A 72,089-nucleotide genomic window follows, 5' to 3' on the forward strand; every position below is an offset into this window, starting at 1 on the left:
TCTTTGATCTTGATCCACATCAAGTTTTAGCATTAATTCATCATTTGCTTCATTGTCATAAGTGGGTTCAATAATTAACTCTTATTGATTTATGTCATGCTCTTCATACTTGCCGTCCTACTCATTATGTACATTGGCAAGGTGGACTTCAGTGGTTGGGCATTCTCGTGGGTATTCAAAAGCTTGATAACATGTTTTACTAGATGTATAACATGCAAAAGTCATGGGAAAGCCACTTATGGGGATGCTTATGAGGTTCTCCTTTGGTCTTACTTGCTTCTTCTCACTCCTTGATCGATGATGATGTTGTCTTTGGAGTTATTCATAGATGCACCTCCTACAGGATGATGTAGCTAAGGCCACATTTTAATGATAATAGAGGAAGAAGATGCACAAAACAAAGAGAACAGCAAATATGAGAAGAAAACTCTCTTCTAGAGTTTTAATTCAATATCAAAAATAGGCTACCTATTACATTGGCCAAAAGGCCATATTTATAAAAGAAATTCTAACTTGACACTTAAGCTATCTAGAATATTTTAGGATATTCTAAATACAAAATAGGTAAAAAACTAAAACTTCCAACTCATCCAGGATCTTTCAGACTCCTGTTGAACTATTAAATAAATGAACTGATCCTAAAACTAGGCTATGACAACAAAATAGTCTGACACATAGAGTATGGGAAGAGCTTTCAGAATTAGACTCTTATAGATGATTCTGATTCTGGATAAGAGATTTATGCTTATTTTAGCATGATAGGGACAAAACCATAGCAATCAACTTGATTTCTTATCCTTTCGGATGCGATCCACCAAATCTGCGTATTTACCAACTAAGACATCTACATCATCCTCCTCAGGTTAGAAAGAACTTGCCATCAAGTTAGAAGTCTCCTCTTCCTCTATAAATCATCTACGTAGGTAACTAAGTGCTTTACATTGAACACATTAGTGATACAGAGATGACTAGGCAGCCTTAACTGATAAGCATTATCATTAATCCTTTTCATTATCTTAAGAGGATCAATTTTGTGCTGGCTCAGCTTGTTGTATTCACTAGTAGGATATTGGTCCTTGGTCAGAACAGTCCACATGAAGTCGCTGATTTCAAAGTTTAACTTTCTTCGATGCTTGTCAGTGGCCTCCTTATACTCGGCATTATTGATCTTAATTTTTTTCTTGATAGACGGACTGATGGATAGCTTAGATTTCTTCGGTCCAGCTTTTAGCCTTCATATTGGATCTCCTCTTGAAAGTTATTGGGGTCAAGTCTAGAACACTATTTGGTTTGACCCACAGACTACCTGGAATGGACTGTTGTGTATGGACCAATTCATTGAATGGTTGAAAGCAAACTCAGCTTGTGCCAAGGCTAAGTCCCATTGCTTCGAATGTTCACTAGCAAGGCTCCTCCATAATTTTCAAGGCTCTTGTTAACGGACTCAGTCTGACCATCAGTCTCAGGGTGATAGGCTGAGTTAAACTACAGAGGTGTGCCCAATCTTTTCTATAAGCTCCTCTAGAAGTGGCTCATGAACTTCATATCTCGATCGGATGTAATGATCTTGGGGACTCCTTAGAGATGCACAATATTTTTGAAAAAGAGTTTAGTAACATTGGTGACATCTAGAGTTTTGTGACAAGCTATGAAGTATGCTATTTTAGAGAATCGATCCATAAACACTAGGACTAAATCATATTGCTTTGGGTCATAGGTAGCCCCAATACAAAATCTATACTGACCTCCTCCCATGGATGGTTAGGAACAGACAAAGGAATATACAATCTAGCATTAGTCACCATGCCCTTTGATACTTGGCACATCCGGCAATGATCCATATGCTGGATCATGTCATGCTTCATCTTTGACTAGTAATACTTGCTGTGAATTAGTGTGAGGGTCTTATCTCTCCTGAAGTATCCTTCTGTATGGAGCTTTTGTGTGATCTTCTACTATAAAGAATAATTAAGAATATAGAGCTACACCCCTCAAAATAGAAAACCATCCCACACCTGGTAGTCAACTCAATCATCAGCCTAGATCTCTTGTAGAATGGTAGCAAAGTCTGTATTGCTGGCATAGAGGTCCCTCAAAGCATCAAAGCCAACCACCTCCACTCGAAGGACACCCAGTAGCTTAACTGTCCTACTTAGCACATTCGCCACTCAATTTTGAGCAACAAACTTATGTTTCAAAATAAAGTGAAACTCTTACAAGTAGTTCACCCACTTGATATGCCTGTGGCTCAGCTTCTTCTGATCATTGATATATTTTAGAACCTCATGGTTAGTGTAGAGAATGAACTCCTTCTAGACTAGATAGTGCCACCATTATCAAAGAGCACTAACCAGAGTATAAAACTCAGCATTATAAGAGGAGTAGTTTAGCTTTGACCTTGATAATCGTTCACTATGGAAAGAAACAGGCCACCTTTCTTGACTAAGAACTCCACCTATCCTAGTAGAATAGGCATTGCACTCCCTTGAAGGCCTTAAAGAAGTCTGGGAGAGCAAGAACATTAGCAGAAGCAATCTTTCACTTGATCTCATCAAAGGTAATTTGCACCTCTAGAGTTCACTGGAAGTGCCTCCCTCTTATGTAATCAGTCATCAGAGATATAATGAAGCTAAAACGTTAGATGAACCTACAGTAGAATGATGCCAAGCCATAGAAGCTCCACACTCCAGTGATGTTGCGAGGTACTGGTCAATTTTGGATGGCCTACACCTTGGATGGATTTGCTCGTAGCCCATCAGAAGAGACAATGTAGCCAAAAAAGGTTAGACTATTCACTATGAAGCTGCACTTCTTAGCATTAGCATGCAACTTCTCCCTCCTCATTGCATCAAGAAGCTCCTTAAGATGCCAAAGGTGAGCTTCCAAAGTAGAGCTATAGATGAGAATATTATCAAAATAAACAATGATAATTTTACTGATGTAAGGTTGCAACATATGGTTCATTAGCCTTATAAAAGTGCTCGATACATTAGAAAGTCCGAATGGCATCACCAGCCACTTATGCAGGCTCTCGCTCATCTTGAAGGCTATCTTCCACTCATCCCCAGATCGAATGCGCAATTGATGGTAGCCAATCTTCATATCGATCTTTAAAAAGACTTTAGCTCCAGCAAGCTGATCAAGCATATCGTCCAATCTCAGAATCAAAAATCGATACTTGATAGTGATCCGATTGATCATCCTGCTGTCTATGCACATGTGCCATCAACCATCCTTCTTTGGAACCAACAATGCAGGCACTGCACAAGAACTCATGCTCGATCTAATGTATCTTTTGTCTAGCAACTCCTAGACCTACTACTACAACTTTTGGTATTCAGCAGGACTCATGTAGTATGTCAGCTTATTTGATAGACTCGCTCTCAGAGCAAGAACAATATAGTACTGAATATCTCTTTCCGGTGATAGTCCTGTATGTAAATATTTAGAAAAAATATCAACAAACTCCTAAAGGATAGGATGTACCATGGATCGAACTTCTCGCTCAGCCTACTTGCCCTTTTCCACCACTGCTAAGAAATACCCAGTCTTCATTTTTTTTCCTATAAGAGTGCTTCGTCATAAGGTTGATGCTAGTCTTTGACTTTAGTTTAGGTAGGTCCTCTTCCTTTATCGATGTTAGAATAATCTTCAGATTGTCTTTCCAGAATGACTAGGTATTTTGATGATCATCATGAGTAATGCTGTGATCATACTACCAAGATCTCCTCAAAAGTAGATGGCAAGCATCCATGGCAATGATGTTGCACCAAGCTTTGTCGAAATACTTCTGTCTGATAGAAAATAAAACAAGACAGCAACTATCGACAACCATCTCTCTCTCTTTTCAGAACCATGATAGCTTATAAGGTCGAGGATACTTTTTCATGGTTAGATTCAGCTTAGTGATGACCTCCTGAGAGATGACATTCTTGCAGCTATCTCCATCGATAATGATCTTGCAGATCTTTTTTTCAATGATACAGCAAGTATGAAAGATATTGATCCACCTTCAGTCTTCTTTTTTCTCTTTTTTGAGAGCAAGCATGATCTTTCGAATAACTAGAGCCTCTCTTTTATCCTCAAATAGTAGAGAATCATCTTTCTCTTCATCTCATTCATCATAAGTAGTCTCTCGATCCTTATCGAATAGTTTGTCTCCTATCAGTAATTACTTCTCAGGCCGATCAACAAGCTTTTTACACTCACTCTGTATATGCCTGATCTCACCATAGTTATAGCATCACAGAGTAGAAGATCCAATTGAGGCTGGCTTAGAGGACCTCACATCAACAACACTATGAATAGGAGGGATAGAAACTATGTTGCACTGAATGTCCATCTGATCTTTGATGCTTGGTTACTCCACAGGAAAGGATCAGACCAGAGCATAGATCTTCATCATTGCTACTCTTCAGCAACTATGATATGGTGGTAAGCCTCTTTGACTATCCATAGAGAGTGGAGCCTCAAGACATCTTGGATCTACTACCTTAGTCCATCAAGATATCTCACAATTATTTATTTCTCGCTCTCCATCATACTATTTCTAGTGATCAGTTGGTCGAACTTTTCATATATTCATCCACAGATCTAGCTCCTTGCTGAAGATTTTGCAAGCACTGATATAGGGACACGTATAATAGTTGAAGAACAAAAATTGCTCCTTCAATGCCATCTTCATCCTTTTTCAGTCTGGATCTTCGGCTTGCCTCTATGTTTCCTAATTTTCTTTAGCTATTGCCTCCGGGTAGAAACCTGATCCATTAACTTTAGGGTGACAAGTTTCACCTTCCTTTTGTCGGGTACCTCCTTACACTTGAAGATGTACTCGATCTGATCCAGCCAATTGATAAACACCTCTGATTGTAGATTACATGAATACTTAGTAGATCTATCCTGATGGTATATATCAGTAGGTTGGTCATTCGAATGAATTACCTTGATCTTCATGCCAGTGGATGGAAGTACCCCTATGGAAGAAATTTTCAAAATCTAAAGCTTCTCCATCTGATGTATGATCTTCTGATTCTGCCTCAGATCTGGCATCTTAATTTTCAACTATATAAGATGTGCAGTCAGTTTCATTACTTATCTCCTCAAATCTTTGCACTCTATCATCAGATCTCACTCTCATTGCTAGATTTCTTTATGAGCCATCGCTGTCTGAGTTGCTATTTGGTTCCACTTGCAGCCACCAGCACCACCCACCATCTCAACCATACAGAAGAAACTCTATTTAAGGATTGGTTGGGCTCTAATACCAACTGACGCAGTCAAGGCCACACTTTAATGGTAATAGAGGAGGAAGATGCATAGAATAAGAGAACAACAAATATGAGAAGAAAACTCTCTTCTGTGGTTTTAATTCAATATTAAAAATAGGCTGCCTATAATATTGGCCAAAAGATCATATTTATAAAAGAAAAATCCTAACTTGATGCCTAAACTATCTGAAATATTTTAGATTTATTTTGAATATAAAATAGATAAAAAAATTAAAACTTTCAATTCATCCAGGATCTTTCGGACTTTCATTGACCTGTCAAATAAATGAATCTAATCCTAAAATTGGGTTGTGATGGTGAAATAATCAGGCATGTAGAGAATGAAAAGAGCTTTCCAAATTAGGATCTTATAGGTGATTTTGACTCTAGATGAGAGATTTATACCGTTGTAGTGCAACAGGATCAAAACTACATCAATCAAGTCTGATCTTTTAGCCTTTCGAGTCTAGTCCATCAAATCATGATATTTACCAGCTAAGGCATTTATGTCATGGGGCTAAAGCAAAATTCTCATTGCAAACTCCCTATAAGTTTGTTAAGGGATAGTAAAAGGTTTGAGCCCCACCTAAGTTGCTTTCAGCATGTAAGACCTTTTAATAGGCTTCATTCGCATGCCATATTATGTGATCTACAATCTCACCATAGATTGAAATATATAAGCCATTAAATAATGGGTCCCACGAGTTTATTCATGCACATGCGGGCATGCCAAAGTATAGAGTTTAAAAAATTCCTCCATATAGTTAGTGATTTTTCTTTTGCCTTATCTAAATCATATAAGATTGATAAAAAGAAAAAGAATGATCTACCAAAAGGATGTAGAAGAATAGATGCTTCTCCATCTTTGGTTAATCAATAATCTTCATGCTCACTTGAGAGTGCTAGATGTTCTTCTACCACATAGATTCAGAGTCTTATAACTTCAAGGCCATGATCTTCACCTTCATATTGTCCATGACATCCATAAGTTCACAGAATCTCTTGATAGTGGTGATCAAATTAAGAAAGCCCTATGGACTAAGCCTCCAATAAAACTCAAGAAACTCAACTTTGATGCTAAAGAGGCTATCATGAACTTGCAAGACTTTTCTCATCAAGCTAGGGAAGAAGAATCAGCTTTTGATTGAGAGCAAGGTAGTGGAACGGGTTGCGGGATGCTTAGAAGATGCATGTGATGGCACATCATCCTCTCAATGTGATCCTCTAAGGCAATAATCATGGCTAATCACAGCATCATATTTTATTTGTAGTTTTATTATCTATTCTCATGATTGTTAGATGTCCAAGCTTCTTGGATTGATCTCCAACACTGTGATATTATGGGTGCTTCAATAAATAATGTCTTTAGTGTCAACGTAGAATACCGCAAGAGAATCATAATTGCTCTAATACCAAAGATATTGTACATGATATTTCTCTTCGAGGAAGAAGATTTATTAAACTCTGAAGTAACAAGATAGGAGGAAGAAGCAACGATGAATGTTTTTTAAATTCATTGAACAATGGAGAAGAGAACTAGAAATTTAATTGAATTAAAGATGGCCCATATAATGGCTAGGCATCCCTATTTATAGTTGTAGGACCACCTGAATCTATCCACAAATGTATCCATATTTATTTCATGCTAAAAAGGTAAAAGAGTTTCACAATTAAGAAGAAATAATATTTCCATAAAATGCTAGAATTTGATTTAGTACAAATGTGGAAAGTTGTTATAGGAATAATATTTTCTTGATTGGATAGGATCTCTAGATGATCTTGATATTGGGTTCTTCAAAATTTGCTTAGATTTTATTCACACTAGTCTTATTTATTTAGACTTCTATGATTATTTTCCAATCTATAGTAGCCTTCTAAAACTAGCTTAGGTTCAAGCCTAATGTCAAACCCCTTTGCTTCTTTAGTCAGCGATTAGGTCTAAAATCCTATCGAATACAGATTGGATACCAGCATATCCATATCCATATCCATATTTATTTTATCTAATAAATATAAATATAGATATGAATACTATTTGGATGTAAAAATTCATATCCATATTTATTTTAAATGGATATGGATACAATTTGGATACTAGAAGTATGGATATAATTACGGATATAAGTTAGATAATTAAACTTTCTAACTACAAAATCAAAGATATTATAAAATATATGATAAATCAAGTTAATAATATATTTATATGATTGTATATTTTTTTAAAAATAATAAATATTATATAAAATTATATACGATTACAAGTATATTTATTTATTCGGATACAGATGAGATAGTTGTCTATCCATATTCATATATATTTTTCTTTGATGAATCGATATAGATATGAATATTAGTCAGATCCTCAAATTTTTATTTTATATTTGGATGGATTGGGATATGAAACTAATTGAGATAGATATTGTCCATACCACTTTCACCTCTATCAGCAATATATATGAACTAACTCAAATAAGTATTAGCTAAGTATATGATCGTGTTGGAATTTTCATGTCGGGGCATGCATGCATGTTTCAAAATTTTTTTCTAAATAATGCAGTAGAATAGAAGATTAAAATATCTTTTAATCTACATCATGTATGCATAAAATATAAAGTATTAGGATTTACTTTATATGTTGAAATTGAACATAAGCTGAAATTGGATATGTGATCGAATCACATACCTGTTTCGCAAATCTTCTCTTCAAATTTGGATCTAAAAGAGAATAGGTTCTTTCTTAGCCATGCAAGTATCTGACCTCTATGGATATCCACTCAGGATCAGCTTGGAACAATCCTTTTTGGTCTTGATTTTTTTTCTCTAAGAAAAATTAGCCTGCAAATCTGAACAAAGTCTGGATCACGATCAACTCTTTGATCCTTTCCTTGATTTTCTTCTTCTTCTCTTCTTCTCTTACTTTTTTTTCCTTGATTATGAAGCAATCAGAGACTAGAAACCAGCAAACAAAGGGGGACGCCCAAACTCCTTTGGGCATGGAAGATGGAGGACACCCAAGGCTTGGGGATTGGATCTTCAAGGGAGAAGAGAAGGGAGAAGAAAGAGAGGGGGCGTGGGCTGCTCTATGGAGGTGTGGGGCTGCTGGTTCAATTACATAGAGGTCTTAGGGAAGGTCCCTTTAAATAGGCATAAGATTTGAATCCTATTCAAAATCAAACAATCATTTAATATAACTCCTACTTGTATTAGGAATCCTTATTTCTTTAGTTATTTGACCCCTTTAGGAGATCCTTTAGGTGCCAACTATTGGAGCTTTTGCACCCACAAATACACATGCCACATGGCACCCATGGGATGCCCCATGCTGGTCTCACACACCCTCTAATATGTGGGCACGTCCAACTTGATCAAATCAAGTGGCACCCAATCAAAACTATCAAAGAAATTAATTAAGGGTTTGAACCCTTAATTCATTTGATCCAAAACCCTAAGCATCCAATAATTGAAGCCCAATAAATCTTATTCATTTAGATTATTAGTAGATAATTAAATTTAAATTAATCTTATCAAATAAGAAATTCAAACGTAAAGAAGAATTGGATCCAATCATGTACTTGCAAGGTTATCCTGAAACAATAGGATTTCTCTAAATCCAATTGAGACTTCATAAGCTCAATTGCTTATTCTACATCTAATTCTTTTGTTGTGTGACCCCATAGATTTAATTTTATCTAGTAGTGAGATATACAATGATCTTTATCATAGTATCATTGAAACTCTTTTCAATGGGTCAAAATAATTTCACTCTAACTCATCAAGGATTGTCGATCCTTAGCAATCTTAGTAAGCTCTCACAATCCACCAGTGACACCTAGCAGTATATAGTAACAACCTAGTAGAATCTAAAAAAAATCTCAAGGTATAGTTCACGTGTGATTCAGTCCCTCTATTGTGAGTCTCGACTAGATGGTAGGTCATAGATAAATCGTCAAACCTCATCATCAGTCATATAATAGATTTGATCTACCCAAGTTCAATTGTGATCCTTATGGCAACTCTTTTCTATCAATCACATTACTATAGCTATAGACTCTCAAACTTAGCTTCTCAAAATCCCAAAGGATTACTTCTTTCTATCAAAGTCGATAGATTCTATCTTGATGCATACCCTACATCTACAGTGGACCAACTGTCATCCACATCCACTACAAGGGCTCATTGAGATCATGTTTATGTGTCAGTCAAACTTCAGTAGCCTCACTGTGAGCAGTCATACCATCACAGATCAAAGGACCATTTACATAACTCAGCATCGAGACAATCACTGACAATCGAGTAGAAATCTAAGTGATCTCTTGTATGATCACGCTCAATACTAGTTATTCTCTAACAACTACCCGCACTCGTTACTCAGTATCTTTACACTGTAGACTAGAGACTCATCTGCTTCGAAAGAAGCAATCTGTGTACCAGTCTATCTAGATCAATCATCATCCTCATGATAATACTATGATCGAGAGTATTTACAAATTAAATACGTATTTTTAATTCTCAACACTTTGAGAATATGTATCAAAATATTAATTTCATGGACGATTCAAGGATACATCAAACTTGAATGAAAATTAAACTTGCCTTTTTATTTATCAAATCAATATATTAAGTGTAAAATTATATCCTAGCTTTATTATAATATATCAGCCATATTGCCTTCTAGAACATACATCTAATAATCTCCCACTTGGACTAAAGTCAATTGGCTACTAATCTATATCCCATCTTCTCAAGGTAGACTTCTATCTTCGGCTGGCTCAATTGCTTTGTCAGCAAGTCTGCCATATTATCCGTAAAGTCTACTCTTCGTACCTCTACATATTTTTTTTCAAAGTAGTTGCGTATGATATGGTACCGCCATTCGATATGCTTTGATTTTTTATGAGACCTTGGCTCCTTAGCAAGTGCTATGGCTCCATTGTTGTCGCAATAAAATAGTATGGCATCTGATGTCATAACCTCAAGTTTTGCAATGAACTTCTTGAACCAAAAGCTTTCCTTTACAGCATCCGAAGCAGTGACATATTCAGCCTCTATAGTCGAATCATTATGATGGGTTGCTTGAAACTCTTCCAGCTGACTGCGCCACCATTGCATACGAACATATATCTTGATGTAGACTTTCTATCATTAGGATTAGACATGAAGTCTGAATCAATATACCCCTCGACTCACAACTTAAAACCTCCTTCAAAGATCAAGAATAAATTCTTAGTTCTTCTTAAGTACTTAAGGATATTCTTTACAGCTATCCAATGCTCCTCATCTAGATTCGACTGATACCTGCTCGTGACACTCACAGCAAAGATAATATCAGATCGAATACATAGTATGGCATACATGAGGCTCTCTATGGCTGAGGCATAAGGAATCCTACTCATGCGCTGAACTTCCTTAAATTGGTTGGACACATTGTCTTGGAAAGATGAATACCATGCTTAAAAGATAAAAATCTCTTTTAGAATTTTTCATACTGAATCTCTTCAGCACTTCTCTATGTACAGCTTTTGTGATAAGCTTAGCATTCTTTTAGATCTATCTCTATATATCTTTATTCTAAAAATATAGGATGCTTCTCCTAGATCTTTCATGAAGAATTTCTTAGATAACCATCTTTTGACCATAGTCAGTATAGGAATATTATTCCTAATGAAGAAAATATCATCTACGTACTATACGAGAAATGTTATTGCATTCCCACTGATTCTTTTGTATACACAAGATTCTTCTTTATTTTTGATGAAATCAAATAATTTGATCGCATCATCAAAATGAAAATTCCAACTCCAAAAATTTTACTTTAATCCATATATAGACTTTTGCAGCTTACAGATTTTGTGATCACCATCACCAGATGTAAAACCCAAAGTCTGCTCGATATAGATATCTTCCTTAAGATATCCATTCAGAAAAATAATTTTTACATCCATCTATCAGATTTTATAATCATAATAAACTACAATAGCAAGCAGAGTGTGGATGGACTTCAGCATAACCACGGAAGAAAAGATTTTTTGATAGTCAATACTCTTACGCTGGCTATAATCTTTTGCCACAAGCCTAGCTTTATAGGTCTCTACCTTACCATCGGCATCTATTTTTTTTTATTAAATCTATTTACACCCAATGGATACTATATCCTTGGGTGGATCCATTAAGGTCCATACTTAGTTTGAATGCATCGAGTCAATTTCTGACTTCATTGTATCTAATCATTTCTTAAAATCGATGTCAGACATCATCTCGTCAAAGGTATTAGGATCATCACCATGATCCTTATCTCCTATAAAGAATATTTCTTTTACTTTCTTCGTAAGCATACCCATGTATCTTTCAGGAGGTTGGGAGGCCCTGCTAGATCTACGAGGTGGTAGCGGAACATCAACTACTGACTCATGAATAATAAATTTCTGAGAATCTATAGCTCTTTGCTCTTTAGAGACCTTCTTTTGGACACTTCGAAGTATGCTATACAGCTCTGCTCACCATACAACTCTTGTAGGTGAGTGATCATAACTCTGGTAGTGGGTATATGCTCATGTTGGCTCTGCAACTCATTTGACATAGATGCCAGCATATAGCACTTGACCCTACTATCTTCATCTATTCACTTTGCATAAGCTGTTTTTTGCTTAGCAGTAGGATGGTTTGGTAACACTAGAGATTTCTGATCGAGTACATGATCTAATTTTTCAAAAATCAGGACAATCCTAAGGTTTCTTAGTCAGTCTTTATAGGTTGTTCTGATCAAACGATTGGATTCAAGGATGTGGACTAGAGGGTTTAAGGTTGACATTATTTAACTACGAGAGTAGAGATTCAAGTTAGACTTTTATACTTTAAAATTATATTTACTTCTAGAAATTTAAGATGCAAACAATGACTTTCACTAATTTTTCGGATCCCTCCACTCCCCGGATGGAAAATGAAAAATCTAATGCGATAAATGGATTCCTAGTGGGTACTATGGTCCAATCGATGTCATGTACCTCACCTAACAGTTATTGATAACATGCATACCGATACGTAGACAACTCTTTATCTAGATGCTTCTCTAAGTATGTTACAGCGACTTGATTTCTAAGTCATATAGGCTCACCTAACGATTATTGACCACACTTCTTAGTCAAGCCCGACCCACCATTCACAAACAGGTGCAAGACCATCATTGGATCCCTCACCTAACAGTTATTGGACTCAACCCTATCCTTATCGTAGAGTAACTCTTTGTTAATAGAGTGGTTGTATGCTCTCGGTGCAACTAAACCACTATAACCAATCGAGAACAATCAACATTAGTAGCACACCCACATATCTATAACGGTGGAAGACCTATGGACTTAATATTTATGGAGAGGTTTAGGTTTAGGTCTCATCTAATCGATCATCATATGACTGATCTAATTGGCATAGGCTAAATCAAACCACCAAGCAGCCTCATTCAAGACTCAATCTTTCAAATTGGCCAAGTAAGTGGAGATTGGTAGGAGTCTCCCTGTTACTTTCTTTAAATACCAATAAATTGATCAGATTAGTAAATAAAATTAATTAAATAACTACCTTTAATTACTTACCTTAGACACTAATAGGTCAATTGATCCAAATAGGTTAGCTCAAGCGAATCAGGCTCAAACCATCGAGCCAAATTAGATCTTTAGGTTAATCGATTCTACATATGTATTCAATCGATTTGATCAATAATAATGGTATGATCATATAACTTAATTAATCTAACTCTAATTAACACTTGACTTAGTTTGATCAATTACTTAATCGATTAAATCTATTATGTTCAAATCAAAAATGCTAGATGCAGTCTAATTACATGATCTAATTTTTGATTTTTTTATAATCAACATTCTTATGTATAAACATAAATTCAGATTTTAAAACTAAATTTTAGATCTAAAATCTTTGCATAAAAGGTAAGCTTTAAATCATGAAACTCATCTTTAGATTTAACATACAAACATATATCTCATATATGTGTGTAAAATTCAGATCTAAATAAAATTCAGATCATAATATGATATCATTTATCTCATATATAAATCATGAATCATATTAAAAATAATTTTTTGATCTAAATATGTAATCATATATCTTATATATGAATAAAAATTAGATCAAATTAAATTTTAAATTTATACATACATCTACATATCACATGATTATGAACTAGAAACTGTTCTAGAATAAAATTCAGATCTATGTATACTTTCACATATCAACTATATATTCTAAAATTAAATTTAAAATAAATTTTAGATTCAAATCACTGATCTATATATCTGATGTATCAAAAAAAAATCAGATTTTGAAATACTTTTCAAAATATATATATCAATTTTATGCATATGAAACCCATGGCTCTGATACCACTGTTAGAATTTTCATATCGAGGTATGCATGTATGTTTCAAAATTTTTTTTTAAAATAATATGGTAGAATAGAAGATTAAAATATCTTTTAATCTACATCATGCATGTATAAAATATAAAGCATTAGGATCTACTTCATATGCTGAAATTGAACATATGCTGAAATTGAATATGTAATCGAATCACATACCTGTTTCGTAAATCATTTCTTCAAATCTGGATCTAGAAGAGAATAGATTTTTTCTTAGCTGTGCAAGTGCTGACCTCTACAGTATCCACTCAGGATCAGCTTGAAACAATCCTCCTTGGTATTGATTTTTCTTCTCTAAAAAAAATCAATCTATGAATCTGAACGAAGTCTAGATCGCGATCAACTCTTTGATTCTTTCTTTGATCTTCTTCTTCTCTTGCTTTTCTTTCCTTGATTATGAAGCAATCAGGAACTAGAAACCAACAAATAAAGGGGGATGCACAAACTCCTTTGGGCATGGAAGATGGAGGTGCCCAAGGCTTGGGCGTTGGATCTTCAAGGGAGAAGAAAGAGAGGGGCGTGGGCTGCTCTATGGAGGTGTGGGATTGCTGGTTCAATTGCATAGAGGCCTTAAGAAAGTTCCTTTAAATAGGCATAAGGTTTGAATTCTATTCAAAATTAAACAATCACTTAATATAACTCCTACTTGCATTAGGAATTCTTATTCCTTTAATTATTTGACTCCCTTTAGGAGATCCTTTAAGCACCAACTATTAGAGTATTTGTACCCAAAATACACATACCACATGGCACCCATGGGATGCCCCATACTGATCCCACATGCCCTCTAATGGGTAGACACATCCAACTTGATCAAATCAAGTGACGTCCAATCAAAACTATCAAAGAAATTAATTAAAGACTTGAATCCTTAATTCATTTGATCTAAAATATTAGGCACCCAATAATTAGAGCCCAATGAATCTAATTTATTTAGATTATTAGTAGATAATTAAATTTAAATTAATCTTATCAAATAAAAAATTCAAACGTAAAGAAAAAATTAGGTCCAACCATGTGCTAGCAAGGTTACTCTGAACCCAATAGAATTTTTTTAAGTTCAATTAAGACTTTATAAGCCTAATTATTTATTTCAGATCTAATCTTTTTATTATGTGACTTCATAAATTCAATTCTATCTAGTAGTGAGATATACAATGATCTCTATCATAGTATCATTGAAACTCTTTTCAATGGGTCGAAATAATTTCACTCTAACTCATCAAGGATTGTTGATCCTGAGCAATTCTAATGAGCTCTCACAATCCATCAGTGATACTTAGCAATATGTAGTGACAATCCAGTAAAATCAAAAAAGAACCTCAAGGTATAGTTCACGTGTGATTCAGTCCCTCTATCGTGAGTTCCGACTAGATGACAGGTCATGGATAAATTATCAAACCTCATCATCAGTCATATAATAGATTTGATCAGCTCAAATCCAATTATAATTTTTATGAAATTTTTTTTTCATCAATCACACTACTATGGCCACAGACTCTCGAATTTAGCTTCTCAAAACTCATAGGACTACTCTATTCTATCAAGATCGATAGATTTTATCTTGATGTGTATCTTATTCCTACAGTGACCAACTGTCACTAACATCCACTACAAGGACTCATTGAGATCATATTTATGTGTAGTCAAACTTCAGCAACCTTACTGTGAGCAGTCATACCATCGCAAGTTAAAAGACTATTCACATAACTACAGCATCGAGACAATCACTGACGATTAGGTAAAAATTTAAGTGATCTCTTATATGGTCACACTTAGTACTAGTTATTCTCTAACAACTATCTACACTCATTGCTCAGTGTCTCTACACTGTAGATCAAAGATTCATCTACCTCGAAAGAAGTGATTTGTGCATCGGTTTATCTAGATCGATCATCGTTCTCATGATGATATTATGATCGAAAATATTTAAGAATAAAATATATGTCTCTAATTCTCAATATTTAAAAATATGTATCGAAATGTTAATTTTATGAACGATTCAAGGACACATCAAACTTGAATGAAAATTAAACTTATCCTTTTATTGATCAAATTAATATATTAAGTATAAAATTGTATCCTAGCTTTATTATAATGTATCAGCCATATTGATTCTAGGACATACATTTAACAGATCGATGCATATCTATATTTAAGCTAAATTTCTTCATCAAGTTTTCTTAAGATTTATTTAATTTGAATCTAAGTTAAGTTCTTAGGGACCCTACAAGTTTTTTCAATGCCCTAGATCCTATAACTATCCTCTTAATATACACCTTAACAGTGAAAATTCTTGAAGCTCAAGGCGGTGGGATCTACTTTCACTCATACCTTTTTCTTATTTAGGCACCAGTGGCATGCCTACACAATCACATGACATAGCCATAAGCACCCTTGCCTCACCTACACATTTGACCCTATTCAGAGGAGAGAAAGAGAGAGAGAGAACCCCCTGCCAACATTAATCCTTAGATCTAGTTTTCCTACCCTCCTAGTTTTTGAAATTAATTCCTACATTTAGATCATATCTTGCTAAGGATAACTAATTTCTTACTTATATTATTATAATGTTCCTCTAGTTTGCTAAGGCAAAGGTAAGACCTTCACTTCTTGCATCATGAAAAACTCTAGATTATTGGAAGAAAGAAAGCATTAGATGCCAAACTATGAAGTGATTTGGAAGAAAAGTATTTCTCAAGATTAATATAGGAAGCAATTCGAATATAGCCTTGAACAAACAAGTGAAGAAGTTACATGTGAAGACTATATAACATCTCGAGCTCTCTAAGATCATGTATTTTAGTAACTCTATCATCCTTGTGTACCAAAGATGCCTCATAAAATTTAATTGGTATAGGGTAGAGGCAGATCCAAGGGAGTTGATGGGGGTGATAGCCCCTAATTAGAGAAAACTTTCCTTGCAATAGTAGATATCAGATCCCTCATCAATTTCTTGTTCATTATACGCATTCCTTTCTTCATGTTCCTATAAAATTTTTATTACATTTTATCTTCTTGTGTTTTATATCCAAAAAGGTCTTTAGTGGATAATTTCTATATCCTTTCTCGATCTTATGTTGTTGTTAGTAACAAAATTGTAAACTCTCCAAACAACACATTCTTTACTTGTTCAGTTTTATTTCTATGCCATTCATCTCATCAAAATCATAAAGTAGAAACCATATATCATTTATCATTCCAAAGTTGTAAAAACCTTCCAAAAATTAATGAAATTACAATCTTGTAATATTTCTCTCTAGCATAGTTGTACTATAAAAGCGTCTTTCTTAATTGGGTTTGTTTCAAACAATGGAGTCATGCACATGTATATATATATAAGTGGGTGAGAGATGGAGAGAGATTGGTTGCACCATTAGAAGGACAAGTAAGAAGAAAGCATTGCAGAGACCAATACATTTCTATATTTTTTCTTAAATATAAATGTTTCTTCTAAACCTCTTTTAAGAGTTTATTTTATCAATATTTAATCATGAACTTTGTTATATGATCTAATAATTTCTTAATGTTAAACCATAAATTATTAGATTATTTATTGCACATATATGGTTATAGGACTTCGATAATTCATGTTGATATATTTTTATGTAGTGCCCTATCTAATTTCTATGCCTTTATAACTTTTTAAATGCTATGCCTAAGTTAAATTGGTTTTCCTTTTCTATACATTGTCCATTGAAAATTGTGATTTCTTTCTCTTGAATCTCATCCAATCATGTTAAATGAAGTGGAATTGAAATTTTACTTTTTTTTGTGGTGATAAAATAAAGAGCAAAATCTAAAATTTCAAACAACATGACCCTTTATGACATTTTTTGACAAAATCCAATATGGCAACACTATAATATAAAATTCATAGCTCGGCATTCTGGTTCTTTTAAAACCTAGGCTGCACAAAATACCTTACAAGAATGTATCTTCTCTTTATCAAAGGTTTATCAATGAGAATAAAAAAGATGGGTATAAAATATTCTTTAAAATCTCGCAAACAACTACAAAGATACTCTTTTTCTGATTAAGAATAAAGATAGTGCGGACATTTGTTGGCCTATAACCAGTTGAACTAGAATTATAATACTTCAATTAAAAATAACAAAAGCAAAATTCATCTAACACCTAATTTTCTCCAACTGTAAGAAAGATGAATATGCTCAATTGCTTATAGCTTAGGATGACTAATTATCAAAAGAAAACCATAATTTGTATAATAACTATGGCTATGGGAAATATATACATCAACCCAGTCACATATTTTAGAAAATCGCAAATGATCTGAATGATGCAAAATTTCCAAGCGAAGTAATCCTTTGCTAGATGATGTGTCTCCTTCAAATATAAATATGACACCATTTATAGCGAAGGAATGAATTCCTAAGCGCACACACTAGGGAGAGGAAGGGAGGAAGGGGTGGGAGAGAAATTTGTCGAGTTGGCTTGTGCTTGATCTCAATCCATTTTAGACATGTGCACATATAGGCAAGCACCAAAAAAGCAGCCATGGTGGCTATAATTCCATGGTGTGTTGGCTTGGTAAGTTCTTGCTTCAGGTGAAATCATGGAAGAATGTTACATCCTATAATACATATGCCTAAAAGAACGGTCCATCTAAATTGGTAAATTTTATATCACCATAGAAGATTATATGACATTCAACAAAGAGAATTAAATTGGGGAAAGAAAAAGAAAAGCGAACGGAAAGATAAAGGACTAAATGATCCTCCAACTAAGGAGTAGAACATCAAAACAGTAAAAGTTATAGTAGTAGCATTGAATACATAATGGTATTAAAATAAAATTTAGTTGCTTGTGCTTGGGCATGATAGGCTAGTGCTTAATTACCGATTCTTCAATCTTGATCTAGTGCTTTTAAGCACACACCATAATTACCGAGGGATCTTTGGAAGTATGATGCTGTAGCTAGACAAGTTAAATGACTATGGAAGTAGGATGTTAGCATTGAATTGATGGTGGCATCATCTAATTGCAAATTGACTTCAAATATATAGTAATATATGCAGTTTGAATGAAATTGTTTCCTAAATTCTATCAAATGGACAAACAATATAAACAAATAACTGTCATAGTAGCAATTTCATTTGATGACTGTTTGCTCGAAGAATTAAACGAATCTGATTAATTTTAGTCCAGTTTTATCTATCATCTGAGTCATAGATTCAACAAATCTCTCTTAATCAATTACGAGCCACAACCTTACCAGATCGAACTGCTGAAATTAAGCGACTACACACAGGATTTTCCTGTATAGAACACACACTCTTGTTGTGTCTGTGTATTGAATTGAAGTGGTTGGCTGGACCTTTCATATCTCATAAATGCACCCAGCATGGTGGTGGGGGGACAGGGGTTAGTTTTAAGTGTTTTATATTCCAATGGTCTACGCATAACTTGGGAATGCAGGCTAGGTTTTTTCTTACAAGTTTTATCCTTTATCTATTTGCAAAATGTGTGTTTTTGTGTGTGCATTATTAGGGTGTTATGAGGCCTTGTTTGGTGTCTCCAAGGCTTTGGAAAAGGGGCCTTGGGGCGACGGTGGAACCCACGATTACCTCTCAAGGCTCATTACGGGGCACGTTTTATTAGCTCGAGTGAAAGGTATTAAAAAGCTAATGGCACTTTCAAATGAGAAGCCTTTTCTCTATACTTCTTGATGGAACCTAGGGGTTCGGAAACCTTGTCATCAAGAGAGAGTCAACTGGGTCTGAGGGAGGTGAACATGTGGAGATGACATAACAATGCTAGGCACGGTTGTTGCAAGATTGGACGGGAATATTTGGGAGTCTGAGAAGGGAATTAGAACTTAGAAGGTTTCTAGAATAAAGGCTTTTACTAATGATTTTGATTAAAATATGTATGTATTTTAAGCACACATGAGAGCCAAAATACACCCTTTTGGTCAATGGGGCTAACCCTAGGCACCTGACAACCCTAATTGAAAATCCAATCGAGGACAAATAAAGAAAATTGTTTATTTAAAACATGTATATGGATGTCTTGCATCGCAACCTCCAATGTCCTATCACAATTGGGCCGTAGTTTGTTAAATAAATAAATATTAAGGTGAGATCCAATAGGACAAAGAGTTTGCGTATGTATTATATCTCTTCCTTATTAATTAGGTATTATTATGTTGTTAGACTTTAAGTCATACATAATTGGTTACATAAAACTCAAACACAAGCTGCTTATGCTTACAAGGTGGTGTGTCTGACTTGGCACCATTGCTAGCTCAAATAATTTATCCATGCCAATTCTTTGGCAATTCCACAAGCAAAAGGCATACTTGCTAGCAGCTATCATAGATTGAAAATCTGGACTGCAAGATCTTGTGCGAGGACATTTACAAGTGGAGGATAACATGGTAATGCAGCATGAATTTTTGATGGATTTACCTTTATTTTTTGTAAGATAAAACACGGTAGTAAGGCAGCAACCTGCTAGATAATTTAGTTCCGTTATTCATCAAGTTATTGTTTTAATTATCATTGGAAAATGTAACGAAAATGATCAAGACTTTCAAAACCCTAGATTGTCCAAACACTATATCAGAGAAGGGGGTAAAATCCTCTTCACTTCTACTTAATTTCCCGTGGTTCAATCGCTTGCCATTGAATTTTAATTTCCCTCAATTTGTTAGTGGACTGTACCCTCATGAGTGAGCCCGCCACGGAGCTCCTTAACTACCCAATCGAGGCAAAGGAAGGCAGTTCATTCTCTTTGTACACCATCAAGAAAACTTACTAGCTAGCAAGCTAGGTTGTACATTCAGTAACCGAAGATCAAAGAGGATCTGAACTCCCAACTGTAAAAAATGATGAGATATTTGATAAGGTCACTTCTAAAAGTGTTGATCTACAGTATACATAAACAGATCAATTATACGTTTAATTATACGTAACTGAAACTCCCTATTTGCACAGTCAAAATTAAGACCACATATACGTTGTCGTCGGATGCGGTGGGAATAGTGAATAATTGAAAGCGGCCACACACTGTTCAGCAAACCCATGGGACATTGGAACCCACCCACATTTCCAATCCAATTTATGAGAGAGAAAGGGATGGCCAGTTCTCCCAACTCCTCTCTTTTCCCATTTTTAAAAAAGGCATGAGAGAGACCGACATTAGAGCGAGACTTCGCAGTCCAAAACCGCAGGGTGTGGGGGAAAAGGAATCCCCGCACGAGCCTCCAAATCCCCCCTCCATCTCTCTTTTTCTTTTTTTTTTTTTTTTTTTCTCTTTCTTTCTTTCCTCTTCTCTATCTTTATTCTTGAATTTGTGTAATGGTAGTTTTATAACCCGACGTCTCTGGGGTAGCAGATCCGAAGGCCCCCCGTTTTTTTAGTGTTTTTGACTATTTGGATCTCTCTCCGTCTATACTTTTCCCGAGTGTCATTTTCTCATATATACTCTCTCCCAAAGGGTAGACCTCAAATCCTTTCCAAATGCCCCTTCCTTTCTCTATTCCCCCACATCCACTAAGGTTATTCAATCACATTGATAAATCCTCCTCCCTTTCTCTCTCCCTCACGCTCCTTGCTCTCTCCTAGAGTTCTCCTTTCAGACCTGCCAGCAAAACAAAGCTCCAAATAGACAAACAAACTCTTATTCTGATTTCTCCTCCTCTAATCTTCTCCTTGTCTGCTCTTCTCGTCCTTCTTCTCTACAATCCCAGCAGCACCACCACACACCAACGTGAATCTGATCTCTCTCTCTCTCTCTAACCCCCCACTCTATCTCTATCTAAATTGTGTTCTCTGGATCATGGGATATAAGAGCAAAAGGAGGAGAGAACAAGTATAACTTGAGCTTCCAAAATCCCTTTACTATCTCCATTCTTCCTAACAAAGGAAGGCCTTACCGCACTTCGTCTCTGTGGGAAATTACTCTTCCTGTAAAAGAATAGAAGACTCTTCTTCCACATCTCTTGTTTTCTTTCTCCTTCTCTTTCCCTTCTTCAATAGCTCAAGTGGAGACGAAAAAGAAGAAGATCAAGTAAAACTCCTATGAGAATTGCTAGTGCTCATATTGTAGATGCTGAATTTCGAAATAGGAAAGTGAGTTCAGTTAGCCATCAATTCATTCATCAAGTGTAGAAGAGAGAAAAAAGAGAAAGTAAAGAAATAGAATGCCGATTGAAGAGGTCCTCATGGAAGCCACCTCCATGCCGTCACCTGACCTCTCCTTGCACATCAGCCCGCCAAACAACACTCCCTCCTCCACATCTGGCATCGCCTGTACCGTTGACCATGACCGCAGCCGCGACCTGCGGCAGCAGGCCGGCTCCCCGAAGCCCCACCATGATGACTCCGATGCCTACACCGAGCTCTCACTCTCACACCCCTCAGCCACCTTTGAGGCTGACAAATCACAGCAGTGGCAAGGGCCAACGGCACCACCACCGCCATCGAATGACCGCTGCCACCGGGCCCACTGGCCCAGTGTCGGAATTGGGTCATCGGTCGACTCATCGTCGGAAGGCTTAAGGCCAATTAAGGGGATCCCCATCTACAGCAACACCCCCTTCCACTTCCTTCCCTTGGACCACTCCAAGATAGGATTCCACCACCCAGCGTCCTCCTACCCTCCGCCTTGGCCCTCCTCGTCTTCCTCGATGCAGTCATCCTCCTCATCAGTCTCACCCTCCAATTTAGACCATGCGGCACCCCTTCTCCATCGGGCAGGCGGGGTTCCACCGATGGGCTCGTCGTACCACCACCGGATGGTCGCAGCACCGACGAGTTTCAATTGGTTGTCATCGGAGTCATTCAAGTCACACCACCAGCAGCACCATCAGTATGGCATGGGGCCGTTGGACGCCTCACACGGCATGATGAGGTCGCGGTTCATATCGAAGCACCCGACGACGAAGAGGAGCATGAGAGCGCCAAGAATGCGGTGGACGAGCACCCTCCATGCCCGCTTTGTCCATGCTGTTGAGCTCCTCGGCGGGCATGAGAGTATGACTCTCCGCTTCCTTCCACCCCTCTCCACCTGGTCTAGCTTTCTTTTTTTTTTTTCCCTCTTTTCCTTTTTTTTTTTTTCATTGATGATATTGTACTTGGTGCTTGGTTGCTTGTTTAGTATTTTGGAATGCATTGTCTTCTTCTTCTTCTTCCTTATATTTGTTTGTTATGGTGGTGCTATATGCCTGCTTGGTGTGGATTCTTTTTTTCAGGGGCGACTCCAAAGTCAGTTCTTGAGCTCATGGATGTGAAAGATCTCACTCTGGCCCATGTCAAGAGCCATTTGCAGGTATTTTTCCTCATAATCCTTCGCATTCTGTTACTCTTTATCCTCCTCTCCTCTCTCTCTCTCGCCTCTCTCCCTCTACCCCCCCCCCCCCCCAACACCCCTATCTCTCCCCGGGGGCGCTAGAGCTAATGGATGCAGTCAATGAGTGACTGACTGAATGAATGATGAATGAATGAATGAATAGATGGGTATGCTACAGTCAAAAGGAATAGATGGGTGTGCTTCTCCAGGACAAGAGACTGCCATACACAGAAAAGATGAGAGGGGTGGGGTGCGGTTGAGAGAGAGAGAGAGGAGTGGTAAGAAAAGTTGCCATCATTTCATAATAATACAACACCATACATACAAGCAAAGCCCCCAAAGCGTCAACCTCGTGGGTAGTGGCATGGGGAAAACAAGAAGACCCCTCAAAAAGAAAGGATATGTTTGGATTGAGAATTGGGTCTCCCTCCATGCTTCTTTTCTCTTTCTTTTTCTTTCTCATAATCTCCTTCTCTTTTCCTTTCTTCTTATCTACCCATTTCTCTCTCTCTCTTTCGTTCTTTCCTTTATGGTCTTTGGTTTTTTCTCCGTTGCAGATGTATAGGACTGTGAAAACCACTGACAAGCCTGCAGCTTCCTCAGGTAATTCGTATTGCTTAGCCTTCTGTGCTCTCTCATTTACTCTCTTACTTGATGCTTCAAACTTCGTTGGAGATCTTCGCTAAAGCAATATTGTATTGTATTTGTTGTCTCAAACCAAGTAGTTATATAATACATTTCTAGTGATACTCCTCCACTGTATTTCTCCTATGCTCCATATTTGAAGGTCAATCAGACGGCTCCGGTGAAGAAGATTTTGGACCCGGGACCACTGGTCTAAACTTCCGACGGTTCATCAAGCAGAGAGTGTCAGATAGGCCTGTCCAACCACATGATATGGACTACTCTTCAACTACTGCTACCAATACTCCTAGTACTACAAGGTGGAGCAACTCATCAAGGTAACCACACCTATTCTCCCTTGTGATCTTTTGGCAGAGATATGTACTTCCTCTTTGCATGGGATTAGGCTTTGTTTAGAGGATTGACAAGCAAACATACATGAGGAATAAAAGGAGCCCGATGGCAGCTTTTGCTTTTATCCCCCTCTTTGGGTTTGAGATTTCATGTGCGCATATAGTGCTTAGCTTGGACGGCCTAAAAGAAAAGCTAACGGAAGAAAAGAAGAGTGGCAACTGGCAAGCTACAAGCTCAGAGGAATATATCAAAGAACATTTAACTTTGTCTATCAAAAAAAAAAAAAAAAAAGACGAGAACATCTAACTTTATTATAACTATACTTGTTCATTTTTTAGGACGAGGGTTGGGATATCTAAGGTTATTTCTACTATTAAGAAGATAAGATTTTCTTGACATTGGGTCCCTATTCATAGTGTATCAAAGGAGCTAATGTTTTGTCAGATGAGACCAAAAAGACCCCCACGCCCCTTGAGGCCTTGACTTGAGTATACCCTTCCCTTTGGTTTTATTATATTAGAATATTGGGACGTCCCATGCGTTTCTTGGGCTTTGCTTTGTCCTTTTCCTCCTCTTGTGCATTACTTTATCTTTCCTTCCAATGCATGGCTCTGATTCCAGGAATATGTTTTGACCTGGCATGCCCTAATTCCTATAAATATGTTTTTGTCTCTGCTCTTTTTCTTTTCTATTTTTTTTTTTTTTAGAATGCATCGTCTCTGCCGTTTTTCCTCTCTCGTTCTTTGCTTTTTATGTTGCTCGAACCAGTTTTAGCATTAACTTGAGGCTTCTTTTCCTTTATGTTTTTCTGGTTTATTTCCTTTTCTTCTCTGTCTCACAAAAGTTCGACACCTTGGAGGGCTAGATGTAGTGATTTCCTTCGTAAAGCTGCCTCAGCTTACATGTAAGAGCATTGCGTCTTTTGTTCATCTTCGGGCACATAACACATGCAGCTTAATTACCAGTTATAACTCCTAAACTATGGAGAACGAATTTTTAATCTTATGTTATTTCCGTTAGTACGTACAGAGACGATTAAGTTGAAAGCCTGGACTTGTTATTAGCAACTTTTTTGTGGTAAAATATTAGTACCTTTTTTGCTTCGCAATAAGAGATTATTTTTATTGGGTATGCCCAAATAAGCTAAGCTGAAAGAAAAAAATTCCAAATATTTTCTTGAGAAATGAGTGTTGAATTGTACATATTTTTTATGTTAGATGATTGTTTTATGAGTATACTTTTGGTTTTGTATGTTTCAGAAACTTTTCCTTTTGTATCTTTCAAACTGATTTATAATAATCATCAAAACTTGCACTCTCAGTTGATACAATTAAGATTAATTCTGATGCATAGATTTAAAGTGAGGGGAAAAATTTTTGACATGTAAATCATTTTTGGGTTTCAAGGCCATTTCCATACGTGTGGAACATGTTCGCTATTCACTTTCAATAAAATTCGCTGCTTATTACGTTACTCATCACAAATAACACATTATTCCCTTTGGTAATCTATGACTGAAAAAAACATTACAACTAAATAGAATGAAAACTTGATAATGGGAATTGCTAAGTAGTCATTTTGATCCATAAGTATTTCAGGTAGCATTCAAACACTGCAAAGTATTCTTCTTTTTAAAGTGGTGGGTTGCGGATCCATTGGCTTTGTTCCATAGATATCCGTTGTTATAAAAGCGCATGCATCTTAGGGTTTCAAAATGAGAAGTAAAAGACATATTACAAGAGTAATATTTATTGGTTTCTTTATGGAAGAGGATGTCTAGATCTAGAAACAGAAAAATAAGATATCATGTAGTATGAAACAAACATTCAAAAATTTATAAAAGGTCTTGCTGAAAAACAATTCTGCAGAAAGCAACGGATAGTTTAACGTTTACTCTTTAAAACAAAATAACTGAACCGATGTATATATATTCACACACACACACACACACACACACACATACATACGTACATACATATGTATGTATAGATAGATCGATCGATCGATAAATAGAGCCGGGGGGCGGTGGGGGAAGAGAGCGGGGGCGGGGGTGTTGGGTTACATTGGTATCTCAATAGTTGCTGGCATGCAAAAATGTAAAAGATTCTTGAACTCTTAGTAGCATTTGTCCAGAATTGTCTCTAAGAACTTAATGAAATCAGAAAGCATAAACAGTCAGAGACAATGAAGATAAGATGAAAGAATTTATGAGCCCATTGATTCATATATCCTAACCACCAGTCAAAGAGTAAGCATGATAATTATTTATGTTGGTAAAGTCATTAAACAATGGATACCAGTGATTTTTGTGAGTACATCTCACCTTCACCCTAATCCTCCCATCCTAGGTTTCATATAAAAGAAGAAAAGTTTAATTTTTATCTCTATGAGTGTACATATCCGTATTATCAAAGATCCTTGTAGTCATAATTCTTCCTAATCTGAATGAAACTCCTAACTTATCAAAGTTGTACTTAATGTTTTCAGTTTAATATAAGTTGAAAGAATCTTTGATTACATAGAACTTCGATAAGATGACAGTAAGATATTGGACTAGGTTGCACAAGATACTGTTCACAGTATCGATCAAAGCATAAAGTTTTTGGATACCACACAGCTGGCAACATTTTAGTGTGGGATCTTGCTTCTTGTTTAATATGGATGCATGTAGTAGCCTCTGCACTGAAAAATGAGAATGTACCGAATTTGATATACTTCTCATGATGATGTCTTATTTATATGTTAATCTCAATACTTTGCCTTTTTTTTAAAATTCTTTTTCAGTTTTGTTTCTGGAGTTGTATGATTCTTCGTTTTGAATTTTGCTTCATAAACGCTACATTTCAAAATAAAATACATGTAAACAAGTAAATATATTTTAAATTCTGGCTAACGTATCATTAGCATGTCTTATACAGTCTAACAGCGCGAAAGTTGTTTCTTTAGATATAAAAAATAAAAATTACTCTCCATTAATATCTAAAGTTGTTTCTTTAGATATTAATGAATTCTTAATAGGCCAGATTATGCGGAAAAGAATGCATATTGCTTGTTTACGCTAGCATATGTAGCCAGAATGAGACAGACCAACAATATCCGAGATTATTGCCATTGTTTGCAAAAGCAACTTTAGGACAAATGCTTGCAAAAGCAACTTTAGGACAAACATTTATTATTAAATAAATTATTTTTTTGTAAAATTTGAAACCATTCTGGGAGGTTATAGGTTAGTTCAAGAATGATGAGCAACACTTGAAGATTCTCATATTAGGAAATCTGGTGAACATCACATTAATCTCACTGAAAGATCTTTGTTCATTTCTGCATTCTTGTCACAAAGATATTTATTTAACATCACAAATTATTTAATGAAATAGTTCCTAAGCAGTTCATTGTTGTCCATTTATGGTATAAAAAGGAGCAGTTGGAAATATTCTTGCTCTAAGCTAATAAACATTAGTTGTTATAAATAGAAAAGTTAAGCACAAGAAATTATATCTAACATTGCCATTCATGATGAGATGCATTACTTTCTCTATATGATGAAGAAATCAGAATAGATTGCCCAAACTATGCATGAAATGGATTTTATTCTTTCATTATGAAACTTATTTCAATGCTAACAACTTCAAGGTTGACAGCCACCCTTCAATTTATTGTAACAGATATACATAAGATAATTATTAGGAACTATATGAAACCAGCTACTTTAAAGCAACCAGATCTTGCATAATACCGCCAAGTCAGGATAGGCACAGATGTGAGCCAATTAACAGGTAGCACCTTTTTAGTGGAATTTCTACTTGTAAATTACCTAGAGAAGAAAGGAACCACATAGTCTGCCTTATACTTTAGTAAAGTGCATTTGAGAAGAAGTGCAAGAGTCGAACAGGTCAACAATGAAAAATATGTAATACTGACTAAACTGATTCTGTGAATGTTCAATAAACAAATCAGGAGGGTTTCAGGTTTTGAAATGATAGACCCTTGTGCAACAGATGGGATATGCTACATAATACTGAAGCATTAGAGGTGTTTTGGCTAAACTGCAAAAGAAACAATAAAAAAAGGGAAAGTTCCTTCTATATTGATTTAACGAGAAAGATATAAAATTAGGCCCAACCAAAAAAGTTGGTCTTCTGAATTTCTAATGCTCCATCTTTTTCCAGCATCTGGTTCTGTTGGTGTACATGATTTATATGATTGACATGATGTTTTGGTCTTTCTGGAAAAGAGTGCATGCTTTGGTTGAAAAAGGTTTCGTTGCTATAACTATAATCTCAAAAGAGTTTGCATGACAAAAGCTCCTTTAAAAAATTTCAGCAGGGGAACATGGCTGCAAACAAACATAAGTGAGATCGATGGGCATAGATCAACAACGTTCTCATCTCAGATTGAGGTATTAACTTATATGCAATGATCAATACAATTCTTATATGGCATGCATTGCAACTAATTGAGCATACTACATGCTTCAATACCACCCTCTCTCTCCTCCTCTCCTTAACATCCTCCTCCTCCCTCCCTCTCTCTCTCTCTCTCTCTCTCATATGTACTTAAGGATGTGGAAGCAAATGCATGAAGGAACATGAGTGTAATGACTTTTTAATTTGTACAGGATAGCAATCCTTGCCGATTTAATGGTTTGCAAGTTTCTCATCAAGAGTTCAAAAACCCTAGCTTGGAGTTCACCTTGGGAAGACCAGACTGGTGTGGCGCAGAGCATGATTCATGCTAATAAAACCTAATCCTGATGGTTTTGGGCCACTTGTTTCAGAAATGGACAAAGAGAGAACACCAACAAGCTTAATGCTTGCATCATCATGCCCTCATTGTCGCCAAAGATGCATAGAAAGAGGGAAGCCTATATTAATGAATTTGGGGTATAGTGAGGCAAACTTTATTGTACCAAGCATTCATCGCTTTTTCTTTTCTTCTTTTTTCTGTAGCTGAATTACAGTTATTGTGGAGTGCTAAAGATGAAGTTGGAAGCTGTTATACACATGGAAAGTGGGAAAGAAGGGAAAGGAATATGTTCAAATGAAGGAATCTCGACAATATCTTTTTTTCCCCTTGGTTTTCCTTGTTTTAACTTTTCTCCGTGTCTCTTATGTTAGCAGCTCTTTTCCTGTCCTAATCATTAAAGTGTAAAAGTTTTGACCTAGGCCCATACCAATGCCCTTAAAAACAACATAATAATGATCCAAGTGGAGGAAATATCGATCGTACTATCTGCACTCACGTAGCATGCAGGCAATGTGTCAACGTCAAGAAACACATGAACATGGATAATGGGAGGAATACTAAGTTAGATGTATGATTCATAGAAATTGTCAATATTACTTATAAATAATAATTCCAAAAAATTAATAATCAAATAAACTGAAAAATTAAATGGAAAAGAAAACGTTCTTAGACCGAGCCATGTGAAAATACTGTCCTATAAATGAATTTTGCCTCCTTGTGCATGTTCATGGTGAGATTATCGCCGTGACACAACAAACCTGACCCAGTCCAGCCTTTCTATCATGAGCGTAATCATGTGGGATGCTTGACCCAATTGACTCTCTTTCAATCGTCCATGAAAAAAATCAAGAAAGTCTTGGAAAATATCGAAAGAATGAAAAGATTGAAAATAAGGAGCTATCTCTCAGGCTGTAACAATCCAGCCTGTTAGGCTCTTGGACCCGGCCTAATCCAATTGAGCCCAAAAAAACCCATTGGAGCATACGTGTGGCACATGGAAGAAAAGAAGAAAGAAAACACCGATTAGGAGTCTCTTCTCTCTCGATTTCGTTGAGATTAGCACAAAGAGAAGTCCTAATTAGCTTAGGAAATCTCTCTATAAAAGCCCTCTCACTCTCTCTTTGGTCTTCATCATGGGTTATTTGAGAGACCAATGGGAATCGGCGGAGATTTCCCAAGGTTCTTCCGTGAGTTGCTACGGGAAAAAGGGTCGCTGAACCCTTCTTGGGTTGTCGGAGCAAAGTAAGCTCCTTCCCTCTTCTTTTCTTTTTTATTTGATTATTTTCTCATCACTGACATGCGATTGAAGCTGGTAAGTTGCCGATCTTAGTCAAACAGGGTAGACCCTATTTTTCCTTATTTTTTGTCAGTTCCCACTAGCCCCGGCCATCATTGAGATCACTATCGGGGCCATGACCTCACCATCATCGGGAGCCACCATGGGTGGCTGGCCCCAATCTTCCATGGCCGTGCATGAGAGAGGGACAATGGGAAACAAATCCCTTGGTTGAAGAGAAGAAGAGAAGAAGAGAGGACTCTTCTATCTCTTCTTTGTTTTATTTTAATGAAATAATTTTTTTTATTAATTGGTCAATTAGTTAATTAATTCCTCTTTAGATGGATCATGGAAAATTAAAAAAAATAAAATTTTACCATAAAAAAAATTTTGTGGTCAAGAGTGAGGACCCCGATGAACTCCAATAGAGGATTTTAGGTACTCAATCGGATCTATTTGATTTATTTTGTAGTATAATTTAAATAATATAGGAGAGTAATTCATCAGATAGAAGGACATCGAGTAGAGTTTTGACGTCCAGATCATAGTTTAGTGAGTCCAGTTTATCGCTGATTGAGGTAAGAATTCTATACATGATCATCATTATATATGCTATTTTATCATTGGATTTGTATTACTGATTTTGCATCATTGATTTCATGTTGATGGATTTGTTATGTTTGAGACACTATAATTTCTTCTATAATTTTTCAGCATGAGTACATTATATATCGATTATATATATATATATATATATAATATATATATATATATATTAGTGATTGATAGTATATCATGTGGATATAATATACTTATCTTGATCACACTGTAAGCTGAAATTGATTTAATAAAATTAACATGTAAGAATTGGATGGAAAAGATATAGTTTGGACTAGCCTCGTCATATGGAATAGCCTCCACTGACTTGCATATGAGAATTTGATTTGAGAAAGATCATGAGAACTTGATTCGAGAAAGATCATAAAAATTTGATTCAAAAAAAAATATAAAAAATTGAACTAATAAAGATCATCACATGATCTTAGTTCGTTCCAAGTCAAAAAGTTAAAGGTTATCAAATTAGAATTATAGAAAAGAGAAAACAGATGTTAAGACCAGATAGACTTATGTTGAATAAAAGACATGCCTGATGGCATGTGATAATCTACTTCTTGATTACATGTTCGATGCATGTTTATGTCAAAAATTATGTCCCAAAGTTAATCGTCGGTCTGTTGATGGTTGTGCTAAAAAGTGTAAATGTATATGAATTGATAAATAAATAAAATTATTATTTAATTTTTTTATTATAAAGTAATGAACATCTTTTGAAATAAACTCCAATTATTGTGATGAAGTCCTTAGGACTATCCTAATCGATATAGGATGATATATCGTTTAATCTTTAAAATAAGTTCACGACCAAATGATACGTTATTATAGGACGATAGATTTATCAAGTGTAGGTCGTTTGTGTTATATGCATTAGTTGTCCTCGTAACCAAATGGTGTAGAGACACTGGTATGACATACAAGTGAGATGTAAGTGTACATCTTATTGAACATGACCAACTGCTGGCATTTACTATCAAGAGTAGCTCGTGAAGGATATGAGTATAAGTATCCCTTCGATTAAGATTACCATGGTGACTTGCAAGCAACTCACTATACTTTAATGTCAGACTATTTGAATTTTTAATTCAGTGATGGAAGATTTTTGGGTACGGTCAAGTACTTGTAAAGTCGGTGTATGAGTCAAGATGAAATTGACTCCTTCGAATAAGTAGGAGTTAATGCATCCGTATGTTTCAATTTAGTAAAATTTGATCAGGATAATCCATGTGATGGATTTGAAAGGTTGAATCACAATGTGGTTGACTAATCTGGATTTGACAGTAAAACTCCAGGTCATCTTGAGTATTAGTGTCTAAGGGATAATTATATGATAATCATATGCCAATAGGTTCATGAATGATGCTTTACAATCTTTTGACCTACCCAAATATCGGGTCCCATTGCTAGATGGTTACATCGATTAATTCAAAAGTTATTCCTATACTATCGGCTTAGGTTCGAACATATAGGATCACACTTAAAAAAAAAATTGACTGATCATGTGGCTAATCAATGATTGAGAATCATTCTAGAATTTAATCATCAATTCGATTGATGATTAACCTTGTACAATTACAATAAATTAATTCATTAATTATTGATGAATTATAGAAGAATTAATTAGTGATTAGATTTTTAATTAAATCAATTTGATTGAGCATTGAAGTTTGGATTAAATCTAATTGAATAGGATTCAATTTGGTTTGACCTAATTAGGTTATGAGATGATCTAATCGCTAAGGGAGTTCGATTTCTGATTCGAACTCGATTAATTTTTAATTTAATTATGATTTAATTGAGATAATTTATTATTTAATTAGATTAAATAATTTAATTGATCTAACCTAATTTGGTTGGATCAAGAACCTAATTAGAAATGAATACAAACTCGAATTTGAATGGAACAAGAGCACCCCATGTGCCACCTTTCACTGCGCCTTGCTTTTCTCCACATGTGAAATTGATTTTCATATGAAATTTTTTGCACCCAGAAGGTGTGTGAGGCCTTCTTCTGATCCTCTTTAGATCAAAATTTAGTTGTTTCAAGTTTGACTTTGAATTGATTTGAAATCAAGCTTAACCAAGAGTCCAAGTTTTGTGGGACTCTTCATTGCCGCCAACCAGCCTTCTTTCTCACATGCAAATGAATTTTTACATGATATTTTCTATGCCAATCTAAGTTGTGTCACCATCTTTTCTATCTCTTATGTGTAGATTAAATCTAATTTAAAATAGAGTTCAAATTTGATTTGAATTTATGATAAGATCAAAGGCTATTTTGAAGCTGAACCAGATTATCTAAACACTACATGGGATGCCACCTTTAAGAAGTGCTAGTATTTTTGTAGAAAACCACTTCAAATTTGGCATAGAAAACCTCAAAGAGTGCGTGAGAGATATGAGAAAGAAGGGTGGGCATCCGTGCATGAGAAAAAGAGGAAGAAGATCCTCTTTGGGGCATGAGATCTATGGTGGGGGTTCGGAGGTTTCCTAGTTTCATTTTGTGAGAGAGAAAAATAAAAAGAATTTTATTTTTCTTCTTCCATACTATCTCTTTCTCGAAAAGCTCCTTCTTCTGATCTGAAGGTGTCTATTTGATTTAAAGAAAAGAGTCTCCATCAGCCATCCAGAGCCTTCATCATGAGCTAGCACTCTCGAGAAGGATGATCTGCTCGAGGCTTTGAGTGGATCACCTGTAGAGATCGGACAAGCTGTGTGGCTATTCAATATCAGAAAGAATCTCCTACCATATCCATCAGCAATGATGATTATCGATCCACGATCAGATAATGGGTTCTGAACTTATCGGATCATATCTAAGCGTTAGATCTGATTTAGGGCATCGATACGATCGATGCAGTATTTTTTTCAGATCAAATTTTTTTTATACAATATTTCATATCATAGATCTTTAGAAAGATAGTTTAGATCTGATCTAAAGTATATATAGAAGATTAAATAGTTTAATCTACTGCTTTTGTTATAAAAAAAATATATGCTTTGAACTGCCTGTTTCTCAACAATGGTATCAGAGCTACGGTTCTATATGACATGATGTTATATATATTTAGATCTATAATTTAATTTTGATTAAATCTGATATATGATATTTTAGATCTAAAATTAATTATAGATCAGATCGCATAAACTGAAATAAGGTTATCCTGCTGTAAGGTTTACCTCTTACAGTGCAAAGATTGTTCTAGTTTGTGCTGATCTTTATAAAATTTGATTTTAAATTGAAGCATGTGATATTTATTTATAATAATTATTATCTAATTTTATATGATCAAAATATAATAATTAGATATAAAATAATTTAGGTTAGATTAAATTATTTAGATTAGATGATTTGAGTAGCAAAGTAATCGGATCGAGTTTGTCCCCAGACCATCTGATCATAGGAGGTAATAGAGATTAGAACTCTCTTTTTCTAATTCAATTGGATCTTCTTATGATGTGTAGGGGTGTCATTGTAACTATATCCCATGAAGATGAATGCAAAAAAAAAATTTTACTTTTCTGTAAAATCCTAAGATTGTGTATGTGATATATTGTATGAAAAGTAGTTACATCTAATCATTACAAATAAAATCTAGAATCATAAATATATTTAGAATAATTTTAAAATAATTTATGATTAATTTTATTACTATTTATGTAGAATTATTTTGATCTAAAATTATTATAATTATTATAGTTTGCCTATTAAGTCGACTCAGTTTTGTTTAGATTAACTCAGGATCCTAGTTAGTCAGCTCAATTTCTGTTGAGTTAACTCAATGAAATAGACTAAAATGATTCATTAAGAATGAGTCAACCAAGTCTCAAAACATAGTCAATCCATTGTGATGAGTTGGCTTAATCTAGAGGTGAGTCGATTCAAATTTCAGATCTAAATAATCGTGTATAAAAAATAATTATAAAAATATTTTATAAAATTTGAAATTATTTTCAAATACCAAACCCCTACCACAGCCGCTAACTTAATTAAGAATTAAGTTAAATATATTAGATCTAGAATTATGAATTAAAGATCTAATGTCAAACACATAAAATATGGGTGATGGATTTATGGGTTAGCTTGATCAGGTCCTCCTAATTGGGTTAATCCTAAGATTAGAATCAAAGATTAAATGGACTAAATAAAAAATTGATTAAGTCTAACCAAAAGTTGAATTAGATTAAATCAGGATTTCTCTAAAGTCAATACAATAGTTATAGTTGGTCGAGTCCATATCTTTGATTAAATCCAAATGAACTTTGATCTTAAGCTCAGTGATCGAATCCAAATCCATAAGTTGATCCAGTTAAAATGATTAATCAGTTGGTGTCTAAGATAAGTTTGATAGTCTTGATCAGTGATTTTTAATTGGAAGCTACTCGCATAGATTGAGTCTATGATAAGTTAATGGTATATCCCTTCCATCGATCTTACTTATTTGGCCAACATGTTGAATCAAGTTTTATTCAGATCACTTAATCATTAAGGTTAATCCATGCTTACTAGAAAATTAGTTCGACTAATTTAAGTGTCCCTAGTTCGACTTATCTTTATCTTCGACATGACTTGATGAAGTTTGTAGGAGGATTGATGACTTGTCAGTTGGATCGGATTGTTTTTAGTCCATCCTGATTTGACTTGATAAATCAGTGGGAGGATTAACATTAGCTAGTCTATGTATTTAGTTCTATTAAATTATATTAACTAATTTTTTTAAATTGTTAGGTCCATAAAATAAACTGGTTATGATAATAATTAGATCATAGCTTTCCATTAAGGTGAATGATAATAGATCCATTATTTCTGATTGACATTGTAGGTGCCATCTGTTTGGTATTTTTCTGAATGATGAAATTATCATTCATCATATGATGACTCTGGTGTACTATCTGATGAATAGTTGGACTGGTCGAGCCGTATTTGAGCCTGATCATTCATTAGTTAGAATCACTGAGTAGATTCATATTAATAGTTGGATCTAACTAGGACTTTCAGTGGAGGCCCATCACCTACTGAAATAAAACTTGAGATAAAATTAATTACTAAAATTATTTAAAAAAATAATTGATTGAGAACCTACCCATAGATGCACATGGGTTGATCGAGCCATACTTGAATCCATATGCAATCTGTGTGGATTCTAGTACCCACTAAAAAATTAAGGTAATTTCTTGAATTGGAGATAGAGGCTAAAATTCATATAAAATAGTGAGAGAACCTTTAGACTAAAGTCCATATTTTTAGGCTTAATTAATTCATATACTAATTAGGTTTGTATTTTTTTTTCCTTTCAGAAATGGCCAATATCGTGTCACTCCACTCACTATTTGACAGTATGTGAAGGAACCAGATCTAGGGTTTCAGGGTTAGATCTTGAAATTTTTTCAAGATCAGACAGCGGAAGACTAAAATAAATCAAACTTTATCTTATAAAACTAGAGAATCCTTAGATTTAAGATCCTATTACATGATTATTATATGGCAATAAATAAAAAATTAAAATATAAAGAGTAAGAACTACATGTTGATCATATCAACATATTTCTATACTACATCTAATGTATGTAAAATATAATAGATCAGATCTATTACCTTGCAAGTTAGACGTTCTAACTTTGCTGATCTGAGCTTGAGGATGATGTTGGAGCCGCACACGCATCCGATCTCTAAGACTCATCCACACGAGCCCACAAATCACGATCAAAAGTTCTGATCTAGGAAATCATACAGTATGCTAGTACTGTGCTGATCCTTCTTCAATGGTCGATCAGATGCTCCTTCTTTTTGATTTGGACTCTTCCAAAGATGAGAAAGAGAGAAAAGCTTTGGGGTGCATGAAGGCCTGGGAGAAAGGTTTTGTCACACAAAATAAGAGAGAGTGGAGTGGGAGGCTAAGGTGGCACAAGGTGGAATCCTAGTCTTACTAGGATTCAATCTATGACTTGTTCAAATTTGGTTTCTCAAACCAAATTAAATCAAAACAAATCAACCCAATTAAAATAGGTCTTAACCAATTAAGAACCTAATTTAATCAGATTAAATTAGATTTAAATCTGATTTAATTTTTTAATCGAATTAAAAATTAGGTTGATCCAATCCAAATTGGACTAGGACTAGTTTTTTCTTGCACTTGGCTTATCCAATAAACTAGTTGGACTTGATCCAATCAAGCCCAAACCAAATTAATTAAATCATATTCAATTAGACTTAATCTCAGTCCATTGGCTTAATCAAATTAAGCCAATTAGCAATCGAATTGCTAATCGATCTTCCTGCAACACTTACACTAGGTTAAATGTCAATCGTATTGATCGTTTAACCCTAGAACGATTCTTAATGTTGATCAACCATCTGATCGGATCGTGAACTCTAATGTGTGTGACCTCATAGGTCCGAACCTAAGTCAGTAGCATAGAAATAAATTTTTGTATCAATCGAAGTGACCATCTAGCAATGGTACCCGACAGTCGGATGGGTCGAATGTGTAGAACAACATCCTTAGAACCCATACGGATATAGTTTCCATATAATTTATCCCCTTGACCAAAATGCTCGTAGAACATCTCAGAGTTCAATTGTCAACTCTGATCAGGTTGTCCACATTGTATTTCAAAATATCAAATCCATCTGATGGATTATCCTGGCCAAGGTTTTGCTAAATTGAAATACAGCGACTCATTCTTCTCAACTCTTGGAGTGATCAATCCCATCTTGATCATACTCTGACTTTGCAAGTATTTGACTGTGCACAAAGACTTTCGTCACTAAATTAAAAATTCAGTTAGTCCAGTACCAAAGCACAGTGAGTTACTTGCAAGTCACTATGGCGATCTCAGGTCTAAGGGACACTTATACCTATATCCCATCAGAGATATTCTCGACAGCAGAATGTTCTGAAGTTGTCAATTTAATGATGATGTACCCTTACATCTCACTTATATGCATACCAGTGTCTCCACACTCCTTGGTTAAGAAGACAACCAACCCATATGGCCTACAGCGACCTATGCTCGATAGAAGCTGTCGTCCTTATTAACACCTATCATTTGTCGTGAACAATTTTAAGGACTAATGATAAATCCTCTCTTTATCGAACCTAAATAGTTTTAAGATTTCATCACAACAATGGAGTTCATTAGAAGATGAAAACTTATGATAAAAATACAAAAATATATTTATTTATTAACAAATCAATTAAATACAAGATTGCTCGACCGTCAATAGGTTGATGATTGACTTTTGAGACATATTTTTCAACAACTCTCATTTATCCTAAAGCCACTTGACATAGTATCTAATATCCATCTTCGACTTGTGGTTGTCGAACTCCTTAATCATCAGGACTTTAGTGAAGGGTCGGCCAAGTTCTCCTTTTTGTCGATCTTCTGAAGATAGACGTCACCTCGATCTACGATCTTCCGGACCAAGTGGAAGTGGCACAAAATGTGCTTCGTCTGCTAGTGTGCTTTTGGTTCCTTTGCCTGAGCAATGGCACCAGTGCTGTCGCAGTAGAGCAGGATCGGACGATCGAGGGAGGGTGCAACTCCGAGTTGGTGATGAATTTTCTCAGTCACACAGCTTTCTTCGCGACATCCGATGCTGCAATGTACTCCACCTCACAAACAGAGTCTCCACAGTATGCTGCTTGGAACTCTTCCAGCAGATGGCTCCACCATTCAGAGTAAAAATATAACCCGACATGCTTCTGCTGTCATCATGGTCAGATTAAAAGCTGGAGTCTGCGAACCCCATAAGTTTCAGATCTGACTCGCTATAAACCAACCATTGGTCCTTAGTATTTTTTAAATACTTAAAGATGCTTTAACCACTTTTTAGTGATTTTCTCCAGGATCAGATTAGTATCTACTCACTACTCCTAGTGAGTATGCTACATCTGGCCTTGTACATGTCATGGCGTACATGATAGATCCCACGATCGAAGCATATGAGACTCTACTCATACGCTCTCTCTCTTTAAAAGTTATCGGACAATCTTTTTTAGAGAGAGAAATTTCATGGTCTATCGTAGATAGCCCTTCTTGAAATTCTCCATGCTGAACCTCTTCAGCAAGTGTCTATGTACGTGGACTGGGACAATCCAAGCATCCTTTTAGATCTATCCCTATAGATCTTCATCCCTAGGATGTAGGATGCTTCACCCAAGTCCTTTATGGAGAACTGCGATGACAACCAAACTTTTATTCCTGTAGTGCGGAGATATCATTCTCGATTAAGAGAATGTCATCCACGTACAAGACAAGGAATACCATAATTAGACCATTTGCCCATTTATAGATGTAGGGCTCTTCTCCGTTCTTAACGAAGCCATATATTTTGATCACCTTATCAAAATGCATATTCCAACTCCGAAAAGCTTGCTTCAATTCATAAATGGATCTCTGAAGCTTGCACACCTTAGACTCATCTGTGGATGTATACCCCTTAGGTTATATCATATACACCTCTTCGGTCAGCTCTCAATTCAGAAAAGCTATCTTTATATCTATCTGTCAGATCTCATAATCCAGATGGACAGCTATTGCAAGCATTATCCGAATAGATTTGAGCATTGCCACAGGGGAGAATGTCTCGTTATAGTCGATACCATAATGTTGACGATACCCCTTGGCAATCAAACAGATTTTATAGGTCTCCACCTTTCTGTCTGTGCCCCTCTTTCTTTTGAAGACCCATTTACACCTAATGGATTTAATCCCTTCAGGTGGGTCAACCAATGTCCATACGTCGTTGACCTTCATAGACTCAATTTCGGATTTCATGGCTTCAAGCCATTTCTCAGAATCAGATCTCTGTATTGCATCCATATAGGTGATTGGATCCTCATCGTTGTCATCGAGTTCGATGGGATCATCATTCCAGATCAATAAATCGTAATATCTGTCTGGCTGACGCGGTACTCTATCGGATCACCTTAATGGTGCAGGTATATTGGGCTTCAGATATGATCTAATCAAATCTGACTCAGGTTCAGCTATTGGTGTCGGTCCTTCTACCTATTGAACTTCATCAAGTTCAACCTTAGAGGCAACGGTTCTTTCATCAAGAACTCCTTTTCTAAAAAGATTGCCTTAAGGCTGACGAACACTTTTTGTTCATTAGCATGGTAGAAAAAATATCTTTTGATCTTTTTGGGGTACCCTATGAATGTGCATTTATTTGATCTAGGTCCAAGTTTATCTGTAACTAACCATTTGACATAGGCCGGGCACCCTCAGACCCTAAGGTGTGAAAGTGTTGGCTTATGCCCTATCCATATCTCATATGGAGTCTTAATTACAGACTTACTTGAAACTCTATTTAACAGATAACAGGCTGATTCGAGTGCATATCCCAGAAAGATATCGACAAGCTGGCAAAACCCATCATGGATCGTACCATGTCTAATAGAGTCCGATTTCTTCTTTCAGATATACCATTATGTTGTGGTGTTTCTGAAGGAGTCTATTGGAAGAGAATCCATTCTCTTCTAGATATGTGAGAAACTCATCAGAAAGGTATTTTCCTCCTCGGTCAGATCGAAGAGTTTTAATACTCTTCCCAGTTTATTTTTTTACTTCACTTCAGAATCATTTGAACATTTCAAATGAATCCGACTTATATTTCATCAGATAGAAATATCCATATCTGGATAGACCATCTGTGAAAGTGATGAAGTAGAAATATCTACCTCTAGCACTTGTGCTCATGGGCCCGCATACATCAGTATGTACTAGGCCTAAGAACTCAGTAGCTCTCTCACTTTTTCAGTAAAAGATGACTTGATCATTTTATCAAGAAGATAGGACTCACAGGTTGGAAGTGATTCACAATCACTGACTTCGAGGATTCCCTCTTGAGTAAACCTGTTTATCCGATTCTTATTTATATGACCTAGCTACAGTGCCATAAGTAGATATCTAATACACTATCTAATGTAGGGTGCTTGCCTATAGAATACACTATGTTAACAAGTTGTGATAACATATACACACCATTGTTCAAATGTTCACAAAAAATAGTAACACCATTCATAATGATATTACAAACTTGTTTCTTTATTAAAATTTCATAATCATTTTTGGCCAGAAGGCCTACAGAAATAACATTTAAAAAAAAAACTTGGACAAAAATGATAATCATTAAGAACAACGATATGGGACTCAAATACAAGTTTCAAGATTCTTAATGCTAGAACTGAAACTGATCTTCCATCTCCAATATTCAGGAACCTTTCGTCTTGCTCGAATCTCCTACTGATCTGCAACTCCTGCAATGAATTGCAAATATGGTAAGGACTACTGACATCAATACCCAGTCAGTTATATCACAAATAAAAAAATTACAAGGAGTTATCATATAAATATCTTGTCCAACAACAGCTTGCTTCTTTCTCTGCCTGTTCGGGTCCAGGGCAGAAATATACTGAGGACAGTTCCTCTTCCAGTGCCCCCGCTTCTTGCAAAAGAAGCATTCAGCTTGACTCTTATCAGGCTTAATCTTTTAGGTCTGGCCCTGCACTGATGTCCCAACCTAAACTTGCACCTTCTTCACTTTCTTCTTCTTGTTCTTCCCTTTCTTAAAAGATCTGAAGGAACTAGATCTAGAGTTTCTGGATTAGATCTTGAAACTTTTTCAAGATCAGGCAGCGGAAGACTAAAATAAATCAAAATTTATCTTATAAAATCAGAGAATCTCTAGATCTAAGATCCTATTACATGATTATTACATGACATTAAATCAAATATTAAAATATGAAGAGCAAGAACTACATGTTGATCATATCAACATGTTTCTATACTACATCTAATGTACGTAAAATATAATAGATCAGATCTATTACCTTGCAAATTATACATTCAAACTTTACTGATCCGAACTTGAGGATGATGTTGCGAGCCACACACGCATCCAACCTCTAGGAGTCATCCACATGAGCCTACGAATCATGATCAGAAGTCCTGATCCAGGAAATCAGCATAGTATGCTAGTACTGCGCTGATCCTTCTTCGCTGGTCGATCAGATGCCTCCTTCTTCTTGATTAGGACTCTTTCAAAGATGAGAAATAGGAGAAGGAGTTTTAGATCTAAGACACTCTCAGAAAACTCAAGATAGAGGAAGGAAAGAGGTGAACACAGCAATCCTAGAAGAAGACCCTCTTCTTCTTCTCTTTGCTCTTACCTAGATACCCAATCTTGTGTCTATTGTATCTCTACACCCCAACCTTCTTTCTCCCTGATTTTTGTATGCCCCAAAGGTCTCTCTTTTTTCTATTTTTCATAAAAAATTCATGAAATTTTTTTTTTAAAAAGAGAGATATGATAGAGTTTTTGTCTAGGTCAAATACCTAGTCAAGGATTATCCAAACATGGCAAGACAAGGGGTGCTCAACTCTTGGGCGCCCCCTCTTTCTTTTTGTGTGTAGACTACCAACAAAGGGTGCATATTATGTGCCATAAAAGCCACAAAAGTCTCAGAAAAAATTTGGATAAAATCAGTGCCATAAGGAAAGAGTTTTGGTTTCCTAAAACTCTATCTCATAAAATTTAAAATCCAAACTAATTCCTACTTTGACTTGATCCACAACCACTTTCAATGTAAGAGAGAAAAAGAGAAAAGTTTTGGGCATGTGTGAAGACCTGGGAGAGAAGTTTTGTCACACAAAAAAAGAAAGATTGGGCATGGGATAAGAGAGAGTGGGCGTGGGGGCTAAATTGGCGCAAGGTGGAATCCTAGTCTTACTAGGATTCAATCTATTTATTGTTCCAATCTGGTTTCTCAAATCAAATCAAACCAAAACCAAATCAACCCAATTAAAATAATTTTTAACCCAATTAAAAATCTAATTTAATCAGATTAAATTAAATTTAAATCTGATTTAATTTTTTAATTGAATTAGAAATTAGATTGACCCAAGTTCTAATAGAACTGGGACTAGTTTTTTTCTTTCACTTGGCTTATCCAATAAACCAATTGAACTTGATTCAATCAAGTTCAAACTAAATTTAATTAAATTATATTAAATTAGACTTAGTCTCAATCCATTGGCTTAATCAAATTAAGTCAATTAGCAATCAAATTGCTAATCGATCCTCTTGCAACACTTGCACTAGGTTAAATGTCAATCGTATTGATCGTTTAACCCTAAAATGATTCTTAATCGTTGATCAACCATCCGATCGGATCATAAACTCTAATGTGTGTGATCTTATAGGTTCGAACCTAAGTCGGTAGCACAGGAATAAATTTTTATACCAATCGAAGTGACTATCTAGCAATGGTACCCGACGATCGGATAGGTCGAATATATAGAATAACATCCTTAGAATCCATGCAGATATAGTTTCTATATAATTCATCTCTTTGACCAAAATACTCATAGGATACCTCAGAGTTCAACTATTAACTCTGATCAGGTTTTTCACATTATATTTTAAAATATCAAATCCATCTGATGGATTATCCTGGCCAAGGTTTTGCTAAATTAAAATACAACGACTCATTCTTCTCCAACTCTTGGAGTGGTCAATCCTATCTCGATCACACTCTGACTTTGCAAGTATTTGACTGTGTCTAGAAGCCTTCCATCACTGAATTAGAAATTCAGTTAGTCCAGTACCAAAGCACAGTGAGTTGCTTGCAAGTCACTGAGGCGATCTTCGGTCTAAGGGACACTTATACCTATATCCCATCAGAGACATTCTCGACAGTAGAATACTCTGGAGTTGGTCATATTCAATGATGATGTACCCTTACATCTTACTTGTATGCCATGCTAATATCTCCACACTCCTTGGTTAAGGAAAAAACCAACCCATATGGCCTATAGCGAGCTATGCTCGATAGAAGCTGTCGTCTTTATTAACAACCTATCATTTGGTCGTGAATAGTTTTAAGGACTAATCGATAAATCCTCTCTTTATCGAACCTAAATAGTCCTAAGGACTTCATCACAACAACGAAGTTTATTAGAAGATTAAAACTTATGATGAAAATATCAAAAGTATATTTTATTTATTAACAAATCAATTACAATACAAGGTTGCTCAATCGTTAACAGGTTGACGATTGGCTTTTAAGATATATTTTCTAACAACTCTCACTTGTCCTATAGCCACTTGTGTTGCTCCTAGATTGATTTTGATGATTACAAAGCAGATTGAAGGGATACAAATAATTTTAAAATAAAAAAGTCCTTATGCTCTTCAAAGGCAAAATTATAATTTCACTAAAATTCTGATTTGATAGTACCATTTGGTAGAACAAATGATTTGAAATCTATTGGTAAAAATTTCATTGTGTTTGGATTTATATTTTTAAAGTTATGAAGGTTTGAAGTACATGAGTCGACTCATGAGTCAACTCATGGCACTGTGAGCTGATTGGCACGCAAAAATTCTCCTTGGCACACTAGTTTTCTGGCTTGGCACGACCTGTGAGTCGACTCATGAGTCGACCCACAAAGCATGAGTCGACTCATGAGTCGACCCCTGCTAATTTGAGCCAAGAATTTTCAGAAACGCATTCTCTGATTTTTGCAACAGAGGTCGACTCATGAGTCGACCCCTGAAGCATGAGTCGACTCATGAGTCGACCCCTGCGACGGAAAATGTCAGCAACGGCTATTTTTTTGCCCGTTTTAATTGCCATTTATGCTTCCTAAAAATCCTCTAACGGCTCTTTATCTACCTAAATTATTTTCTCTTGCTTCTAATGCTACAAAATGCTTAAAATGATGAAAGAAATTGCAGATTAAATAGCGGATCAAACGTGAAATCAAAAACGTGAAGAACAGAAGAGAGGATCCAAAAATCTGCACGAAAAAGCCTGAGATCAACGAAAAATCCAAAAAGAAAAAGAGAGAGGATCCACAATATACCAGAGAGATTGTGAAAGAGAAAAGCAAGATCTTTCAAGGAGAGAATTCTTCACGTCTATTGTTTCAACCTTGATCTAGAGATCGTTCAAAGCTTTCAAGAGATCTTCAATCAACAATCAACCTCTTCTCAAGCATTCAAGCGTTCATCCACTTTGAGAAAATCCGAAAAAGGGGTTCTTCATTTGAGTAAAGCTTTTATTGTTATATTCGCTCATTTAAGGAGCTGTTATTGTATTAATCTGTGCTCAAAATTTTCTAACTCTTTGTGAGTTTTTGTTCTTGTGTTTGGAGGATTTCCAAAACAAGGAAAGGTTGATCCGAACCTGAAATCAGAGTGTTTTGGGTTTACTTGTACCCGAGAAATAAGTGATCTAGCTGGGGATAGCTAGTGTCGGAGTTTCCGACGTTTTGTATTCGGGTTGAATACAAAGGATAGTGGATTGAAATTCCCAAGTAGGATCTTGGGGAGTGGATGTAGGTGAAAGGTTAGCACCGAACCACTATAAATCCTTGTGTTTGTGGTGTGCTTTATTGCTTCACTTTATTTCTTTATTATATTCTTGCATTCCTACTTTAGGTAATTAATATTGATTTAAAGTCTTTGTTTTGTTCTTCATAAGTAATCAGTTGGGCTTAAAATTTTTAGAAACCCAATTCACCCCCCCCTCTTGGGTTGCATAGCTGGGCAACAAGTGGTATCAGAGCCGGTGCTCTAGCCCTTCTTTGATCTAATAATCAAAGAGCCAAAGATCTATGGCAACCCATGTTGGTACTTCTCTAACCGAGGGGCAATCAACAAACCGACCTCCACTTTTCAATGGGTCTAATTACACCTATTGGAAAGCTCGGATGCAGATTTTCATACAAGCACTCGACTATGATATGTGGAGTATCATAGTGAATGGTCCTCACACATCCACCAAGATTATAGATGGTGAGGAGTCAACCAAACCCAAGAAAGAATGGGATGAGGTTGACAAGAAATTGGCACAATTAAATGCCAAAGCCATGAATATTCTTTATTGTGCACTAGATGTAAGTGAATTTAATCGCATTTCTACTTGTGCATCTGCTAAAGAAATATGGAATAGGTTAGAAGTCACCCATGAGGGAACAAATCAAGTAAAAGAGTCTAAAATAAACATGCTTGTACATAAATATGAATTGTTCAAAATAGAGCATGATGAATCCATAACTGCTATGTTTACTCGTTTTACTGATATAATCAATGGTTTAAAGAGTCTTGGCAAATCTTATACTAACAGTGAACTTGTAAGGAAGATTCTCAGGTCACTGCCAAGAACTTGGGAAGCCAAGATGACTGCCATCCAAGAAGCAAAGGACTTGAACACTCTACCTCTAGAAGAGCTTCTTGGATCCTTGATGACTCATGAACTTAGCATGAAGCAACATCAAGAGGATGAAGTCAAAAAGAAAAGAACCATTGCCCTCAAATCTACAACTTCGCCTGATTATGAAACGGATGACTCTGAAGATGAAGATCAGGATGAAGAGATGGCTCTCATCACCCGGAAATTTAAGAAGTTTCTAAGAAAAAGAAAACAGGGGATGAGAAAGAAATTCACAAAAGGGGATCAAAGCAAAGAAAAGGAGAAAGATCAACCTCCTATATGCTACGAGTGCAAGAAGCCAGGATATTTCAGATCCGAATGTCCACAATTGAAGAAAGGTCCAAAGAAGTTCAAAAAGAAGGCAATGATGGCGACCTGGAGTGTGAGTGATGACTCAAGCTCCGACGAGGAAATCTCAACAGAACAAGCCAATCTGTGCCTGATGGCACATGAAAATGAGGTAACTTCTGAATCCACTAGTGAATTTACTTTTGAAGAATTGCATGAAGCTCTCTATGATTCAATTGATGAATTAAAGAAACTAGGGAAGAAAAACAAAGAGCTGAAATTGGAAAATCAGTCCTTAGTGAAACAAGCTGAAAATCTTTCAATTGAAAAATTCACCTTGATTCAAGAAAATCAAAGCTTAAAGGATGAAATGAACAAGCTAAAATCTATAGTAGATAAGTTCACCTTAAGTTCAAACAAACTAAATATGATCCTTGAAGATCAGAAAGCTATATATGATAAGGCTGGACTTGGTTATAAACCCCTGAAGAAACAAAAATTTTTGAAGGATATTTATGTAAATTATTCAAGTAACAAGTCTACAAATATTACTTGTTTTAAATGTGGAAGAATAGGACATAAATCATACACATGTCTTATTAACAAATATGCAAACACAAAGAAAATATGGGTTCTAAAAGGAACCATTCTGACTAACCTGAAAGGACCCAAGAAAGCTTGGGTACCTAAGATAGAAACTTGATCTTTGCTTGCAGGTGTGTCTAGCATCCCAAGAAGGAAACAGGAAATGGTATCTTGATAGTGGATGCTCGAGACACATGACTGGTGATGAATCACAATTCATCACGCTTGTTGCTAAGGATGGAGGGATGGTCACCTTTAGAGATAATGGCAAAGGAAAGATCATCGGGATAGGTAACATTGGTATCACTCCCTCCAAATTCATTGAGAATATTTTATTAGTTAAAGGTTTAAAGCATAACTTACTTAGCATTAGTCAATTCTGTGATAAAGGGTATAAAGTAAGTTTTAAATCATCTGTTTGCATTGTGACGAGTCCTATTAACGATGGCATTAAATTTATAGGACATAGGCATGGCAATGTTTATATGGTAGACTTGAATGATTTAACTAAATTAGACATGCAATGCCTAGTTTCTTTAAATGCTAAAATAAATGAGACTAGTTGGCTGTGGCATCGTAGACTTGCACACATTAGCATGCATTCTCTCTCAAAATTAATTAAAAAGGATTTAGTTCTCAGTTTGCCAAAACTGAATTTTGAAAAGGATAGAATTTGTGATGCATGCCAATTAGGTAAACAAACTAGAGTATCATTTAAATCCAAAAATACTGTTTCAACTTCTAGACCTTTAGAGCTCTTACATATGGATTTATTTGGACCAACAAGAACCACCAGTCTAGGAGGAAAATGATATGGCTTTGTAATTATAGATGATTATTCTCGTTTTACTTGGGTTTTCTTTTTAGCTCACAAAAATAAAATTTTTCAAATTTTCACGAAATTTCATCGAAAAGTCACTAATGAAAAAGGGTTTTCAATTCAAAATATTAGAAGTGATCATGGAACAGAATTTGAAAATCATGACTTTGAAAATTTTTGTGATGAAAATGGAATTGGCCATAACTTTTCTGCTCCTAGGACACCTCAACAAAATGGGGTAGTTGAAAGGAAAAATAGAACCTTAGAAGAAATGGCCCGTACCATGCTTTGTGAAAGCAACCTTCCAAGATATTTTTGGGCAGAAGCTATTAACACAGCATGTTACATTTTGAATCGTGCTTTAATTAGACAATTTTTAAAGAAAACCCCCTATGAACTTTGGAAAGGAAGAAAACCAAATATTGCATATTTTCATGTCTTTGGTTGCCGATGTTTTGTATTAAATAATGGCAAAGAAAAACTTGGTAAATTTGATGCAAAATCAGATGAAGCAATCTTTCTAGGTTACTCCTCCACTAGTAAAGCATTTAGAATTTTCAACAAAAGAACTTTAGTAGTTGAGGAGTCCATACATGTTGTCTTTGATGAATCTAACGATCTTCCTTCAAGGAAGAATGAGGGTGTTGATGATGCAGATCCACTAATAGAAGGTATAAAGGAGATCACTCTGAAAGACTCAGCAACTCCAGAAGACAAGGATCAAGAAGACAAACAAAATGAGAAAGGTGAAGAAATTCAAGAACAACCTCAAGGTACAAATGACTTACCCAAGGAATGGAGGTATGTTCACAACCACCCTAAGGAGTTAATAATTGGTGATCCTATGCATGGGGTAAAAACCCGTTCTTCACTTAGAGATGTACTTAATCATTGTGCATTTGTATCTCAACTTGAACCTAAAACTTTTGAAGAAGCTGAAAATGATCATAACTGGATTAATGCTATGCAAGAAGAACTTAATCAATTTGAAAGAAATAATGTTTGGACCTTAGTGAAAAGTTCTAAAGATTATTCAATAATTGGCACAAAATGGGTCTTTAGAAACAAATTAGATGAGCATGGAAATGTAATTAGAAATAAAGCAAGACTGGTTGCTAAGGGATATAATCAAGAAGAAGGAATTGATTTTGATGAAACTTTTGCACCTGTTGCTAGACTAGAAGCTATTAGACTTCTACTTGCATATGCTTGCTTTATGAATTTCAAGTTATTTCAAATGGATGTTAAAAGTGCATTTTTAAATGGATATATTTCTGAAGAAGTATATGTAGAACAACCCCCTGGATTTGAAAATCATGCTTTTCCCAATCATGTCTTTAGATTAAATAAAGCTTTATATGGTCTAAAACAAGCACCTAGAGCATGGTATGAAAGGCTAAGCAAATTTCTACTAAACAATGATTTCTCAAGAGGCAATGTAGATAAAACCCTATTTATTAAAAGAAACCAAAATGATATGCTAATTATACAAATTTATGTTGATGACATAATTTTTGGGTCTACTAATGAATCCCTTTGTCAAGACTTTGCTAAGCTTATGCAGGGAGAATTCGAGATGAGCATGATGGGAGAACTCACCTTCTTCCTCGGACTCCAAATCAAACAATCAAAAGAGAGAATCTCCATCACCCAAAGCAAGTACACCAAGGAACTACTCAAAAGATTTGGAATGGAGAACTGCAAACCAATTGGCACACCAATGAGTCCCTCAAGTAAGCTTGACAAGGATGATGAAGGTAAAAGCGTAGACTTAAAATACTATAGAGGTATGATTGGCTCATTATTATATCTAACTGCAAGTAGGCCTGATATCATGTTTAGTGTTTGCTTATGTGCTAGATATCAATCTAATCCTAAGGAATCTCATTTGAATGCTGTTAAAAGAATCCTTAGATACTTAAATGGCACACAAACTATAGGGTTATGGTACTCTAAGGACTCACAAATTAATTTGTTAGGATATTCAGATGCTGATTTTGCTGGATGTAAATTAGATAGAAAAAGCACAAGTGGAACTTGCCAATTTCTTGGAGTTAACCTAATCTCATGGTTTAGCAAGAAACAAAATTCGGTGGCACTGTCTACGGCTGAGGCCGAATACATTGCAGCCGGAAGTTGTTGTGCTCAAATCTTGTGGATTAAGCAACAACTCGAAGACTTTGGAATCAAACTTAATGAAACACCAATAAAATGTGATAATACAAGTGCCATAAATCTATCTAAAAATCCAATACAACACTCAAGATCTAAACATATTGAAATAAGATATCATTTTATAAGAGAACATGTTCAAAACAAAAATGTAATTCTTGAATATGTTTGCACTGAAAATCAATTAGCCGATATCTTTACAAAGGCCCTTAGTGAGGATAGATTCTGTGAAATTAGGAGAAATCTAGGAATTTTAGATTCATTTGTCTGAAATTTCTCAATTTTCAAAGAATAGATGTCAAAAAATCTTAGAGCTGAATTTTCAACATCTATTCTGGTCCCAAAAGCTCAGATTTATCACTCTAAAAATTTATCATTGAGCAAAATTCTTTCTCCCAAAATTTCAATTTTTTTTGGAATTTATTTGCATTTTTCCTGAATTTTTGAACTTCATGAGTCGACCCCCATGAGTCGACTCAATGGCAAACTTGTAAATCCCACCAACTTTCAACGGGTTCATTATTTTTATAAGGGTTACTGTTTGTGAGACGACTCATCTTCCCATCGTTCTTCTTCCAAAAGCCGTCTTCTCCAACTCTTCTTGCTCCAAATCCAAGGATCAATTCTGAGGCAATTCTCCCTCCTACTCTCCACCAAAAATCGCCTCCTTCAAAAGGATTTTCTGTGCTTTCTCGCTTTGCTTGGCGCGGTTTGAACATGCCCTAGCACTTCACCGAACTTTCAAAATCCACTTCCTTTCTCCACTAAAATTCCTCTTTACTCTCTTGTGATCCCTCCTCCTCTCAATTCAAGTCTTCTTGTCTGCTACTTTTTTGGATATGGCTCCAAAGATGAAACTTTCCCAAAGAAGGAAATCAATCCGAGAGCCTGAGAAAATTGTTCGAAAGAAAAGGCATGCTCAGTCTTCTAGTGTTCCTGCTCCAGTTTCAGTACCTGCTCAAGGTCTCTCTCAATCCTCCATAAGCCCCAGTGTAAATCCTCTTTCTGATAGAAAAGTAGAAACCGGGAAAAATATAGATTTTCGGTTCTTTGAGAAAGAAGGCTTTACTTTTGCAAGTAAGATCAAAAATCAAGGATGGAAACTTTACTGCTCCCTTAAGGAAGTCACCTATGTTGATCTAGTCAGAGAGTTCTACCAAAACCTACTTTATGGAAGTGGGTCAGTGACTTCAACTGTAAAGAGAATTGATATCTGCCTGGATTCTAGGATATTGGGAGAAATACTTCAGTTGCCTAGTGAAGGATACTCATATATGGAACTCCCAATTAAAGAAGAGGGGATCAGAATTATCTTAGGAGAAGCTTTTTCAGGAAGTTTAAACAGATTGGAAGCAAAGCTATTATCCATTGAGATGAGGGTCCTGCATCAGATTGTAACAAAACTCTTCTTTCCTAGGAGTGGTAGACATGACTTACTGTCTGACAGAGATGTATGTGTCATGTTTCATATCATCACTCAGACCCCCCTAAACCTCCCTGCACTTATGATAGAGGCCATGAGAGAAACTTTGAACAGATCCAAGGCACACTTGCCTTATGGTATGGCCCTTACTAGAGTATTTAGGAGGTTTGGAGTTAGCTGTGAGGGGGAGACACCTACCAAGCTCTCACATGTGGACACTTTCAACCAACACAGCCTGCATCGAATGGAAATTACAAAGACTGTTGGTGGTTGGATCAAGGGCTCTGAAGAAAGAGCTGAGGAGAGAGCTGAGGAAAGAGCTGAAGACAGAACTGAAGGCAGAGTAGAAGAAGAAGGTCCATCTTCTCCTGTATATGATTTCAGGGCAGCTTCACCAGATACCCAGTTCATTCCTGATACTGAGGCTGGCCCTTCTGAGTTTACTAGGATGCCCACACCAGTGTATCAGCCAGAGAGCAGAGCACCTCCATCAGAGTTCAGACTGGCTGACGATCAGATCGAGCATATTTCACAGCGTGTGGCTTCTTTGCTGTCTAGCCAGTGGGGTAGTACTTCTTTTGCACCTGGAGCTACTTCTTCTGATCAGACCATTACTCCCCACATCTCCACTGTATTTCAGATGATTTCAGATCAGTCCGTCAGGATACAGCAGCTTGAGGACACAGTCTGGAGACTGACTGGCGAGTTCTTGACTTGCAGGGGCAAGTCCTTGCATTGGCCCATCCCCAGCCACAGGAGTCTACCATTGAGGTCTCAGACCTCACTGCAGAGGCTGGCAGGCTCAGAGGAGCATTAGAAGGTGGATATGAGCTACTGAGGAAAGAGATCAGAGGATCGAGTGAGCATGCTACCATCCAGTTCACTGCTCTACTTCAATCTATTTTCAGAGCACTGAACGTACTTGATTCTATCAGACTCATGGTATCAGCCCTAGCATCTCAGCATTCTCAGCCACCCAGTTCATCTCGCCCTCCTACTCGTGGCAGAGGCAGACGGGGTAGAGGACGCACTTCTGATCCATCATCTCCTCACCCTATATCTGATGACTCCGATCATTGACTTATCTTGATCTTTACTAGGTCCTAGGAGTTAGTATCTTGTTCTAGGATCTATACCTTGGGGCCATGTATTGACAATTAGCTGGTTGAATTTTATTTTCAAGAACTATGTATTGAAATAATTATGATATTAATGGAATCATCTTTTACCTATATTTCTACCTCTTTGTAATGATATCGATCATATTTTGGTTATATATTTTCTTCTTGTGGAAATATTGTCTTCTCCTTGTTGTTGTTTGCTGTTGATAATTGCTATATTAAGGGGGAGCAAACATCTGTGAAAAACTCTAAAGGGAAAGAAATTAAAGAATGTTTCAGAAAAAGGAAGAGTTAACTATGTTTGATGATGTCAAAAAGGGAGAGAAATTAAACAAAAACAAAAATTGAAATTAGACAAAAAGCAAAACCCTAAATTATGAGAAAAAGGGGAAAAATTAAACAAAAACAAAGATTAGAAGATTAAAATAAATATTGGAGAAATTAAATAAAAATAAAGATTGGAAGATTAAAACAAATATTGGAGAAATTAAACAAAAACAAGGATTGAAAGATTAAACAAAACCTTGAGAAATTTGGTATCAGACAGAACTTAAAGCCATCCATCAAAAGCAAAATCATAAGTACAATGCAAATAAGTATTTTTTTTTGCTCTGATATATTTCAAAATTCAAACTTGCTCTGATACATCTTTTGAAATTTTATTCACCTTGATACATCTTAAGAAATTTATTTTACTCTGATACACCCTAAAATTTCTTTTAACTTGCTCTGATACATGATAAAATTTGCTCTGATACAGTGTGAAGGTTTCTTTGATAAATTATAATATTTGATCTGATACAGTGAGAAAGTTTCTCTGATATATTATAATATTTGCTCTAATACAGTGTAAAATTTTCTCTGATATATTATAAAATTTTCTTGCTCTGATACATTGTAAAATCTTTTCTGATATCATTGTAAAAATTATTTTTCTTGCTCTGATACATTGCAAAATTTATTTATCTTCTCTTGCTCTGATATATCTTAAACTCAAAATGATCTAATACGCTTTTCAAATCTTTAAGAAAATGGACAAACTATTTTTGCATTTATATTACATGCCAAAAGAATCAAACTCTTTTCAAGCATATACACCTATAATGGATTCTTTTGAAATTAATGCATTAACATAAATATTTTTGTTCAAATATTTTGTCATCATCAAAAAGGGGGAGATTGTTGCTCCTAGATTGATTTTGATGATTACAAAGCAGATTGAAGGGATACAAATAATTTTAAAATGAAAAAGTCCTTATGCTCTTCAAGGGCAAAATTGTAATTTCATTAAAATCCTGATTTGATAGTACCATTTGGTAGAACAAATGATTTGAAATCTATTGGTGAAAATTTCATTGTGTTTGGATTTATATTTTTGAAGTTATGAAGGTTTGAAGTGCATGAGTCGACTCATGAGTCAACTCATGGCACTGTGAGCTGATTGGCACGCAAAAATTCTCCTTGGCACGCTAGTTTTCTGGCTTGGCACGACCTGTGAGTCGACTCATGAGTCGACCCATAAGGCATGAGTCGACTCATGAGTCGACCCCTGCTAATTTGAGCCAAGAATTTTCAAAAACGCATTCTCTGGTTTTTGCAACAGAGGTCGACTCATGAGTCGACCCCTGAAGCATGAGTCGACTCATGAGTCGACCCCTGTGACGGGAAATGTCAGCAACGGCTATTTTTTTGCCCGTTTTAATTGCCATTTATGCTTCCTAAAAATCCTCTAACGGCTCTTTATCTACCTAAATTATTTTCTCTTGCTTCTAATGCTACAAAATGCTTAAAATGATGAAAGAAATTGCAGATTAAATAGCGGATCAAATGTGAAATCAAAAACGTGAAGAACAGAAGAGAGGATCCAAAAATCTGCACGAAAAAGCCTGAGATCAACGAAAAATCCAAAAAGAAAAAGAGAGAGGATCCACAATATACCAGAGAGATTGTGAAAGAGAAAAGCAAGATCTTTCAAGGAGAGAATTCTTCACGCCTATTGTTTCAACCTTGATCTAGAGATCGTTCAAAGCTTTCAAGAGATCTTCAATCAACAATCAACCTCTTCTCAAGCATTCAAGCGTTCATCCACTTTGAGAAAATTCGAAAAAGGGGTTCTTCATTTGAGTAAAGCTTTTATTGTTATATTCGCTCATTTAAGAAGCTGTTATTGTATTAATCTGTGCTCAAAATTTTCTAACTCTTTGTGAGTTTTTGTTCTTGTGTTTGGAGGATTTCCAAAACAAGGAAAGGTTGATCCGAATCTGAAATCGGAGTGTTTTGGGTTTACTTGTACCCAGAAAACAAGTGATCTAGCTGGGGATAGCTAGTGTCGGAGTTTTCGACGTTTTGTATTCGGGTTGAATACAAAGGATAGTGGATTGAAATTCCCAAGTAGGATCTTGGGGAGTGGATGTAGGTGCAAGGTTAGCACCGAACCACTATAAATCCTTGTGTTTGTGGTGTGCTTTATTGCTTCACTTTATTTCTTTATTATATTCTTGCATTCCTGCTTTAGGTAATTAATATTGATTTAAAGTCTTTGTTTTGTTCTTCATAAGTAATCAGTTGGGCTTAAAATTTTTAGAAACCCAATTCACCCCCCCCTCTTGGGTTGCATAGCTGGGCAACAACTTGGCATAGTATCTAATACCTATCTTCAACTTATGGTTGTCGAACTCCTTATCGTCAGGTCTTTAGTAAAGGGGTTGGCCAGATTCTCTTGTCTGTCAATCTTCTGAAGGTTGACGTCACCTCAATCCACGATCTCCCAGACCAGGTGGAAGCGGCGCAAAATATGCTTCGTCCGCTGGTGTGCTTTGGGTTCCTTCGCTTGAGCTATGGCACCAGTGCTGTCGTAGTAGAGCAGGATCTGACCATCGAGGGAGGGTGTTACTCCAAGTTTGATGATGAATTTTCTCAGCCACACAGCTTCCTTCATGGCATCCGATGCTGTGATGTACTCCGCCTCACAAACAGAGTCTGCCATAGTATGCTACTTGAAACTCTTCCAGCAGATGGCTCCACCATTCAGAGTAAAGATATAACCTGACACACTTCTTCTGTCATCATGGTCAGATTGAAAGCTGGAGTCTGTGAACCCTACAAGTTTCAGATCTGACTCATCATAAACCAACCATTGGTCCTTAGTATTTCTCAAATACTTAAGGATGGCTTTAACCACTTTTCAGTGATTTTCTCCAGGATCAGATTGGTATCTACTTGCTACTCCTAGTGAGTATGCCACATCTGGCCTTGTACATATCATGGCGTACATGATAGATCCCACAGTCGAAGCATGTGAGACTCTACTCATACGCTCTCTCTCTTCAGGAGTTGTCGAACAATCCTTTTTAGAGAGAGAAATTCTATGACCTATCGGTAGATAGCCCTTCATGAAATTCTCCATGCTGAACTTCTTCAGCACAGTGTCTATGTATGTAGACTGGGATAACCCAAGCATTCTTTTAGATCTATCCCTATAGATCTTCATTCCTAGGATGTAGGATGCTTCACCCAAGTTCTTCATGGAGAACTGTGATGATAGCCAAACTTTTATTCCCTATAGTGCGGGGATGTCATTTTTGATTAAGAGAATGTCATCCACGTACAAGATAAGGAATACTACAACTGGATCATTTGCCCATTTATAGATGCATGGCTCTTCTCTGTTCTTAACGAAGCCATATATTTTGATCACCTTATCAAAATGCATGTTCCAACTCCGAGAAGCTTGCATCAATCCATAAATAGATCTCTGAAGCTTGCACACCTTGGACTCATCTGTGAATGTAAACCCCTCAGGTTGTATCATATAGACCTCTTCAGTCAGCTCTCCATTCAGAAAAACTGTCTTTACATCCATCTGCCAGATCTCATAATCCAGATGGGCAGCTATTGCAAGCATTATCCGAATGGATTTGAGCATTGTCATAGGGGAGAACATCTCGTTATAGTCAATACCATAATGTTGACGATACCCCTTGGCAACCAGACGGGCTTTATAGGTCTCCACCTTTTCATCTGCGCCCCTCTTCCTCTTGAAGACTCATTTACACCCAATAGGTTTAACCCCTTCAGGTGGGTCAACCAATGTCCATACATCGTTGACCTTCATGGACTCCATTTCGGATTGCATGGCTTCAAGCCATTTCTCAGAATCAGATTTCTGCATTACATCCATATAGGTGATCGAATCCTCATCGTTCTCATCGAGTTCGATGGGATCATTATTTCGGATCAAGAAATTATAGTATCTGTCCGACTGACGTGGTACTCTACCGAATCGCTTTAATAGTGTAGGTACATTGGGCTCTGGATCTGATCTAATCAAATCTAACTTAGGTTCGGCTATTAGTGTCGGTCCTTTTACCTGTTGAACTTCATCAAATTCAACCTTAGAGGCAACGGTTCCTTCACCAAGGAACTCCTTTTCTAAAAAGGTTACCTTAAGGCTGACGAACACCTTTTGTTCATCAGCATGGTAGAAAAAATATTTTTTGATCTCTTTAGGGTACCCTATGAATGTGCATTTGTCAGACCTAGGTTGAAGTTTTTCTATAACTAACCATTTGACATAGGTCGAGTGCCCCTAGAACCTAAGATGTGAAAGTGCTAGCTTACGTCCTATCCATATCTCATATGGAGTCTTAATTACAGACTTACTTGAAACCTTATTTAATAGATAACAGACCGATTCGAGTGCATATCTCCAAAAGGATATCGGCAAGCTGGCAAAATCCATCATGGATCGGACCATGTCTAACAGAATCTGATTTCTCCTTTTAGACACACCATTATGCTATGGTGTTCCTGGAGGAGTCCATTGGGAGAGAATTTCATTCTCTCCTAGATATGTGAGAAACTCACTAGAAAGATATTTTCCTCCTCGATCAGATCGAAGAGTTTTAATACTCTTTCCAGTTTGTTTTTCTACTTCACTTCAGAATCATTTGAACATTTCAAATGAATCTGACTTATGTTTCATCAGATAGACATATCCATATCTGGATAGATCATCCATGAAAGTGATGAAGTAGAAATATCCACCTCTAGCATTTGTGCTCATGGGCCTGCATACATCAGTATGTACTAGGCCCAAGAGCTCAGTAGCTCTCTCACCTTTTTTAGTAAAAGGTGACTTGGTCATTTTATCAAGAAGACAGGACTCACAGATTGGAAGTGATTCACAATCACAGACTTCGAAGATTCCCTCTTGAGTCAACCGATTTATCCTATTCTTATTTATATGACCTAGCCTATAGTGCCATAAATAGGTATCTGATACGCTATCTAATCTGGAGTGCTTGCCAGTAGAATAGACTACGTTAACTAGTTGTGATAACATATACACACCATTGTTCAAATATCCACAAATAGAGAAATTGCAAGGAGTTATCATATAAATATCTTGCCCAGCAATAGCTTGCTTCTTTCTCTGCCTATTCGGATCTAGGAAGGCAATGTACTGAGGACAGTTCCTCTTTCAGTGCCCTCATTTCTTGCAAAAGAAGCATTCAGCTTGACACTTATCGGGCTTGATCTTTCTGGTCTGGCCCTGCACTAATGTCCCAGCCTAAACTTGCACTTTCATCACTTTCTTCTTCTTGTTCTTCTTTTCTTTCTTAAAGGGTCGAGGACCAGAAGATGAACCTCCCGCTAAGTTCACCAACTCTTTATGGAGTTGGTGATCCTTCCCAAAGTTCTGAAGCAACCCCAGTAACCCATGGTAGTTTACTTCAGGCTTTGACATTCTATAATGAGTGAGGAATGGGAGATAAGACTTGACAGTGAGTTCAGTATTGCATCTTTCCCAAGCTGTGCATGCAAGGAAAAATCGAGGTTGCTCAAATGCTCCATTAGCTTGATCATGTACAATACATGATCAGTGATAGAGGCACCATCCTGTATTTTGGTGTTGAAGATGGCATAACTAGTGTTGTGCCTCTCCACGTCATCAGATGTGCCAAATTTATCCTCCAACACTTGAAGCATGTCCTTTGGCTGAGTCGTCTCAAATTTGTGACTGAACTCATCGCTCATGGCAGCCAGCATGATGCAGCGCATCATGGTTCGATCATTGAGCCACTTCTGGTAAGTGTCTCTGACTGTTGCACGTGCATTGGCAGCTGGCTCCTCAGGTGCAGGATCCATTATCACATATAGGATCCATTCATGCTCTAAGACTATCTTCAACTTTCGGTACCAACTATCGAAGTTGGGTCCCATCAACTTATCATTATCCAACAATGATTGGAGCGATAGGAAAGTAGCCATATCTGCACAAAGAAAAATCATAACCTAATTAGTAATTGATTCATTAAATCTAAAGATTTGGACTTTAATCAAAAGATTTTTCCCACTATTTTATTCGAATTGGTAGCCTCTACCTTCAATTCGAGGAATTACCCTAATTCCTTAGTGGGTACTAGAATCCACTTAGACTGCACACAAGCCCAACTTTGGTTGGCCAACCCATGTACATCAAAGGGTAGGTTCATAACCAATTATTTTTCTAAATAATTTCTAGTAATTTTATTTTTTGCCCCAGTCTCTAATCAGTAGGCTTTAGCCTCCACTGAAAAGGTCTAGTTTGGTCCAACCATTAACATGACCATACTTGGCCCATCTAGCCAATGAATGATTAGGCCCAACTTTGGTTGGCTAATCTAACCACCATTTAGAAAGATGCAGTCAAGAAATCATATTATGAATGACAATTTCATCAGCCGATAAACACCAGGCCTTTGGGCCTCCAATGATTATCCAACTGATAGACCCATTATCATCCACTTAATGGACGGCTATGATCTAGTTATCACCATTACTATTTTATTTTAAGGACCTAATAATTTTAGAAGATTTAATTGATTTAGATAAGGAGGTCAGATGAACCAGCTTATCATGATCCTCCCACTGGCTTCACCAAGTCAGCTTAAGGGAGACCATTAAAAGGGCTGGTCTAGGAGCATCTAAATCAGTCACACTGATTTACCTAGCTGACATGGGTCAGCTCAAATAGTCAAGTGATCCGATCAAAATATAATTTCACCAAGAGGTCAGGTAAGTTCGATCGGTGGGAGGATCTGCCAAAGCTTGCCTTAGACACCATCAGAAATGGCCAGGTAAGCGGGCTGCCAATTAAAAACCACCGGTCTGGTTCATCTTAGACACCAACTGGTTTAATTAGTTTTGATTAGGTCAACTTAACAGTTCATACTAGATCGCTTAGTCAAGAATCAAGTCCATTTGGTTCTCGTTAAAGACATGGACTTAACCAACTACGATTATTGTAATTGATATAGAGAATCCTTGACCTAATCTAAGACAATAATTGATTAAATTTAGTCAATTCTCTAATTAAATCCATATTTAATCTACTCTTAGGTCTAACCCAATTAATGGACCTAATTCCCACCAACCCATTAACCCAATGTGTTATAGTTTGTATCTTAGGTTCTTCAATTCACAATCCTAGAACCTAATCAAACAACTTCTTAATTCTCAATTAAGTTTTGGGCGAGGGTTGGGGTTCGATTTTTCGAAAATAATTTTCATATTTATAAAATATTTTTACAATATGGTTCTACCAACCAAGTTACATGTTTAATTCATAATCAAAATGCAAGTGAAATAAGCATGAAACTACTTTAGATCTAATCTAAACAGGTTCATGTAATTGAAACAATTTTAACTTTAAACTGCGTAAATTTTTCAGACAAATATATGATGGTTCTTTGCGTGAAAATTATTATTAAAGATATTTTATTTTAGATTTAAATATTTTTTTAATCTAATAAATTATAAATTTAACCTAGATCACATCTAACAAATTTATAATTAAAGATAGATCTACACGAACTAGGACAACCTTTGCACTGTAAGGGATAAACTTTATAGCAGGATAACCTACAGTTCGTGATTGATCTAAAAATTTTAATTTTAGATTTAACAATCAGATTATAAATTAGATCTAATCTAAGAAATAATCTAAGTATGTATTAATAATTATGTAATAAATAACCTAAGCTCTAATACCAATTGAAAAAACCAGATCTAGGGTTTCAGGGTTAGATCTTAAAATTTTTCAAGATCAGACAGTGGAAGACTAAAATAAATCAAAATTTATCTTATAAAATTAGAAAATTTTAGATCTAAGATCTTATTACATGATTATTATATGTCATTAAATCTGAAATTAAAATATGAAGAGCAAGAACTACATGTTGATCATATCAATATGTTTCTATACTACATCTAATGTATGTAAAATATAATAGATTAGATCTATTACCTTGCAAGTTAGACGTTCTAACTTTGCTGATCCAGGCTTGAGGATGATGTTGTGAGCCACACACATGTCCGACCTCTAGGAGTCATCCACACGAGCTCACGAATCACGATCAGAAGTTCTGATCCAGAAAATTAGTACAGTATGCTAGTACGGTTCTGATCCTTCTTCGATGGTCGATCAGATGCCTCCTTCTTCTTGATTAGGACTCTTCCAAAGATGAGAAGTAGGAGAAGAAATTTTAGATCTGAGACACTCTCAGAAAACTCAAGATGGAGGAAGGAAAGAGGTGAACACAGTAACCCTAGAAGAAGATCCTCTTCTTCTTCTCTTTGCTCTCACCTAGACACTTAGTCTTATGTCTATTGTATCTCTATGTCCCAACCTTTTTTCTTCCTAATTTTTGCATGCCCCAATGGTCTCTCTTTTTTATATTTTTTACAAAAATTTTTAAAAAAATTATTTTAAATAGAGAGATATGATAGAGTCTTTGTCTAGGTCAAATACCTAGTCAAAGATTATCCAAAAATGGCAAGACAAGGGGCGCCCAACTCTTTGGTTCTCCCTCTTTCTTTTTATGTGTGGACTACTAGCAAAGGGAATATATCATGTGCTATAAAAGTCATAAAAATTCCAAAAAAAATTTGGATAAAATCAGTGCCATAATGAAAGAGTTTTAGTTTCCTAAAACTCTATCTCATAGAATTTGAAATCCAAACTAATTCCTACTTTGACTTGATCCACAACCACTTTTCATGTAAGAGAGAAAGAAAGGAAAGTTTTGGGTATGCGTGAAAATCTGGAAAAAAAGTTTTATCACACAAAATAAGAGAGATTGGGCATGGGATAAGAGAGAGTGGGCGTGGGGGCTAAATTGGCGCAAGGTAGAATCCTAATCTTACTAGGATTCAATCTATGTCTTGTTCCAATCTGATTTCTCAAAACAAATCAAACCAAAACTAAATCAATCTAATTAAAATAGGTCTTAACCCAATTAAGAATCTAATTTAATCAGATTAAATTAGATTTAAATTAGATTTAATTTTTTAATCAAATTAAAAATTAGGTTGACCCAAGTCCTAATTGAACTAAGACTAGTTTTTCCTTGCACTTGGCTTATCCAATAAATCAATTGGACTTGATTCAATCAAGCTCAAACTAAATTTAATTAAATTATATTTAATTAGGCTTAGTCTCAGCCCATTGGCTTAATCAAATTAAGCCAATTAGCAATCGAATTGCTAATCAATCCTCCTGCAACACTTGCACTAGGTTAAATGTCAATCCTATTGATCGTTTAACCCTAGAATGATTCTTAATCATTGATCAACCATCCGATCATATTGTGAACTCTAATGTGTGTGACCTCATAGGTTTGAACCTAAGTCGATAGTACAGAAATAAATTTTTGTATCAATCAAAGTGACCATCTCTTAATGGTACTCGATGGTCGGATAGGTCGAATGTGTAGAACAACATCCTTAGAACCCATGCAGATATAGTTTCCATATAATTCATCCCCTTAACCAAAATGCTCCTAGAACATCTCAAAGTTCAACTATCAACTCTGATCAGGTTGTCCACATTGTATTTCAAAATATCAAATCTATCTGATGGATTACCTTGGCCAAGGTTTTGCTAAATTGAAATACAGCGACTCATTCTTCTCCAACTCTTGGAGTGGTCAATCCTATCTCGATCACACTTTGACTTTGCAAGTACTTGACTATATCCAGAAGCCTTCCGTCACTGAATTAGAAATTCAGTTAGTCCAGTACCAAAGTACAGTGAGTTGTTTGCAAGTCACTGAGAGGATCTTAGGTCTAAGGGATACTTATACCTATATCCCATCAAAGACATTCTCGATAGCAGAATGCTTTGGAGTTGGTCACGTTCAATGATGATATACCCTTACATCTCACCTGTATGCCATACCAGTATCTCCATACTCCTTGGTTAAGAGGACAACCAATTCATATGGCCTACAATGACCTATGCTCGATAGAAGCTGTCGTCCTTATTAATAGCCTATTATTTGATCGTGAATAGTTTTAAGGATTAATCGATAAATCCTCTCTTTATTGAGCCTAAATAGTCCTAAGGACTTCATCACAACAACGGAGTTTATTAAAAGATAAAAATTTGTGATGAAATATCAAAAATATATTTTATTTATTAACAAATCAATTATAATACAAGGTTGCTCAACTGTCAACAGGTTGACGATTGGCTTTTGAGACATATTTTCTAACAGAGTCGAGAACCAGAAGATGAACCTCCCACTAAGTTCACCGACTCCTTGTGGAGTTGGTGATCCTTCTTAAAGTTCTGAAGCAACCCCAGTAACCCGTGGTAGTTTACTTCAGGCTTTGTCATTCTATAATGAGTGAGGAATGGGAGATAAAACTTGGGTAGCAAGTTCAGTATTGCATCTTTCCCAAGCTGCTCATGCAAGGAAAGCCGAGCTTGCTCAAACGCTCCATCAGCTCGATCATGTACAATACATGATCAGTGACAGAGGCACCATCCCACATTTTGGCATTGAAGATGGAACAACTAGTCTTGTGCCTCTCCACATCATCGGGTGTGTCAAAGGCATCCTCCAACACTTGAAGCATATTTTTTGGCTGAGTCATCTCAAATCTGTGATTGAACTCGTTGCTCATGGCAGCCAGCATGATGCAGCGCACCGTGATCCGATCACTGAGCCACTTCTGGTAAGTATCTCTGATTGTTCACGTGCATTGGCAGCTGGCTCCTCAGGTGCAAGATCTATTATCACATATAGGATCTGTTCATGCTCCAGGACTATCTTCAACTTTTGGTACCAGCTACTGAAGTTGGATCCCATCAAATTTTCATTGTCCAACAATGATCGAAGCAATAGGGAAGTGGCCATATCTATACAAAGAAAAATCATAACCTAATTAGTAATTGATTCATTAAACCTAAAGATTTGGACTTTAATCAAAAGATTTTTTGCACTATTTTATTCAAATTGGTAGCCTCTTCCTCCAATTCGAGGAATTATCCTAATTCCTTAGTGGGTACTAGAATCCACTTAGACTGCACACAAGCCCAACTTTGGTTGGCCAACCTATGTACATCTAAGGATAGGTTCATAATCAATTATTTCTCTAAATAATTTCTAGTAATTTTAATTTTGTCCAAGTCCCTAATCAGTAGGCTTTGGCCTCCACTGAAAAGGTTTGATAGGTCCAACCATTAACATGATCATACTTGATCCATCTAGCCAATGAATGATTAGGCCCAACTTTTGTTGGCTAACCTAACCACCATTTAGAAAGATGTAGTTAAGAAATCATATTATGAATGACAATTCCATCAGCCGATAAGCACTAGGCCTTTGGGCCTCCAATGATTATCCAACAAATGGACCCATTATCATCCACTTAATGGGAGGCTATGATCTAGTTATCACCATAACTATTTCATTTTAAGGACCTAATAATTTTAAAAAATTTAGTTGATTTAGAGGAGGAGGTTAGATGAACCAGCTTATCATGATCCTCCCACTGGCTTCACTAAGTCAGATTAAGGGAGACCATTAAAAGGGTTGGTCTAGGAGCACCTAAATCAGTCACACTGATTTATCTAGCTGACATGAGTCAGCTTGAATAGTCAAATGATCTGATCAAAATATAATTTTATCAAGAGACCAGGTAAGTTCGATCGGTAGGAGGGTCTGTCAAAGCTTACCTTAAACACCATCAGAAATGGCCAGGTAAGTGGGCTGCCAATTAAAAATCACCAGTTTGATTCACCTTAGACACCAACTAATTTAATTAGTTTCGATTAGATCAACCTAACAGTTCATGCTAGACCGCTTAGCCAAGAATCAAGTCTATTTGGTTTCATTAAAGACATGAACTTGACCAACTACAATTATTGTAATGGATCTAGAGAATCTTTGACCTAATCTAAGACAACAATTGATTAGATTTAGTCAATTCTCTAATTAAGTCCATCTTTAATCTAACCTTAGGTCTAACCCAATTAATGGACCTAATTTCCACTAACCCATTAACCCAATGTATTATGGTTTGTGTCTTAGGTTCTTCAATTCACAATCTTAGAACCTAATCAAACATCTTCTTAATTCTCAATTAAGTTTTGGGCTGAGGGTTGGAGTTCAGCTTTTCAAAAATAATTTTTATATTTATAAAATATTTTTACAATATGGTTCTACCAATCAAGTTGTATGTTTGATTCACAATCAAAATACAAGTGAAATAAGCATGAAACTACTTTAGATCTAATCTAAACAGGTTCATGTAATTGAAACAATTTCAACTTTAAACTGTGCAAATTTCTCAGACTTCTTTGCACGAAAATTATTAACAAAGAGATTTTATTTTAGATTTAAATATATTTTAAATCTAATAAATCATAAATTTAATCTAGATCATATTTAATAAATTTATGATTAAAGATAGATCTACACGAACTAGGACAATCTTTGCACTGTAAGAGATAAACCTTACAGCATGACAACCTACAGTTTGTGATTGATCTAAAAATTTTAATTTTAGATTTAACAATCAGATTATAAATTAAATCTAATATAAAAAATAATCTAAGCATGTATAAATAATTATGTAATAAATAATTTAGGCTCTGATACCAATTGAAGGAATCAGATCTAGGATTTCAGGGTTAGATCTTGAAACTTTTTCAAGATCAGACAGCGGAAGACTAAAATAAATCAAAATTTATCTTATAAAATTAGAGAATTTCTAGATCTAAGATCTTATTATATAATTATTATATGAAATTAAATCAAAAATTAAAATATAAAGAGTAAAAACTACTTGTTGATCATATCAACATGTTTCTATACTACATCTAATGTATGTAAAATATAGTAGATCAGATCTATTACCTTACAAGTTAGACATTCTAACTTTGCTGATCTGGGCTTGAGAATAATATTGTGAGCCGCACATACATCCGGCCTCTAGGAGTCATCCACATGAGCCCATGAATCACGATCAGAAGTCTTGGTCCAGAAAATCAGCACAATATGCTAGTACTGTGCTGATCCTTCTTTGATGGTCGATCAGATACCTTTTTCTTCTTGATTTGGACTCTTCCAAAGATGAGAAAAAGTGAAAAGCTTTGGACATGCATGAAGGCTTGGGAGAGAAGATTTTGTTGCATAAAATAAGAGAAAGTGGGCATGGGGGGCTAAGGTGGTGCAAGGTGGAATGCTAGTCTTACTAGGATTCAATCTATGACTTGTTCAAATTTAGTTTCTTAAGTCAAATCAAATCAAAATTAAATCAATCTAATTAAAATAGGTCTTAACCTAATTAAAAATTTAATTTAATCAGACTAAATTAGATTTAAATCTGATTTAATTTTTTAATCAAATTAAAAATTAGGTTGACCCAAGTCCTAATTGGATTAGGACTAGTTTTTTCTTGCACTTGGCTTATCTAATAAACCAATTAGACTTGATCCAATCAAGCCCAAACTAAATCTAATTAAATTATATTTAATTAAAATTAATCTTAGTCCATTGGTTTAATCAAATTAAGCCAATTAGCAATTAAATTGCTAATCAATCCTCCTGCAACACTTGCACTAGGTTAAATGTCAATCGTATTGATCGTTTAACCCTAGAATAATTTTTAATTATTGATCAACCATCTGATCGGATCGTGAACTCTAATGTGTGTGACTTCATAGGTCCGAACCTATACCGACAGCATTGGAATAAATTTCTGTATCAATCGAAGTGACCATCTAGCAATGGTGCCCAACGGTCGGATAGGTCGAATGTGTAGAACAACATCCTTAGAACCCATGCGGATATAGTTTCTATATAATTTATCCCCTTGACCAAAATACTTATAGAACATCTCAGAGTTCAACTGTCAACTCTGATCAGGTTATCCATATTGTATTTCAAAATATCAAATCCATCTGATGGATTATCCTGGCCAAGATTTTGCTAAATTCAAATACAGCGACTCATTCTTCTCCAACTCTTAGAGTGGTCAATCCTATCTTGATCACACTCTGATTTTACAAGTACTTGACTGTGTCTAGAAGCCTTCCATCACTGAATTAAAAATTCAGTTAATCCAGTACCAAAGCACAGTGAGTTGCTTGCAAGTTACTAAGGCGATCTCAGGTCTAAGGGACACTTATACCTATATCCCATCAGAGATATTCTCGATAGCAGAATACTCTGGAGTTGGTCACGTTTCATGATGATGTACCCTTACATCTCACCTGTATGCCATACCAGTATCTTCATACTCCTTGGTTAAGAGGACAACCAACCCATATGGCCTACAGCAACCTATGCTCGATAGAAGCTGTCGTCCTTATTAACAACCTATCATTTGATCGTAAATAATTTTAAGGACTAATCGATAAATTCTCTCTTTATCGAACCTAAATAGTCCTAAGGACTTCATCATAATAATGGAGTTCATTAGAAGATGAAAACTTATGATAAAAATATTAAAAATATATTTTATTTATTAACAAATCAATTACAATACAAGGTTACTCAACCGTCAACAGTTTGACGATTGACTTTTGGGACATATTTTTTAACATGATGAGCTTATTAGATCCAACTTTGATAGTTAGTATTAGAAGTTGAATATTGATCTTGAGCCTAATTTAGCTAAAAAGTTTAAGGCTGAATCGAGTCAAACAGACTATAATCCAAATAGGCTAAAGAGAAATAAGCAATTAGTTGCTGGTCAAGATACTTATATGATAATAATTTATAATTTCTCTATATGTGATACTACTACCTGAGTATTAGATATCAAAAGTCCAATTCGCATATGTAATTCATTGCAAGAACTTCAAGTTAGTACAAAATTTGAGAATGATGAGAGATTTCTAAATATTGAAGATGGAAGTCAAGTTTCAATCCTGACTTTAGAAGTCATCGAGCTTGTTTCCAAATCCAATAGTATCATTTTAAGTGATTGTCACTATTATCCATCTTTCTTGATGAATATAATCTCTGTTGGCCTTTTGACCAAAGATGGTTATAGTTTATCAATAAAGAATGATTATTGTGATATCATTATGAATGATATCACAATAATACGAGGATAATTAAGAAATGACATCTATATTTTGTCACAGTCTGTGAGTGTAATGTATACTTTAAATAAATATCCTAAGTTAGATAATGTCATGGATGCCTACCTTTGGTATTGTAGACTCGATCACATTAACAAAAATAGGATAAACAAGTTAGCACAAGAGAGTATTCTCAATATCAATGATTGTGAATCATTGTCGACCTATGAGTCTTATTTTCTTGAAAAGATGACTAAGTCACCTTTTACTGAAAAAGGTGAATGAGCCAATGATGTTCTGAGTCTAATATATAGTGATGTATGTGGACCTATGAGCATTAGTACCAGAGGAGGGTATAGCTATTTTATTACATTCACAGATGACCTATCTAAGTATGGGTATATCTGTTTAATGAAACATAAGTCTGAATCATTTAAAATATTCAAATGATTCCATAATAAAGTAGAGAAACAAACTAAAAAAGATATTAAAATTCTTTGATCTAACCAAAGAGATGAATATCTTTTCAGTGAATTACTGACATATCTAGGAAAGAATGGGATTCTCTTACAATAAACCATTGCAGGGACACCATAGCATAATGGTGTCATGAAAATAAGGAGATATTACTTTTACCTTCCTGCTGAATAAAAGATATCTATCAGTAGTAAGACATACTTTTTGAAAAAGAAGTTCCTTAGTAAAGGAACAAGTGCCTCTAAAGTCGAGCTTGACGAAGTTCGACAGGTAGAAGAACCAATATCAGTGACTGAATCTGAACTAAATTTAATTAGATCAAATTCGAAGCCCAATATAAAATCACCCTTAAGGTGATCCGGTAGAGTACCACATCAATCGGATAAATACTTCAATTTTTTGAGCCGAGATGGAGATCTTATTGAACTCGATGAGAACAATAAAGATCTAGTCACCTATATGGATGTGATGCAGAGATCCGACTCTGAGAAATGGCTTGAAGCCATGAAATTCGAAATAGAGTCCATGAAGGTCAATGATATATGGATATTAGTTGATCCACCTGAAGGAGTAAAATTCATAGGGTGTAAGTGGGTCTTCAAAAGGAAAAGAGGCATAGAAGAGAAAATAGAGACCTATAAAGTCCATTTGATTACCAAGGGGTATTGTCAGCATTATGGTATTGACTATGATGAGATATTTTTTTTTATGGTAATGCTCAAGTCTATTCGGATCATGCTTGCGATAGCACTATACCTAAACTGTGAAATCTGACAAATAGATGTAAAGACAGCTTTCCTAAATAGAGAGCTGAACGAAGAGGTATATATAATATAACCTGAAAGATTCATATCTATAGACGAGTCCAAGGTGTGCAAGTTTCAAAAATCTATTTGTGGATTGAAGCAAGCATCTCAGAGTTGGAACATACATTTTGATAAGGTGATCAAAACGTATGGTTTTGTTAAAAATAGAGAAGAATCCTACATATATAAGTGGGCTAATGGTTGAGTGATTATATTTCTTATTTTGTATGTGGATAATATTCTCTTAATCAAGAATGATGTCCCTGTATTATAGAAAATAAAAGTATGGCCGTCGTCACAATTCTCCATGAAGGATCTGGGAGAGCAACCTATATCCTAGGGATGAAAATCTGTAGGGATAGATCAAGAGATTGCTCGGGCTCTTTCAATCTACGTATATTGATATCATACTAAAATGGTTTAGCATAAAAAATTTCAAGAAGGACTATCTCCCGATAGGCCATAAAATTACTCACTTTAAAAAAGATTATCTGATAACTCCTTAAGAGAGGGAGCATATGAGTAGGAATCTATATGCTTCGACAGTGGGATCCATAATATACACTATGACACATACACAATCAGACGTGGCATACTCACTAGGAGTAGTAAGCAGATACCAATATGATCTATGGGAGAACCACTGGAAAGTTGTAAAAGCCATCCTTAAATATTTGAGAAATACTAAGGACTAGTAGCTTATTTATGAAGAAATCAATTTAAAACTTATGGAGTTTATAGACTCTAATTTTCAATTGGACCATGATGACAGCAAGAGCATGTCAGGATATATTTATACTATGAACGGTGGAGCAATCTACTGAAAAAATTTTAAGCAGCACATTGTGACCGACTCTGCTTGTGAGGCAGAATATATCGCAGCATCTGATACTATGAAAGAAGTTGTGTGGTTATGAAAGTTCATCAACAAGCTTGGAGTGGCACCCTCTCTTGATGGCCCTATTTTGTTGTATTGCGACAGTACTAGCGCCATTTTTCAAGTGAAGGAATCGAAGTCACATCAGCGCACCAAACATATTCTGCACCGCTGCCACCTGATCCGAGAGATTATGAATCGAGGTGACATCGAGTTTCAGAAGATCGATAGAAAGGAGAATTTGACTGACCCATTTACTAAAGTCCTTAGTATCAAAAAGTTTGTTGGTGCAAAAATCTGCCTGCGCCGGAGAAGCTGGAGTTGAGGAAGCCGCGGTCGCCGCCGGGACCTGCAAGGGAAGTCTAAACCGGAGGTGGGGTTGCTCCGGCAAGACCCTCCGATGCTCAAGTCAGTTCTCTGCCTCAACAAGAATGGAGTGCTCGAACGGAGAGTTTAGCAGAGTTTTGAGATAAGGCAAAAGAGCTTAGAGAATAACGTATCTGGGTCCCCCTTTTATAGGCGGGGGAGGCAACAGACTGATGGCGACGTTTGTAACCGCCTGGTAGTGGGCCGCCCATGGTCAGGGGAATTGATTGCGAAAGATAATGGAGCAGACACGTGACCATCACCTCGACCCGCCACGTGGAATCTGTTGTGAGGGGTGGAGCAGCGTCCGTCGTCAGGAGAATCGCATGGTATCCGTCGCAGGAGGTGGAGCAGGTTCGTGGCCGTCACTGTGGCCTGCCAGGGGATAGTGGAGCTGTGCGGAGTCCGCCATAGGAAGTGGAGCAGGGCGGCTATGGCTACTGCGGCTTGTCAGGGAATGATGGTACTGCGTGGAGCCCGCCACAGGAAGTGGAGCAGGGTCGTGGCCGTTTTGAGGGCCTGTCAGGGGGCGTGGATCTGTCGATTGAAGCTCGGTAACGGCCGGAGCCCGGTTTCAGTTGCGGTCCGGGTGAGGCCCGCCTGGCGGTAGGGGTCGTGAGCGGAGCCCGGCCCCCGTAGGAGTCCGGGCGGAGCAGCAGTTGATACTGAGAGCGGAGCCCGACTCCCGTGGGGGTCCGAGCGGAGCTATGCTGATGTCGACAGTGGAGCCCGGCTACCGTAGGAGTTCGGGCGGAGCTGCAACTGCCGTCGGTGGTGGAGCCCGGCTCTCGTAGGAGTCCGGGTGGAGCTGCGCTGCAAGCAAAGTTAAGGGTGAAGTCCGGCTCTGATAGGAGTCCGGATTGAGCTTACCAGCGGTTGATACTGAGAGCGGAGCCCGGCTCCCGTGGGAGTCTGGGCGGAGCCGTTCTGATGTTGGCGGCAAAGTCCGACTCCCGTAGGAGTCCGGACGGAGCTGCGCTGATGTCGTCGGTGGAGCCCGGCTCCCGTAGGAGTCCGACCGGAGCTGCACTCGCTGTCGGCGGTGGAGCCCGGCTCCCGTAGGAGTCCGGAGGGAGTCGCACTTGCTGTCGGCGGTGGAGTCCGGCTCCCGTAGGAGTCCGGGCGGAGCCGCACTTGCTGTCGGCGGTGGAGCCCGGCTCCCGTAGGAGTCTGGGCGGAGCTGCGCTGCAAACAAAGTTAAGGGTGAAGTCCGGCTCTGATAGGAGTCCGGATTGAGCTTACCAGCGGTTCATACTGAGAGCGGAGCACGGCTCCCGTGGGAGTCCGGGCGGAGCTGTTCTGATGTTGACGGCGAAGTCCGGCTCCCGTAGGAGTCCGGACGGAGCTGCGCTGATGTCGTCGGTAGAGCCCGGCTCCCGTAGGAGTCCGACCGGAGCTGCATTCGCTGTCGGCGGTGGAGCCCGGCTCCCGTAGGAGTCCGGGCGGAGTCGCACTTGCTGTCGGCGGTGGAGCCCGGCTCCCGTAGGAGTCCGGGCGGAGCCGCACTTGCTGTCGGCGGTGGAGCCTGGCTCCCGTAGGAGTCCGGGCGGAGCTGCGCTGCAAACAAAGTTAAGGGTGAAGTCCGGCTCTGATAGGCGTCCGAATTGAGCTTACAAGCGGTTGATACTGAGAGCGGAGCCCGGCTCCCGTGGGAGTCCGGGCGGAGCTGTTCTGATGTTGGCGGCGAAATCCGGCTCCCGTAGGAGTCCGGACGGAGCTGCGCTGATGTCGTCGGTAGAGCTCGGCTCCCGTAGGAGTCCGGCCGGAGCTGCATTCGCTGTCGGCGGTGGAGCCTGGCTCCCGTAGGAGTCCGGGCGGAGCTGCGCTGCAAGCAAAGTTAAGGGTGAAGTCCGGCTCTGATAGGAGTCCGGATTGAGCTTACCAGCGGTTGATACTGAGAGCGGAGCCCGGCTCCCGTGGGAGTCCGGGCGGAGCC

General features: G+C 36.6%; 1 protein-coding gene across 2 annotated transcripts; it reads left to right on the plus strand.

Annotated features, from left to right (window-relative positions):
* The first annotated feature begins 21,017 nt into the window (after window positions 1-21,017).
* LOC105034990 (uncharacterized) lies at window positions 21,018-29,053 on the plus strand. Of its 2 annotated transcripts, none has more exons than XM_029261792.2 (6): window positions 21,018-22,690; window positions 22,909-22,985; window positions 23,564-23,609; window positions 23,794-23,968; window positions 28,311-28,383; window positions 28,603-29,053. In XM_029261792.2, exons 1-6 carry the CDS (start codon window positions 21,859-21,861, stop codon window positions 28,720-28,722), a joined length of 1,323 nt encoding a protein of 440 aa, XP_029117625.1. In that variant the 5' UTR covers window positions 21,018-21,858; the 3' UTR covers window positions 28,723-29,053. The 2 variants fall into 2 exon arrangements, with proteins under 2 accessions (XP_029117625.1, XP_019702726.1); XM_019847167.3 differs by having other exon boundaries at window positions 21,023-22,690; window positions 28,308-28,383.
* The last annotated feature ends 43,036 nt before the right edge of the window (window positions 29,054-72,089 follow it).

The sequence above is a fragment of the Elaeis guineensis genome, chromosome 3 (assembly GCF_000442705.2).
Source record: "Elaeis guineensis isolate ETL-2024a chromosome 3, EG11, whole genome shotgun sequence".
Lineage (NCBI taxonomy): Eukaryota > Viridiplantae > Streptophyta > Magnoliopsida > Arecales > Arecaceae > Elaeis > Elaeis guineensis.

Bases quoted from the DNA above. Each gene is read 5' to 3' on its own strand.
- LOC105034990 (XM_019847167.3), top strand. From the start codon at position 21,859: ATGCCGATTGAAGAGGTCCTCATGGAAGCCACCTCCATGCCGTCACCT. The intron at 23,610-23,793 runs GTAATTCGTATT...CCATATTTGAAG, and splicing joins CAAGCCTGCAGCTTCCTCAG to GTCAATCAGACGGCTCCGGT. The intron at 28,384-28,602 runs GTATTAACTTAT...TAATTTGTACAG, and splicing joins CGTTCTCATCTCAGATTGAG to GATAGCAATCCTTGCCGATT.